The 71376-nt window shown below is 41.2% G+C and overlaps 4 protein-coding genes across 8 annotated transcripts in view; 3 read left to right on the plus strand and 1 right to left on the minus strand.

Moving 5' to 3' along the window:
- Nucleotides 1–4104: 4104 nt before the first annotated feature.
- Nucleotides 4105–8118, plus strand: LOC114433661 (plancitoxin-1-like). The gene is made up of 8 exons (XM_028402305.1): nt 4105–4127; nt 4295–4392; nt 5088–5223; nt 5392–5473; nt 5567–5728; nt 5808–6011; nt 7172–7246; nt 8096–8118. Exons 1-8 carry the CDS (start codon nt 4122–4124, stop codon nt 8116–8118), a joined length of 786 nt encoding a protein of 261 aa, XP_028258106.1. The 5' UTR covers nt 4105–4121.
- dhcr7 (7-dehydrocholesterol reductase) lies at nt 8044–26546 on the minus strand. Of its 3 annotated transcripts, none has more exons than XR_003670353.1 (9): nt 26446–26546; nt 25505–25616; nt 25042–25264; nt 24863–24953; nt 24550–24763; nt 24268–24472; nt 23984–24115; nt 23137–23870; nt 8044–8054 (listed from the first exon to the last, which is right to left on the minus strand). XR_003670353.1 is itself a non-coding variant. In XM_028401837.1 (8 exons), exons 2-8 carry the CDS (start codon nt 25591–25593, stop codon nt 23406–23408), a joined length of 1419 nt encoding a protein of 472 aa, XP_028257638.1. In that variant the 5' UTR covers nt 25594–25616; nt 26446–26546; the 3' UTR covers nt 22545–23405. The 3 variants fall into 3 exon arrangements, 1 of the variants encoding a protein (XP_028257638.1); XR_003670352.1 differs by lacking the exon at nt 8044–8054 and adding an exon at nt 15398–15409 and having other exon boundaries at nt 22588–23870; XM_028401837.1 differs by lacking the exon at nt 8044–8054 and having other exon boundaries at nt 22545–23870.
- Nucleotides 26547–27678: 1132 nt separating this feature from the next.
- Nucleotides 27679–40808, plus strand: znf507 (zinc finger protein 507). The gene is made up of 7 exons (XM_028401972.1): nt 27679–27803; nt 28801–31185; nt 31798–31915; nt 32019–32127; nt 34218–34322; nt 35028–35162; nt 35963–40808. The coding sequence occupies exons 2-7, from the start codon at nt 28804–28806 to the stop codon at nt 36381–36383; spliced, it is 3270 nt and encodes a 1089-aa protein (XP_028257773.1). The 5' UTR covers nt 27679–27803; nt 28801–28803; the 3' UTR covers nt 36384–40808.
- A 4178-nt stretch (nt 40809–44986) lies between these two features.
- Nucleotides 44987–71376, plus strand: part of dpy19l3 (dpy-19 like C-mannosyltransferase 3) — a 34839-nt gene continuing 8449 nt past the window's right edge. The window contains exons 1-15 of one of the 3 annotated variants that reach the window (XM_028402195.1): nt 44987–45668; nt 46254–46381; nt 53185–53275; nt 54787–54908; nt 55339–55484; nt 57064–57187; nt 57377–57511; nt 58050–58181; nt 59157–59258; nt 59499–59572; nt 60259–60417; nt 61807–61914; nt 64650–64761; nt 65514–65570; nt 65899–65981. In XM_028402195.1, the coding sequence (XP_028257996.1) occupies nt 45551–45668; nt 46254–46381; nt 53185–53275; nt 54787–54908; nt 55339–55484; nt 57064–57187; nt 57377–57511; nt 58050–58181; nt 59157–59258; nt 59499–59572; nt 60259–60417; nt 61807–61914; nt 64650–64761; nt 65514–65570; nt 65899–65981 (1691 nt within the window). In that variant the 5' untranslated portion in view covers nt 44987–45550. Of the gene's footprint in view, nt 45669–46253; nt 46382–51380; nt 51716–53184; nt 53276–54786; nt 54909–55338; nt 55485–57063; nt 57188–57376; nt 57512–58049; nt 58182–59156; nt 59259–59498; nt 59573–60258; nt 60418–61806; nt 61915–64649; nt 64762–65513; nt 65571–65898; nt 65982–71376 lie in introns of those variants that run through there. The other 2 variants (XM_028402196.1, XM_028402193.1) reach the window with 2 other exon arrangements.

Below are 71376 nucleotides of genomic sequence, written 5' to 3' on the forward strand. Positions count from 1 at the left end.
TCCCCCTTTACCTGCTCAGAGTGCATCTTTTGGATTCACCATTTTTTAACAAGACAATGTACAAAGATATCCACAAGTGCACAGAAAGAGGCGACTGTCACCCAGAAGGCTGTGGTTTGTTCCCCTTTTCACTTGTGTTAAACCAGGCTTTAAAAATACTTGGCTGGGTTTAGTAAAAGAAGGGTTGATTAAAATAGAGTCACTAAATCAGTAATGTCAGTTGTACAGCTACCATAGCTTGCTTAGAGCTGATAAACTTGACAGTATTTTTGTTAATATTGACAAAACACATTGTCTTATGGTAAATATGTAAAGATAAACTGATCAAGCCACTCACAAACACTGAAATCTTTAACAGTGACGTCATGCTTGTAATATTAGCAGTCAGCAGCTGTCCAAAGCACACATTGTGTGCGGAGTCAAACCCTCAGTAAGCTGTTTTGTTATTGTAGCTCTGCTGTAATAAGTCTTCTCTGTACTGTTGTACTGGCCGTCTCTCCACTGAAATGATTTATCTGGCAGAGATACCCACAGGGATAACTCACCATCAGCTCTTTGAACGGAGGTCATAGGTGACACCAATTCATCATAGTCAGGTAGAAGGGGGTAAATGATGGAGCCACACACACACACACACACACACACACACACACACACACACACACACACAGTGGCAGCTCTTCAGTGCCAGACGTGCTCGCTCAGTATGGAGCATGAATAGGAAGTGCTAACTCAAAACAATGTGCGGTCCATGAGTTCACACTCAGGTAGGTGCTGTCATGGGCTTACATAATAACTGAACCTGGTTTTTATGTTATCAGCAGTAGCATTTTCTTCTTTTTGTTTGCTCATTCAACAGAGAGTTAATTCCTTCCTTCCTTCCTCAGCTTACGTCTGTTAAGTTATGGGCGGAGTAAGTAGTTTATAGTATTTTCCTTTACGCAACTGACATTCAGATCAGAAGATTGCGAGAAGCGGTGGGAAGGTGGAGAGGTGGAGCAGAGGAGGGGAGGAAGAGACTCAGGTGACATCACCTCCTTCCCTTTAACACTATGATTGTGACTACGTGCTGCTACTGAAGGAAGCGGCGCTAGTGTGTTTCATTGATGGGCTGTGGTTAGACAGGATAACATGTAACAGTGTTACTCAGCACCTTGTGTATCAGTTCTCACACATTTGTGATGTCAAATACTGGAAAATATTCAGGCACAGCCACAAAGTCCAGTAAACTGCTGCTCCCACAGAGCCAAGTTTACCAGAAATATAAACTGACTCTGACCACTTTTTTTAAAAAATATTATCTGATAGATGGAGGAACAGCAGAAAAAGAACACCAGTATAGTAGCTGGCATGATTCAATCTCAATTCTGGTGATAGTGATGAGATTTGTAAGCAAATCTCTTTATCCTATTTGAATACAAAGCCATGCCACAATTTGTGAAAAAGTTTCAAATAAAAGTTGAAGACCTTTAAATGTTTTTAAATGCAAGTTATCGATGAAAAATGAATCTATAATGTATTGTGTTATTGAATTAAATTAGCATGCCATGCTAACCAGCTACCGGTGTGTACCAGTGTAATTCCACTTTGTAGCACAGGATGGAGTAATGAGTCAGTGTGCCCTCACTCAAACATAATAGGAGGAAGATGTAGCTTCTTCCATCTGATAATATTTGAACTGTAAGTCAATCATGTGAGGGGAAATAGTAAAACTACTGGACCTAGTCTGAAAAATGAAACAACAGAAATCTGTATAAAGTCCATACTGCATTTAGTCCACCTGCACCATAGGCAGTGTTAATGAGCTTTCCAGGATTGCACAGTCCCATCCATGCCATATTTGTTTGCAGTTTTTATGCCCCATGATCATCATAAAATACAATTTCCCAGCTATAACTTCTTTTTAAATGATTGCAGGTAAGATCTGACTTTCATGAAAGTTTTAGCCAACTAGACTGAACTGGAATTGTCTAAAGTTTAGAAACTGTTCTCGGTATGTTACTGCTGTTTCACTGCCTGCTCTGTGCTCCCATCACTTTTGCTTTCTCTGAGCATCAGATACGGTTAATGCTGCTTTAGCGTGTGCTTTACACACAAAGAAAGCCAGAGAGCAAAGCGAGATAACCTTGAGGTGCCAGAGGAACATCCATCAGACCCATAGATTGGTCAGTCAAACACATCAACTTTTAAGACACCCTGTAGAGACAAAGCGGGCTTGTACACTTGCTGGCCCCTCACCTTTAACCCCACAGCGAGGCAGCTGATAAGATACTGATGTTAGAACTTCAATATAAAGCAAATGGTGGCGAACGGCTTGACTGATTCTTAAAAACAATAATCAGTCAGCATTAAAATGTCCCTGTTGCATTTTCTGTGAGTGATGCATCCCATGAAGTCACCGAACGCTGCACTGACCATTACCACAGACAGCCCTTTATACATCCCTCCTCTCTCATGACCCAGCTGTGTTTACTGTCTGCTACTGTGTTTGATTCCCAGGACCTGAAGCGACAGCAGATCCTGGGAGAAACAACACACAGTTTAAATAGACGACTGAAGGCCAGCATGGGGAAAGCCTATCAATTGATACTGTGGCAATGATAACAAAGTCTTTGTTCTCGCTGGAACTGTACAATGGATTATTTTGTAACATTTGGAAAACAGAATATTCTCCCTCTGGGCAATAGCATAATGGAAGAAACCAATATCTATATTAAAAATATGTGTGTGTCGGATTTAGTTTTAAAAGTTTGTTAAGAAAATGTTTCTCTCATAGTCTGGATGCTTATTGTGTTGCTAGTTGCTGTCACCTTGATTGGTATTGTGTTTCCTATCAGCATCAATTTCCCAAACTGCTTGGGGAAACAACAGAAGATCAGCAGGAAGTAAAATGAAAAAAAAATAAAAACAAAAAGGGCAATATCTGGATTTTTATTTTAATCCTGGTGGACAGGTAGGGAGGTATATACTGAATGCTACTTATTGACCTTTGGCCCATTCAGGACACAACTGGACACACGTCTACAACAAAAATACTACATTGCATTAATTACACAGACCTGCAGTCTGTCTGTCTGAAGTGACATTATGCAAAACTACTATCTGAGTCCTCCCTGCCAGACAAAGAGCTACGAGAGGTGTACTAACCTAGATAAGAAGTGAGAAATATTCTTCTCAAGTAATAACAGTAACTGCTCAGTCAGGACTATTCAAATACATTCTATTATTTGGTTAAACTGATAACTGTTCACCTCAGATACACTTACTGTTCTGACCGTTTGACTGGCTCTGTGAACATACAGAATAAGAGGATTTGCTATGGCTTCAGGGAACGTTGATGTCATTACATCAGTTTGGTATTCATTTTAATAATGATACTAGCATTATTGTAAGTCTTTATGAGATGCTATTTTAGATTATATAGGAGGCCCCAGCTTAAATGAAGAGGTCAAAAAATGTAAAGTGCCATTCGGTCCCAGGTTCAAAAGTATCAATTAAAGAGTCTCTGAATTGATGACAGAAATGTGCGAAGCTAGATTTCCCAATGATTTTATGGACGGATGGAATAAGGACAACATTTTATCACTATGTTGTCAGATCTTGAATGACCTGTTAATGTGAATGAAATATCTGTGAAACTGGCTCAAACTTCTCCTTAGACTCACAAATTAACTATTTAATCATTTCGTGATTAGCTACATGTTAACAGTCATGGTTAACTTTATACAAATGTTTGATAAATGCTAACGTGATGTAAAAAGTTAAAGCTCACTGTAACACTATAATGTGCTATATCATTAAAGATTTCACTACATACACATATGGATGTTTACTACCGCTTAGGTAAGCTGCAGAGACATACCACCATGAGCTGAACTGCTGACGGGGTAAAGATGTAATAAACACTCAGTTTAATGTACAGCATTCACTTGATGGTGTGACTGTTGTAAAATGAAAAGACAGTTACATTAATAACATTATCTAAATGTGATAATCACACTCTCCCAGCCTGGCCAAAAGTGCATGCAAATCACATACAGTCAGACATGCAGTATTTTCTGAGCCCTGTCTATATAAGTGAAAATGAGATCAGTTGAGGATCATTGAACTCTTCAGGCACCATGATGGTAAGTTTTAATCATCCTACTGTTTTACTTCTATTCTGTATAGACAGTAGAGGCTGATTGCTTTATAACTGGAACACTCACACTGTGATACTGTAACAGTCATTAGCAGTGAGGATTATAACAGCTGTATAAAATGATATGCTGTTTACATTATCCTGGTGTTTCAGGACATCCTTTTGAAGACTGCCCTCACTGTTGGTCTGCTCTGCCTGGGATCAGAGGGCAAAATAACCTGTAAAAATGAGAGTGATAAAGAAGTGGACTGGTAAGACAACACTTGAATGGGGTTTCAAAATTTTCTCTACAAATATTATTGTATCTAAAAAATACTTAGCATTAGGTGCTGACTAGTTATGTAAAATCCTATTCAAGCGGTGTCCAACAGAGCAGATGTCCAACTGTTAGAAATGTTTCCCTACTCTTATTCCACTCAGTCCTTTCTTGAATTGAGACCTCAGACCTTGGATCACCTTCAATGTATTATTTACTTCAAACTGATCACTCTGTCTGACACTCTTCTCACCTCTAAAACATTCACCACAAACTCCTCCGTCAGATTCACTCCTGCCTCATTTCTCTTCCACACTGTGATAAAACAGTTTGTCTCCCCCTCATATTGGTGATTTATATGTTTTTTTGATTTGAGTTTTATACCAGACATTTCTATCTTGGGATTTAAAAGTTTCAGTGTAAAACTGAGCAAATTAGGACTAAATTGCGATTTTCAGCATTGAAGTGCCTTACAGTGAACATCCTAAAACTGATCATTAGTTCAAATGCCTCTCTGGGCTCCTGTATGGTACAGTATGGGAAATATGCGGTTCATGGTTTGAATGTTGGGGAGGTGACAGCACAGTTCTATTAACCTTTTCTCATGCTGGAAGTCTTCTCTGTATTTGCACATTCATTCACATGAAAATGTTAAAGCAATGTGATCTTTTTTCCACTTGTCATCAACAGGTACATTTTGTACAAGAAAAATAATGGTGTGGAATATTTTTACATTGGTCCAGGAGACACAGAATTTAAGTTTTTCAACTCTATCAATGAGGATAATGGTGTCCTGGCAAATACACTGCAGCCCTACTTTAAACCGGTGAGAATCATGGCACTGGATGGCCTTTTATATGTTTTAAATGAATGATGCTCTGGTTTTAGCAAGAAAACCTACCTTGAGAATCTGGTGTAACAGTGCAGTGTATGTAAAGTGTGAACTGAACTAACTTGCTTAATGATTTTCTTCACACGTTTGCCTCACATTTAGCCTGACAGGTCTGGATACATCGCATACAGTGATCAACCACCCGATGCTGATGCAAAGTATAAACATTATGGCCACAGCAAAGGTGGGGATAATTTTCCAAGGTCTTCTGGAAAACAGAACTGTTTATACTTTACCTTGTAGTTCAGCTTCAGCAGCTTTTGTTTAACCTCTGTAGGTGTTGTGATCCTGGATAAAGAGACTGGAATCTGGCTCTTACACAGCACACCGAAATTTCCTGAAAAACAAGACAAAGATGCATTCTATCCTGGCAGTGGAAAAAGAAACGCTCAGATATTCATTTGTGTAACATTCAAATATGGCGACTTCAAACACATAGGTACAGTAACATCTATGACAATCTTCTAATAGTGTGCACAGATGGAGGACTCACGTGGTCTTTGTTTTACTGTTTTCAGGTGAACACCTTAAGAATATTCATGCTTTCCCATTTGCATATAAAATTCCAAACGGAGGCTTCCATAAAGCGCTGCAGGACGTTACAAACAAGCAGTACTCAGACCCAAACGAACTGAAAGAACCCCACCATGATTTTAAATCAGAAGCTGGTCAGACCTTTAAAAGTTTTGTCAAGAAAACATCAGAAGATGAAGAGCCTGAAGGTAAGTCTTGTGCTGCCTCACTAAAAAAGTGTATGTGTCATTTAAAAATAAACATTGGACTAGAGTTTATTTTTAAGCCTTCTTAATGCAACATTAACTTGTCATGATCCCTGGTTTTGGTTTCTTGTAATTGCTTGCCAAGTCTCAGTTATTTTCCTACCTCTTTTTATATTTTTTTGTATTTCCTGTTTTATTTTGAAGTTTCTTGTTTCCTTGTGTCTCTTGTTCCATTTACTTCCTTTTTTGTTCCCTCCACGCTTGATTACCTGCCTGCCCCGGTTTTGTGTTCACCTGTGTCCTGTTAACATAGGCTGTGTTTGAAATCACTCCCAAATCACTATATGGCCCTATTTAGTGCCACTGTAGTGCTGTCCGAATTCTTAGTGAGAATTTTTATAGGGCCCTCAATGTATCCCACAATGCATCATGAAAAATATATTGATCCGTTTAATGAATGTAACACAACAGGTTGTGTTTGCTTTATTGATGCTTTGCCATAAAACGTTCATTGGGCTGTAACGGCACAAATTACAATTTCTACCAATGTTTAGCCGGTGGAGAGCAGCATGTTTTATTTGCAACTGCAATGACGTAACTGAGACAGAAAATGAAAAGGTGTCCCAATGATTTTACTATATGGTGCCCTGCACTGAACTCTCAGTAGGGAGTGAGTAAATGATTTTGGACATAGCCAGTGTGTATTTGAGTCTTGTTTTCACCTGTGTTGTTGTTAGTTTGGCTGTTGTGTCCTCTGTGTCACTAGGTTTGACCATGTCTTCATTTTCTTATAGTTGATTGTTAGGTTTTGTTACTTTTGCTGCCTTGGTTAGTTGTTTTTGTATTTTTTCAGTCTTCAGATTTTTTGTCTTTATGTTAGATAATGCTCTCCTTCAGTTTGACCTTTTGGCCTTGGGTTTTGTCTGGGTCCTTTTGAACTCTAATCATAACATAATTGAACACATAACACTGGCAGCATTTATTAATCTTCATCTAAATTGAACTTGAACTGAAAATCAGACCTTTTATAGAAGCCAACACAAGCAACAAGCAACACAATGTAACTTGTATCTGGCACTCAAAATATTACAACAGATTGATTGACAAGTATGGAAGGTGATTCTGGCTAATGTCTCCTTTGTCTTTGTTCTTTCTTCTCGCAGAGGGAGATCTTTATGTCACTATTGCAGAGGGACTTAAGAGTAATTTGAACATCCAGACCTGGCACAGCAAACCTGGTAAACAGTCTGCAACTAATAATGGATACAAACTGCACAATATTCATTCAATTGAAATTTTAAGGCAAACATGGAAGCAAGGAAGTGATCATTCCAAGTGGTGTGTTTCAGAAAACGAATGGACCTGTATTGCTGATTCAAATAGACAGTGTAACCAGTTCACTAGGCCTGGTGGTGCACTGTGTATTAAAAAAAAAGAAATAGCAGAAGTCTTTAGAAAAATTGGTAAACTGCAGTCTGAAGCACCTGCAGGCAGCAAAAGATCAGGATCAAGTCTCTCTCAAGATCCATCCTCCTCTAACAAAAGACCTAAGGGTTAAGTACCGTAGACATCTGTCTGTCTTCACTTCGACTCTCTATTAGTAGCATCGATTTGAGAATTCTGCAAACAAAAGTGAAAACGTATATATAAAGTTGGACCAGAATCAGCCTTTGTATCTGTCTAATGACCTGTAGAAGCAATGAAATGAAAAAAATAAATAAAAATAAAATAACTTTTAATCATTACCTGTATTTAATCATCAATATAATAAAACAAAATGCCTAAATGAAAGATACTTCCTGTATAGGTGTCATTATCACAGGCTCTAAACATGTTTATTTGTGTTGTATAATTTAACATGATATTCTCTGGGGATTGACTCACTTTTTCAGCCATCCTTAAATTTGTTGAAATGGTTCTTAATGTGGACAAGCCTCTAAAATCCTAATTTAACCTTGCTTTCATTTGTGGTATTAACTCTACTCTGCACAAACAATAGTTATTATGTATAAATCTATAAGAGATACAAAGATGTAATATGACAGCCTGTAAGTCCTTAATGTGCAAAAACATCTTCCATATTCCAGGGGGAATTATGAAAAACAGCTGACTTAAAGGGAGGGTGGAAAAGGGGTCTAATGCAGAGCAACTAGACTTTAAAAGAGGAGAGTACACAGAGAGCAGTTTGTTATTGAGACAGATGACACTAAATAGGCCACATTAACCATTAACCAATCACAGAGTTTTAACAAATGAGGTAAGTGGTGAGGTCATTACCTGTAACCTTTGAATTCAATCTCTGTGGTGAAGTGATTTAAAGGTGAGGGGCTGTTCATAGACACAGAGTGTGTGTGTGTGCATATTGTATGATGTCATGTTTAGAAGGAGGCATAACTGAAACAAGAAAATTACTTTTTGCTGTCTGATTTGTATGTAACGCTCAGCAGAACAGAGAAACCCTGCTCCTGCCAGTGCTGCACTATAAAAAACATCTGCACACACAGACCTGAGTGTCACCTTGGACAAGGCATGTTTCCTTACTTAGCCATATGCACACACACACACACACACACACACATAAACAGATGCCAGGACATAAGAGACGCCACTGGTGACCAAGACAGTCATTATTAGAATAATTGCTGTTGATGTAAACCTTCATTTAAACCTGGCTAATGGCTCACTGTCGCCTGCACACACACACACTGATAATCATACATTCCAGGAACACATTGTCTCCGTTCAGCAGGTCTCTGTCCCCCCATGTCTCTCCTCGCTCAGTCACCACATGGTTCTGCTGTATTATTCGGGGTTGACATTTTTGAACAGTTGGCAAGATGCTATGCTTTTCAAATGACCATGATTACATTAACGCATCTTAACCATGACTCCTTTACGATGACCTTTATGTGACCTACAGTGCAAACTATGTGTGCTGTTTGTGAGGTGTTGTCTGAGATTCTCCATAGGTGTGTGGACTCACAAACATGGAGATAAAAGGGAAATATAGATAAGTGCCAGATGAAAGAAGTGTCTCAAACTGCCTACAGTAATAACTCTTTGTTAGTAACATGTGAGGAGTATTGGTGAGGTGAGGGATTTTTTTTTTAGATGGCCGGGAGAGGGAGTTCTGGGTTTCTCTGCTTAGGCTTAGGCTGCTGCCCATGTGACCTGGTCCTATATATTATTCATTCATGTTTATCATATACTTAAAACTTTGCAGTATGAACCAACACATTTCTCTTATTTAGATATTCAGAATAAGCCTCACACACACACACAGTTTTAAAAGCTGCCATGTCTGTCAGAGTTGTTAATGGACCAATTCCATTTTAAACATCCCTGACAACTGAAAAATTGAACTCATCTCACACACACCATTTCTTATGTACCAAACATGCAGCCACTCTGTGTACACTCATTCACATAGATACACATCAATTCCCTGTTCTGTGTCTCTCTCTATTTACCAGGGCTTGTCCTTCTTCATGTCCACTTCCAGATCATAACTCCCCACCCCCTCCCTCCCTCCTTTTCCTCCCCTCCTGCCTGCAGAGCCTCCACAAATGAGATAAGAGCACTAATGTGATTGGGAGAGAGAGAGAGAGAGAGAGAGAGAGACAGAGATATAGAGAGAGAGAGTTTGTAATTTAATAGAAGCTCCATCAGGCTAATGGAACAGTGGATTGACCGCCCAGCCTCCTACACACACACACACACATTTACCCTCCACTGTATTGTACCTTTTGAGCGTGGGAACCTATTAGCATTCAGCACGATATGCCGGCCCGCAGAGTTAAATGAATACGTAGAAAGAAAGAGGGGACATGGGGAGGTTGAAAGAGGAGGATAAATCAGCGAGTGTGATGGATGGAATGGCATGAACAAAAAATTGAAATGATACTTTTAGATGGATGATCAAAGAAACACAAGAAGCCCTCCATATTAAGGAGGAACAAAGTGCAAAAAGCGAGGCAGACAGACGACTGATGTGTTAGTCACCCCGTGCAGACAGTTCACCAATTATGGCCGTGCAGGTTTTCATGTAGTTTGTTGAGGATGGGGCAAAGTGAGTGGAGGCTGAGGGGGTGGAGTCAGGTTGAGGGGTGGGTAGAGATGACAGATGATTTTTCACTCACAATCTGTCTGGCCCAGCGGAAATAAATGAGCGTGTACTCCTTTTCCTAGCTATCTCACACACACAAACACTGCCGATTCTCATTCACATACAGGCCTGTCGGCTGATTTATTTCCACTTACGCTCTCAAGTGCGGAAATTTGGACGAGTGACAAAAAGTACAAGCAGGACGTGTCCTTGAGCGGTGCAGTTGTTGCTCTTCCCTTTCTCTCTTCTCTTGCAGTTTTACTTCTTCTACTTCCTTTTATTGACAGTACATTTGCCTTTTTATTCATCAGACTTCCGTTTTTCTGAAAATACATCTGTTGTTCTTTGTCTACTTTCCGGTCACTTAGAAAAGAGATGTCATCAAATTTCCTCTCATTTGTGACCCAGGTGGAACAAGCCTCAGTGAACCACGTACGAGTGGGCTGAGAAATCAGATTCCAAAAACCGCAGTTCCATCAATGGCCACTTAAGGCTAGCACCAAAATCAAGTCAATCCCCACCGTCCTCTATGTTAAACCTGTATAGCACCAGAAAAGTAAAGATAATCTGAAATACTGGTCAACGGGAACAGATCTGCCAGGAAACATGTTATTTGTGAGATACCTTACCCAAAGGAATAAAATAAAATACATTTTTTGGCTCAGGTCAGTAGGTCATAGGTATATGCTGTCATTATGTGCTGCGCATTATATGCACTTCACAGACAGCTTTGATTTAGCTACACCCTATGTATTAATTCACACTTTCATATTGTCGAGGTACAGAACAATCTTAGAGCAAACATTTATTCATGGTCTAAAAACAAACAAACACCAGCTACAGCTGTGGCAAGAGATAGAGAATTAAATGTGACTTCATGTTCATGTCTATGAAAGAGTTAGTGCAGGTTATACAATATATGAAAAAGGTTGTCAATAACCCTGAAATGGAACATTTCAAAACAACAACTATGATGGCTTGTTTAACATTTTTGTCAACAATTTACAAAATAAGCAGGATTGAGACTGACAAATAGAAAAATTAAGTGTTTTAATGTACAATAAGTCCCATTCAGTCAGCTGGAGTCATACTGATCAGACCAGCTTCCTCCAGCAGCCTTTAATGAGAGTCTCCTTATATTCATTATGTGAGTGTGTGTGATCTTATCGGTAGTTAAACGCAATGTGAAGCAGAGAAGAAGCTTCTTGTAGTTGTATTTCTTTCATGTGGCCAGTAGGAGTCAGTTCATATGATGGTGCCTCTCCATGTAAAGCTGTCCTGCATTGATATCATAAAAAAACAGCTCAGGCAACCATATGCAAAGATGGAGACAGTGCTGCAAAGGTTGGTTAGTCTGATGTGGTTAGTCTTGTTTCTTTTTGAACAAATCTTTTTTTTTTGTTTTTTTTTATGCTTCATTGTTTCCTGGTTTATTTATTCATTTATTTACCCCTGTGTGTTGTACTTTGCAACTTCTTGTGTTTTCCCTCCTCTGTGATTGGCTGCTCCTCCCTAATTGTGTCCGCCTGTGTCTCGTTACTCTCACCTTGTGTATTTAGGCCATGTGTCTTTATCTTAATATAATATAATAATTATATATACAACACACATTTTAATGTGTAATTTTAATTACACTTCATCTTCAATGCAGATATGACATCAATACCAGTGTGCTATTAACAGTACAGTCTGTGCTTGATTAACATTGGCATGAAGTGTACAGACATTTAAAGATTCAACATCAACATCTGGGTATAGACAACATGGACACCCTCGGTCTGGCTAAGTAATACAATAAAAGAATTAAACTCAAGTCACCAAGGACAGAAGAAGGACTGCCTCTGTCTGCAGCTGCCGTCTTTCTCTGTCATCTCATTTTCTCCCAGCCACTGTTATATTTGGTTTGCAGCAGTACCTAAGGGAGAAGATGAGGAAGCCGTTGCACACACAGGAAGCTGAGGTTTGATTACCAGACTGATTACTGTTAACTTTGTTTGTAACGATATTGCTGCACACCGAACTATAAAGCATCTAAAATTGATTTTTGCACGTGTGTGTTTTTGTTCTTGTTGGCAACAAGATCCATAACTGTCATAATGCATTGTACATCCCATACCCACTTAACAGCCAGGATTTATAAAGGGATTCACCCACGCACATGCAGACACTGCTGTGTACACACACACACACACACACCTAGTAATGCTAATATGTCACAGTCATTCTGGGATAAAAATTGTATTGCTCTTAATCCTGACAGATCGGTTTCTTCTCTCCTCTAAACTCCTTTACAAGATTTCATGTTTGTATTACTGACATGAAAAATAACATGCAGCATCTGAGATTGTACTGAGTCAGAAAACCTCCTGACAGTTCTTCAGGGGTCTAATAACAGATATTTTAATCTTAAAATGAGAACTTTAACCATCCAATGTACTCTCTGTTCTCCCCCCTGGAATAAATTGGACTATCCAGACTACACTGACTGACTTTCAGCACTAAAGTTCCCAAAACCTCCATTCAGCTAAACCAGCTGGACTCTAATCCGAGCCATGGCATATTTGTCTTTGGTGTGTTTCGGTCAGGTTTCCAGTTCTCATCACTGGTGGAGCAGTGGATTCACATGCAGTTAATGTTTCACTTTGTATAGATAGTCAGTTGCTGATTTTATACATAGCTCCTACTTGCTTTGACACTGATTTATCCTTAGTCAGCAAAACAGTACCATGATGAAAGTCAGAGCCCTTTCACAGAAACAACTGATCTCCCCAGAGAAAGGTACTAGAACTGAACTACAAATTGCTCACTTCTAGTATTCCCTGAAAGTTATAAACCAACAGTGTTTATTGGTATGGCCCCGGCCTATGCCCTCACCCCCAGGGGTGAAAATAAACTTGTGCCAGCTCTTGTTTTCCACAGAGTCCCAAAGTGCAACTACTGCTGTGGCGTCCTTCCCCTGTGATTGGCCTATGGAACTGGTAAATGGCCAGGTGTCTTTCATCTGCTGGCCAATCAGTCGCTAGGTTGCTGGAGATCTGCTGTATAAGAGTCATTTCCTCTTTAGCCCGGGGAGGGAGATGTGTGTATGTGTATGTGCTGATTTAGCTTGTAACTTTGATTCAACTTTGACTGATTCAGATCTTTTAAAGATATGTTTCTCCTATCTTTACCTTGTCTTGACCTGTCTTTTTTTTCCAAACACAGCTCCACCAACTGCTCACTTCCAGCAACAGCAGGTTCAGCTAAATGACCAGCCTGTTATAGTGTGTGTGATGTAGCATGACAGTGTGAATGGAGAGGGGTGCGGCTGGAGCTGTGAAGGGAACTGGGTGTGGAAATGTGACTATGTGTGCCAAGGGACCAATCCTCCACAGGAACACACACACACACACACAGACACACACATGGGATGGCCTGTGGACAAGCTGGAAACATAAATGGCAGACAGGCCTCAGAATGGACACAGATGGGCTCTGTGCCAGCTGGCTGGCAGGGGAAATTGGTGTGTGTGTGTGCGTGTGTGCGTGTGTGTGCGCACGCACATGCTTTCAAGTGTGCAATGTTGTGCAGTAGATAAAGACGTTTAAGAGTGTCAAGACAATCACCATACACTGTCTGTACTATAATATGTGTTCATTTTCTATCACCTGCAACATTTCCTGAATGACACCGATCTGAATGTGGATATTAACTACGAGGCCTCATCCAGCTATTCATGGCAGCAGCTGTTTTGGCATTAGCCACATAAATCCAGTGACATTCTGTCCGTCTAAAAACAGCTCGCTCACAAAGCTCAGCCAACAGATCACTGCGGCAGGAGCTGATGGGAATCAGCAGTGAGGCTTGTTCAGACAGGACTGCCTGCGTATATGCTCATACAAACACACGTACAATGCACCCCTCCTGCTGTTATTGTTTGTTTTTATTTTGTTTTATTAAATTAAGAGCTTGTTTCTCCAAACTGTATCCATTTATTTACCCAAATCACTACATGTTCTACCATTGATTATAATGTATCCCCACAATTTTGAAGATCTCTAGATCTAAATCACCTGTTGCACAAAACCTGTTGCAAAAAAAACAGAAAAAAAGCTGCCCTGTAAAAGACTCCTGTGGCAGATACAGCTACTGGACACTGACACGTTATGCTGAAGCTACACATGAATTACTTCAGTGCATCCATACAGCTGTGCACAAACTAGGTCAGGGAACACTTTCTGATCCACATGAGAAGTAAAGACTGAATGGAATCAGTGGGACTTTTCCTGGAGATCAAAACTAAATAAACACACACGCACATGTTTGACGGAGGGATACTCTGCCTCTGCAGTGCCACTGGCCAGGGAGGAAGGAGGAAGTGGAGAGAGGAAGCACGGAGTGGCTGGTGACAATGCTTTCTACATCCTACTGCTCTGCTCAGGACAGCCAGCTCAGACTGCTGACAGTCCATTCACCCACCGCCACTGTTTGTCTGAAAGATTTAGAAACATGTGTTATTAAGATATTTAATGTAATGCTTATATTGTAAAAACAGTCCAAACTAATTCATCTGAGTCCAGGACTTATACAGAACATTTTTCTATTAACATGCAGACAGCATGGATTTGCAATGTAATTAGAAAAAGGTTCAAAAACATATTAAATTCACCTCTTAATGCATCCGATATGTCCTGATTATTTGATTACCTACCACGCCTGTGGGACATCAGAGAAAAGGGGAAAAAAGAGCTTCTAACATATCTCACTGCAGAAATGGAAATCAGTCTACGAGGCGTCAGACGTCTTAGACAGCTTAGATAGTGATCAGTGTAAGAAGGATTATTGTCGGTGGGGGATTGATTGGATGGTGCTTAATGTAAAGTTAGAAACTAAAATCTGTGCTGTGCATGTGTCTGTCTGAAAAGTGTTACTCGGCTGGTCTTTAAAGGTAAGGGTAGCCACGCCTCCCAATCACATGGATGCACATTACCTGATGACGAGCTGCAGTCTGTGACTTCGGCCATCATGCACGTACCTCTGGTGCGACGAGCAGGAAGAGAGTGACAACCAGCCAATACTCCGCGCAGGGTCCACCCGTAGGATTGGCTGATGTTTTTAGCGTTTTATAGCTTCCACAGATGATTCATATTCTTCGTTTTAATGTGAAACTGCCGAACTAATCGATTGCTACCAGACTGTAAAGAGAAGTTACACTAATTTAACAAAAAGTGCATCACAATGAAATCTCCTACCCTACCTTTAAGGCCTACAGACGTCTGACAAGTCAGGCCATCTTTGGTTAAAAAGTAGAAGTAGGCTCATCAAACGACACATGCATCTACCAGGACTGTGTACTCTTATATATATAATAGACCCTCACATATATAGCTCTCATATATTGCATCAAAGGTTGAGCCAGTTTCCCACCATGGATCTTACGTACGCCTTTTTTACCACAGACCTCCGCTCTAAACAGTATGCATATTAAAATAACAGCTCCTTTAAAACAGTGTTTACAAAGTGTCTTCACACATTTTACATTAAAGGTGAAAAAAACAAAGACAGAGTGAACAAGAAGTGAACAAACCAGATCACGACAAAATACAAACTAAGAATGATAACATATAAAAAAGGACTGTGGAGAAGGTGACCCACTGAGGAGCTGGCTCATGTGTGGGGTCAACAACTCTATAGTGTAGCTTGGAGTCAAACAGAGATGTGCAGGATCGGGGTGATGCGAAAACACAGAAAATGTCCTGCACTCCTCACAGAAAGAACCACTTTCACTTTGTGAAGGTGCTCTCTCGCTCTCAGGCCTAAATGGATATTTTGCTCTGCTGCGTAACTCTGCAGCAAATTATGTCTAGGGCTATTTTCAATTATATTAGATAGAATTCTGGATCCCAGGAGGAGTAAATCATGCTGTTTTTGGTATATATCCTGAGAAACTGCAAGAAAAATTCTTTTAGCACATTTATGCTCTCAGAGATGATCCATTTTTAGTCTGAATGATTTATGGTCTTGCCTTAAATACTATAGGACAAAGTCAATACATCTTAAAGTGCTGGCCCCACATTTTAACATGCATAATAAAATATAACATCGGACAAATAAGGCAAGGAATCCCTGTATGTGTGTCTTTGTTTGCAGGACATTCATGACAGTGGTGCCTAAATTTAGCTAAACCTTGGTTGCATTAGGGGCCAGTTTGGTGTTATATTCAGGTGAGTAGATCTTACTTGTAATAAAACACACGAATCTGCAACCAGCTTACTCACCGCTGCTGGCATTGTGATCGCTTACTTCACAGAAAGCAAGAGCACAATAAATGGAGCAGCATTGCAAACACAAAATAAAATGTTAGTGATGTACCTTTTTCTTGACAGCCTGCTGCTCCCCGCTGTTAGGGAGGCAGTTTGGACTTCCTGCTGCTACCGACTTCCTGCCAGTGTAAATGCCAACGCTACAATTTCCCCATCATTGCACCATCTAGCTTTGCTTGTTTGTATATTTACCTTATTTATTTTTTAAAGTGCTGAGAATATCATTAATATCTAGATAAATCATCTGTGCACACATTAGGTGTGTGTTTCAAGTCCACTGATAATCACACCGGTGATCAGTGACTCACAAGCTGCTGATGAGCATATGAACATAATGTAAGGTGCTGAAGAGGACACCACTCCTTAGACTACACGTTATGATTGAGGATGCAGGGGAGCAGAGGTGACCGGACTGGGAAGGTGTGGCAGCGGTGTGTGGGGTGACAGTGTGAGATAGAAGATTATACAGTAGTCAGAGGACCTGGTATGAGGATGGAAGGGTGGAGAAGGTCAAATAAAGGGTGGGGTTAAAAGCATGTGTTTAGAATTGTCCCCCTGGACGAAGGTGAAGAAGGGAATGGGAATAAGTGAGCATTAAGGGGAAGAGGTGACATATATACAGATAGTTCAAGCCAAGAGAGAGCAGCAGGGTGTGGATGGGAATGAATTGTGTGTGTGTGTGTGTGGAGAGCCAGGCATGGTTTTAAAGTCCCTACAGACCTGTATTCATGACTGTATAAGTACGATCCACGGCTGGACTGTTCATAAAATGCAACATGTGTTAGCCCTTTATTTCTGGCTCAGGTTCTGGCTGGGTTTCTCTGGCTCTGTATCAACACTGGAACCAACACGCAAAGGTCAGAGCTAATAATGTGGCAAGGAAGAGCTAGGCTCAGCAGTAAGATGGCTAGGAGAATAGATTGAATATGGGGAGCGGCGTGGTTAACGTGTAAAACAAAGCTTAAAAAACAGCCTGGCTGCCAACAAAAGGCGAGACTGAGCAGTTATGAGATGCATATGTGACTAAAACTGCTGACTTCACATCAGTGTTATACCCAACCTCTGGTTCTACTTCAGACAATTGGAAAGACAACGCATTGGATTGCTGTCATCATGTAAAATCTATACAGCGCAGCATTTGAATGTTGTGTGATTGTGGCAAGTGTGATTGAAGGTAATGGAAGAGTGATTGGTCTTGTGATTTATTAAAGAGAAAGCTATTAGGGCTGTGTGAGGCACTGCTGCAGCTTCAATTATCATTAGATCTAGTTCAGACCAGTCAGCTAATTGTTAAGAGAAAAGTACAAGGCTCATTCAGCATCTCTGTGGGTTCATATACAGTAAGAAGGTGATCTGTAGAACTGAGAGCAATACCATTTACCTCATTAATGTACACACAGCACCATTTATTGAAAGAAAAAGATAAGACATTTTTCCAGATGTATTAAAAAAGAAAAAGTGAAATATCATGGTCCTAAGTATTCAGAGCCTTTGCTGTGACTCTCATATATTGAACTCAGGTGCGTCCATTCCTTCTGATCATCCTTCAGATGGTTCTACACCTTCATTTGAGTCCAGCTGTGTTTGATGATACTGATTGGACTTGATTAGGAAAGACACACACCTGTCTGTATAAGACCTCACAGCTCACAGTGCATGTTAGAGCAAAGAGGATCATGAGGTCAGAGGAACTGCCTGAAGAGCTCAGAGACAGGGTTGTGGCAAGGCACAGATTTGGCCATGGTTACAAAAAAAAACAAAATTTCTGCTGCACTTAAGGTTCCTAAGAGCACAGTGGCCTCCATAATCCTTAAATGGAAGACGTTTGGGACGACCAGAACCCTTCCGAGAGCTGACCGTCCGGCCAAACTGAGCTATGAGAGAAGAAGAGCCTTGGTGAGAGAGGTGAAGAAGAACCGTAAGATCACTGTGGCTGAGCTGATGCAGTCGAGAGATGGAAGAAAGTTGTAGAAAGTCAACCAAAAGGGTGCTTCCAATAAATTCAGAAGGCTCTGAATACTTAGGACCATGTGATTTCAGTTGTTCTTTTTTAATAAATCTGCAAAAATGTCAACAATTCTGTGTTTTTCTGGCAATATGGGGTGCTGTGTGGACATTAATGAGGAAAAATGAACTTAAATGATTTTAGCAAATGGCTGCAATATAACAAAGAGTGAAAAATTTAAGGGGGTCTGAATACTTTCTGTACCCACTTTATACGCATACATACGGACCCCAAACAAACTGCGTACAAACGCCACCATTTCTGGAAAATCGGTAGATTGTTTCTTGACATTGTTTAAAAGACTGGAAGACAAAAATTGGTGCAAACATTTTACAAATCTGTCCAAGCGTAGAACTGTGACTAGTGAGAGGGTTCGAAGTGAGCCTCTAGTGGCCCACATGTAAATCATCAAATGTGGCTCAAATTCCCCAAATTTAATGTAGACCTCTTTGGGCAAAGATATGTCTTTCTGTATGTGGCCCTGAAGTGGCCCACAGAATATACTTGGTTAGTTTTTGGTAGAGGTGTTCCTATGGTCTGGTCCACTTGTAGCTCAGCTGTGGCAACCACCTGTGGATTACTTGACTGCCATCATTCCACACCATAAGTGGGCCAGATAAACATGTTTAAGTGAGCCAGATTTGGGCCACACCAACTTTTGCTATCTAGGTTTGGACAATTCAGTTCAATTCAATTTTATGTATAGAGCACCTTTTACAATCAAAATTGGTACAGAAACCCCGAGCCTGAACCCCTTTTATCAGGAAGAAACCCTTAGCTCATAAGGGTGAACTGTCCTTAGATCTGATTGAAGATCAACAACATAGATAGCCCCAGTTCAATATTGTGCCTATGTGGTTCCTACCAGAAATGAAAATCTGTCTCTGCTATATGGAAACTGATGGAGTAGGACCTTGGAGTCACTTATCTGTCCTTGTCACCACATGTCATACCCACTAATGTTCCAAATTCCAGAGTTAGGCGAGGCGTGGTAAGGCAAGGGAAATCTGGTCAGAGGGGGTCCTTAGTGTTAAAGCCATGCCCAGTTTGGTACTGTCAACCATCCAGTGCCAGCTAATATCACTTTACCCACTCCATAACAACTGACTGTCACTTCTCACACACCCAGAGCTGCGTGCCTGTTGCTCGTCTCCCAGGCGACCAAACACATTGAAGAAAATCCCCTTTCTTATGGAAACTATGTGTAGGTGCCATAATGTGTCGAATTGTAGGATGTGCGAGATCATTGGAAGCAAACTGCTTATTCTGCTCTTTGGTTTTATTTTCGAATGTTTCAGATCTCTCAGCATCGTTTATAATCTGGTAAACAGTGGTAGTGTAACTACAGCTGCACCAGCTCCCCTGCAGCTTTGTCAAGCTCGATTTAGCTCACTGTTAGCTGTGTAGAATTCAAGCTGTTCTCAACTAGAGTCTGACTGAAGCAGAGGAAAGTCAGGCCCTCGACTTCCACACTCCAAACATGTAAAATATGGGCAATTTACTAGCTGTGCTCCTGCTGTTGACACCGCTGATGTGTGAAGAGTGTGCCTCCATGCCTCGCAAGCCTTGTTAATATGAGATGAAGCATCTACAGCCAATCATATTTTTCTTCCACATCAGCTATGGATTTGTGCTGCAGACTCAGAATCCTTTTTAATCCCTCTAATTTTTTCTCTGCTCCTAATCCTTTTTTAATTCAACTTTCTGAGTGACTTACAAGGAGTCAGGTCCAAAATGTAGACATAGGATTCCGCCAGCTAACTACCTTTTCTCAACTTAAGACCTGTTTCAATAGGTCTGGAGGAGAACAATGGAGAGAGACCTTAGGTGGGACGTGTCGTCTGGTTTCAGGGTGAAGCAGCATTTTGTCTGGAAGCCATAAAGTTCAAGTTGCTGCTGAACTGAGAAGGAACAGACACCTGATCAAAGCAGATTTTTCTGCAGTCTCAGCATCTATGGGGGTCTTTATCTGTGTCCTGTGTGAGGCCCTATAATGTATATATGTTAACCTTTAACATCAGTTTTGTTTAGTCTGATGGTCAGTCTGGCTGTCTTATCAGTTATCGTTAGCTAAGACGGACTCAGCCTGAGGTCAGAGGTCAGAAGTCAGGGGGGAAAAAAGAGGAAAAAGAAAGAGGAAATAAGAAAAGTCACTGTTGAGTTCACAGACTCAACATCTATGTAATAAAAAAATAGTGAACCTACACTACTGAACAGGCTGAAACAAGCAGACTTTGCTGCTTGTTTTCAAGGGTTTCTTGCCATGTGAAATACAGCTACTCTTCCATCTGTTTTAATACATAGTACAAACGGTGTATTGTCAGGTGGGAGCCGGCCACCAAGAGGATGTGTGGTCACTCTTTGATGTCACACACAACTTTTTCTAATGTCTTTCTAATGACAGTCATCACAAAATGAGCTTTAAAAATGACAAACATGTTGTGTAAATCACAAACTTTCAGTCCCAGGGTGTTGTTGCACCAGAAGTGCCACAATGGAAAAATCTCATTCTGAAGATGGGAGCTTAGGAAATGGTTCACCAAAGACAGTCGGATGTTTTCTCTGTCTCTGACTAAAACAGCGAGAGTCACCGCAAGTGAGGCTTAAACCAAAATGGCTGACTTGGGCGACCTCTTTTGTTCCTAGGCCGCCGAAGAAGAAGACATTAAAAATAGACACCCGCAATAAATGCAGCCATTCAGCCCAAAGTACAAGAGGTCGACATTATGATGTCTGGAATTGCTCCTCTGCCACAAACCCCAAACAGACAGTCTATCTAACCTCACCCGCCACAATGTGATTATTAAGCCTACTGTGGCCTGGAAGGCTCTTTAGTGGTCTGCTGCACTTTATGGTACATGTGAATTATCAGTGCCCGCAGTTTGCTGACAAATCATGTACTTTCCTCCCTCTGCGGTGCCCCTTTCCTCCTGGCTTACGACTCTCACCCACGAGTCTCTTACCCCCCAAACTTCCAATAAAAACTAATTTGGCCTCTCGGGAAATCAAGCCAACTTTAACTGAGGAATGGCACCAGCTCCAAGTATCCCATTGTGCTGTCTGTATAGCTCATTCTCTCTCTCATTCTTTCTGCCATTCACTCCTACTCCCATTTTTTTCTTCTCCTTGACCCCCACCGGTCCTTCACTTACAGATGAATGTGCAGCTGCTTCCACAATATGGTTACTGTATACAGTGGACATTTATATGGATGGGCACTTGATTCCTACAGGCAAATTCAATAGTCTAGCTTTTAGTGTCATCACAAAAAGATCACCCCTTTCTTCAGATTCCATCTATTTCACAGACAGCTATTAGTCAGCTTGGTTACAAGTGAACTTGGCCTTCGCGCAGTATAGCCTCCTCAATCTCACGTAACACTTCCTCGCAGTCAGGGGCAATTTGAGAAGCAGCTAACCTGAAAAAAAGAATCAAAGGTAATTTAGTTCTATGTACCAGTAATGCAATGTAATGAATCGGGTGCATATTGCATTAGCGTTGAACAAAAGAAAGAGAAATCAATGTCTCCCATTATCATAACTGATTTACATCCATAACCTGTATCATTACAGTGATAGAAGACCTGCACATGGGGAGGTTCATGGAGCGGGCACATATCGCGCTTACGTGGCACAAAGGACCACTACATCTGATGGATTACTAAACACTTGAGAACATGCTATCATATCATAAATGTCATGCCTTAGATGTTGTACATTTGATAAATGGAGTTCTTTCTGTGGCAGTTTTAGACGCATTTTCTTGTTGATATATTCTGACTTAATGGTTATAACACAGTGAGTGACTTGCATAATGAAGATGACGATAAAGATGATGACATTATATGAGCAATTATATGAACTTTAAGCTTTACCATTCTTCCCTATTCCTCTGACTGACCCCAGGCACTGTCATATGCTGCCCTCTAGTGCTGAACAAACCCAATTACATCACAAGAGATCTTTACCATAACTGTATGAACACTTGATGGAGTTTTATTCATTGGTTCAATCAATATTGCTCAGATCTGTTTAAAAAATGCAAAAATATATAGAAATTGTTCTAAATTGAAATGAAACAGTGAAAAAGTACTACTAGAATACTAGAAAATAGTCCACACAAAAGCGATTTTATACTTTATTCATGTCAGAAAGGAAATGATGGTACAAGGAAGTAAAAAGAAAACCCACAACATGATGGTTTGTACTGATGTAAATGTCGACCATGCAAATTCAGCAATCACACGTTTGAGTGCTTCACAGATTCAACTGATAATCTAAGTAAAAATCTTACTATCAAAACAAGGGTTTCTACTGTGAGTCCAACAACAAAGTTCCCCCTGGTGGTTAGACATAAGAATAAATCAAGCACAGCATTCATGCAACCTTTACACAAAGATGGCATTACTTCTCTACATGTGCGTATTCTCAGTAGAGCCAACAACCATATTTGGTCCTTTAACCAGGGAGCAGCAACAAAACATTGCAGGCAGTATTAATAGTAAATATCGCTCATAACACTATAACTTATTTACCCTATCATATGACCTGAGTGACATCATCAAAGTGATTGTGTTTTAGTAGCGAGAAACACAGGTATTGTCATACCATAGACACTGAAAGCAGGAATAATGTATCAACGCAAAACTAAAATTAGTCTTTTTCAATTTCACAAATAATTTCTTTTTGCCAAATTACACAGATAAGACCCATTGACTTTCTGTTGAAAAAATGTGCACTGCTGACTGACTGTTTTGTATTTAAGGAAAACAATGGTTTAATAGTATATTGTCACAGAATAAAAAAGTAGTTATTTGAAACTGCTTTTACTGAGGCAGAGAACTGTTGCCAATATATGTATATGTACATACAAAATATATAAAAATATAAAATGCAGTGTAGTGTGATCTCTTGATGTATAAAATTTAACCTATTACCCTTTGGTAATATTTAGATGTCCCACCATTCTTACCTCTTCCTCCTTTTCTAAAACACTCCAGGAACAAGCCGGTAAGGCACGGCGTCAGTATAGCTCTTCCAGTCTTTGCCATACTTGCTGCTGCAGCGGTGTTCATCGCGCACACATCGGTGGACCAGCAGGATGGTCATGTAAACAATGTAGAAGTATGGAAGTATGTGCCCAAAGCCACACGCGGCACAGTAGGCCAGAGAACCCATGAGGTCACCTGTGTAGTTGAAGTGTCGGGCCACGCCCCAGAAGCCTGAGGTCAGGAGTTTGCTCCGGTGCATGCCGCCATCAGCGGAGCGGTATGAGCACTCGATATAGGAGGGTTTGCGGCCCCAGATTGAGCAGGAGCCGTCGGTGCGACGGAACTTGTCCTTCTGGTGGTTGGTGGAGCGGAAGATGTAATACCCAACGAGGCCGAGCAGCAGGACTGCTATAGCGTGGGCGTCTGATAGCTGGACTGGGTGGTATACCAGGTACAGACCCTGGAAAGCCACAAACACAATTACTGTTGCTTAAAAGGTGCCAGGTCAATGTTACAGTATCATTATTTTTTACCCCTTGCAGTAATGGATTATTATTTCTCTGTGTATCTTACTTGGAGTGTGTAAAGGTATGGCAGCCAGACACAGTCTCCCCAGCCCAGATACCATCCAAAGTGGTCATGGCAGATATCAATGGTCTTTAAGTACCAGGCCTCATTCCAGAAAAAGTCCAACACATACAAAGCCTACAATTAAATACAAATGATCCAGTCATTTAATTTTTATTTTATTATGACTCACCGTGATGTTCGCTGAGGAGCAAAAAAAAACATCAGACACACAAACTGCTGAGTATGATTCTTTTTAAACAGTCTGTGACATCAGGTTTCCTCCTTACCTGCAGCACATTGACAATAATCATGGAGTTGGTGACGTGGCCGTAAAGTTCTTGCTGCTTAGCCATGTAGGACAGGTTGATGAGAGTCCAGGCTACAATTCCAGGTCGGCCATTGAAGAAAAGCTTGAAGTCAAACCACTTGCCAATGCGTGGATTAAACTCAATGCCCATCATAAAGTTATAGAAGATGTTTCCTGTGAACTTGCTATGAGGAAAAAAACAAGTTAATACAATGAGAATAAATCTACACTCTATAAGCATGTGCTGTGTATGAATACTGACCAGTCCTCTGCATTGGTGGGAAATAAGTACGCCTTTATAAAGGCAAAGGTGGACACAGTGTAGCCCAGTATGTTGGTGCACCACATCAGGGGGATCCAGTTGTCAAAGATGATGGTTGGAGAAAACCAGTGGAAATAATGGGCATTGGCAACCCACAGAGCATGAGTGATCAGCCAGCACTGCAGCCCATTGACCTCATATTTGTTGATCAGGCCTTATGAACAATATAAAATAATAGAAAGACGGATTTAACATATACAATTTGATACAAAATCCTCTCACAGATACGCATGGCTATGTGCATGTTAATTACCAGCAGGAGTTCGGGCTCCATCCTGCACTCCACCAACATAGCCAGGAATTAACTTATGAGCAAAATCAGGAATACACATATACAGGAACACCTAGGGAGACAGACAAAATATGTTTTAACTTAAAGACAAAATATTATTCCTGTCAGCTGCACTGTCAAGAATCTCCACCACTACCTACCTGGAAGCTGACCCAGATGGCATATATCTTAGCAGCTGACCAGGAGAAAGAGGGTGCCCGGGCCCAGATGGAAGGCAGCGTGGTCTGTCCCCGGTAGAGGGCAAACAGAGGCTCACTGATGGAACACTGGTATTGATCACAGGCCATGACAAAGTAGAACACAATAAAAGGAGCAAAGCAAAGGAGGCCAACAACACTGATCAGGGAAAACCAGTCCACCTCCCTACAAAGGGTAAAAAAAACACAAAATATAAGTAATTGCATGAACTCACACAATTATGTTTCTCTAACTATTGATGGTAATGTTTTTAAATAATAGTATGATAGATAAATAAAACAGCACAAAGCTGCGGAACAGCGTTTCAAATGTAATGTATTTATTTACATTTTGTGTTTATTACTTTACTGTGTGATGACCTTGACAGAACCACTCATTGAAGCACATAACATAGGTTAAACTCACCATGCCCTCCCCCACTGTGCGGCCTGCTCACTCTGCTCAGGTGTTTTCCCATTGGCATCGTGCGTGGTACGTCTCCTGGTAGTCTCCATGGTTGCTGCACCATCCAACTCCGCTGAAGGATGAGGTGATCAGGGGTTAATATGTAATGCAGCTTGTGCTGTTCACAAAATGTGCTTTTAAATGTGCTATTTCCCACGACTACAGCGTGAACTCTGACAAGACGAATACACACAGCCGAGCATTTCCAGTACACACAGATAATAGGGTAATTGGAGATTATTGAAGTGCACGTCCTTTGAGGTGAGTGATAACAAACAGGAGGTTAGTTAATAAAAGGACAAAAAGTTAGCTTTTTCAACCGGATTTGGAAACACTGAAGGCCCCATTAGCATTAATCTTAATTTACCTTTAAACCCAGCTCTATATTAAAGTCCTTGTATTATCAGGATTATATGACCAAAAGGGGCGGAAGCTCAGAGTGAGACAGAGAAAACACAAGATTGTCCCCACAACATGAGGTTTACAAGCACACACGCACTTCTGGAGCAAAGGTGATGATCAGATCGATGACTGATTTACATCCGAGGTAAACGAGCAGTAGTCTGTTACATAGTTATTTGGACCAAACTGCCCACATTGTTTCTTTCAACTTTCTAAAGACAAATGAAATATGCGCTGAGGGGAGGGGAGTAACCCATCGTTGCATAACAAAACCGAAACGTTTCATTTTTGTGGAAAATGTGCTGCATAATATGATGTTTTAGCCCATTAGTTCCCTCTTACACAAGCCTTTCTTCTGATGCTAACAAGAGCTACCGTAAACCACCATAAAAACAACCTATACACGGAGCCCTGCCATTTTAAGCATAATGTCATTATGCAAATAAGCTTAAATTAAATATGCGTTATATAAATTCGCTACTGTACCGTAGCTCACTCACCCAAAGACAGTTGTAACGGGAAACAGCACAGGTAACCTGTCCACTCTTCCCTCTTCCAGGTGCTGGTTATCCTGCAACCGCTGGAGGAAACTCATCGTAGCGCCACAGGCCCCGCCTATAAGGCCACTACGTATTAAAATGGAGCCAATGGTATTCACGCACAGGCGGGCCTGGGAAGCGGTTCTGGCTTCTGATTGGATAACACTAACTGGAGCCATAAGCACCCGATGAGGACGCCAGTGTCTGCATAATTCAGCCAGAGCTACTATCTACCTACCCTTTGACATTATAATAGGTTGTTATGTCACGATAATAAGAGCATAAGAGCTGCATTGAAAACTTAATTTGATTTTTGGAAACATTTTCAGAAATGATCAGATATATCTGTGGATGCTCTCATTCATCCAGGTCATAGTCTTTTTGTTCTCATAGTTTAAATCGAGGCAACTGGACTTAAGGATTGTTTTCTAAAGACGTTGTTGATCAGATACTGTTTCCCTTATACCACTCATATACATTCTGACATCTGAAATTGTTTACATAAGTCTCAATGATCAATTATTTGTTTTAGTCGAGCAGTATTTCTATTTCTATGCCCTATTTAACTTTTTAATATCGCTTACTGTTTTATATTTTTACTCTTTAACTGACCCCAGTCATTATTGTTACTGGGTCAGACTGTGGCCTCACATTCAAGTAAAAACGGTCTATTCATATCTCTGTGTGTGCTCAATCCAAAGAGAAAACTAAACCACATATATGCTAAAAGATGTAGGCTACTGCAACTTGCTTTAGAAAACAAAAACATAAACCAAGCACCAATCAGTGGATTAGGCAGATGTTCACATACAAATGCCTTTAGAAAAGAATGGGCCACCACAGGTGAAGCAGCAAATAATATGGAGGCCCTTCATAAGTTATGTGAAGGATTTGGGTTTGACTAGAACAGGTGGGTGCAGGTGGGCGGTGCTGTTCCTTGATGTCCTGTTTATTTTTCTTTGATTTTGCTTTTGCTTCAAGAAGACTAATTACTGTTGAACAAGAGGAGCATTTCTGTTCTTAGTTTTTTAATAAATTCCTTATTTTTCTTATTCCTTATTTAAAACCAAAATAATGTTATAGTGGCTTTGGGTTTTTTTAATGTTTGTTTTTACGAGCAGGACTTAAAGGCAGCAGCAGCTTGTCAATCACCGGTTCACGGTGGTCACCTGACTCAAACTCTGAGTCACGTGACCGGTATTCCATCCTCGCCATTTTGCAATGTGGGGGAGAGAGAGAGGCCACTTTTTATGGCTAACGAATAAAACAAAGCAGTTTTATGTGTTAAGGACAAAGAGCGCCGAGAGTTTTTAGTGTCAGTGAGTATATTTTCATTTACATACAGCCACGCGCATTCCCGTCACTCATTAACCGTAAAGATAATTAAAATGTCCTTGCACATTGATGTGTGTAACTGCTAGCACTGTGTGGGACTCGTGTTTCTGCCTGGGTGTGTGTGTGTATTTGAATAGCAGGCAGCAAGCTGTGAAGCTAACTGTGGAGCTAACAGTGAGCTGCTGCGTTTTACTGAAATGTGTTTCCTTTTTGAAACAGGAAAGTCTCTTTAGTTAAAATGCAGCTTTCGGTCATTAGCTTACATTAGCCAGTGTGTTTGCTAAAGTGGATTTTCGGTAAATTGTGACTGAGTTTTGTGTCTGTGTACAACTTCATTCTACAGGGGAGGGAAAGTAGATGAAATATTTTTAGATCCTGACATAACAGGTGCTCATCTGAGACGGACTAAAGCACATGATAGAGTGTACAGAGAGACTGTACTGTTACAGTCAGATTCAACTGGCAGACTTACACTCCTATTTGTAGAATCCCATCTTTGACTAAACTAACATATGATCATCAGTTTTGTTTGTTCCGTTCTACAAAAACTATATATTGCTTTTACTTTTTTTGGTACTATAATGCCAATAAGTCTGCCTGTGGTATTCCCTCCTTATATTTGTATCCTACATGTTTTAGTCATACAAAAGCAGAAGTAGGAGAAAGAGGAAGGCGAATTGTGGTCAGATAGAGAGGAAAAGGAAAGTGTTGGAAATCCAGAGATCAAAGGAATTAACCACATATTTGAGGACCAGTTCCTTCAGAGTATTTACATTAGTAAACAAATGCACATGGTGCATGTGTATTCAAGCCTGTTGATCAGGTTTGTTGTTACTACACAAACTGGTTCAGCTTGTCTGCAGAGTTTTGTACACAGCAATTTCCTATGGCATGGTCCAAGAGTTTACGTTGAGGCATTAGTTAGGGTCTGCTTGAAGTTAGAGAATAATACTCATGTCATTGTCCCCTGCTGTCTACCAGGTCATGGAGAAGATCAGCAATGTAGCTGTACTCATCACACACTCCTCCACTGCCTCCTCTTCCTCCTCCAATCTGTCAGCACTGGGTTCACTTTCTCAAAGCCAAACACAGCAAACTGTCAAGGAAGATGCCTCCCATTGTTTTCAGCAAAAACAAGCTGATGACTCTCTTATCCAAGTTATCGAAAAGCTCAGCAAGATAGTTGAGAAGCGGCCCCCGCGGCGCTGTACCTTCGGGGGACACAAAAGAGGGCTCCCGCTGGCCACTTCTGCAGCAGGAGAAGAAATTGAGGAAGGCTCGAGAGGGAGGAGCGGAGCCTCTTCCTTTAAGAAAATTAAGAATAACTTTAAGGTGGAGGGGGGGTTGGATGACATTGTGACTGATGGCACGTTTTCTTCACCTGTGTCAGGTGATAGTAACAACAACAACATTGCCTCCACTGTAGCTGAGGTGACTGGCAACACCAGCAGCACTGATCACAAGCGGACAGTGACATGCTATCAGTGCAGCTTGTGCCCCTATCTCTCCCAGACACTGCCCCTGCTGAAAGAACACCTGAAGCAACACAATGAGCAGCATAGTGACCTCATCCTCATGTGCTCTGAGTGTCATTTTACCTCCAGAGATCAGGGAGAGCTGGAGGCACATGTCAGGCTGCACTTTGAAAATGGAGGAAACCTGAAGAGTAAGTCCACTTATTTGGACACACACAGAAGGGGGAAGGGAGAGTTTTTAAAAAAGCAGGATGGGGACTGGACAGGGAATCATTGCAGTATAGGAACGGAAGTGGTCAATAGTACAGAAAACCTTCCTCAGGAGGTACCACAGAAGAAGAAATGGTATAGCTATGAGGAGTATGGTTTGTACCGCTGTCTGATCTGCAGCTATGTGTGCAGCCAGCAACGGATGCTCAAGACCCATGCTTGGAAGCATGCTGGCCTAGTTGACTGCTCTTACCCCATTTTTGAGGATGAAGACATGGGTTCTGCAAAGAGAGAGGTACAACCGGCTAATAACGCAGCAACCAGAGAGGAAATAGTTGTTCTTTCCCCAGTTCTTCAAGATAAAAGCATGCAAAAACTCCCCACTGCCTACAAGCTCCAGCTCTGCATGCCTGTAGCTGTGGAAAATAAACAGGAAGTTTTGAATCTTCCAATTTCAAAAAGTTCAAATACGGCAGAAGAGGAGGAGGAAAATGTATATCCTGTCAAAGATGTGGCCTCGGAGGAACCAATGGTGGAAGTGCAGGTAACAACAGAGACGGAGAGTGAGGGGGATATAGATCACCATGATAACACCTCTACCACAGACAGCTTACTGTCATCAGCTCAGAAGATTATCAACAGCAGTCCCAACAGTGCTGGCCATATCAATGTGATTGTAGAACGGCTTCCTTCAGCTGAGGATTCAGTGATGACAACCAATCCACTTCTTCTCAGTGACGATGTGGACAGGGATAAAAGGGTACTGGGTGCTAAGAAAGAGGAACCAGACCATGTGGGCAGTGTGAAAGATGTGGTGGTCCTTGATTGCAGTGTGGGTGACACTAGTGACAGCCAGCCTTTGGGAGCTGATACTAAATCATCTGTTGATAAAAGCAGCGACTCGCCAAGGGATGAAAATATTCCCCCCGCTGGTCGCAAGAGGACACATTCTGAGTCTCTCCGCCTGCACTCACTGGCTGCTGAAGCTCTAGTGGCTATGCCTATGAGGACGCCTGAGCTGCCCACATCCAGTACCAAGGTGAGTCTGAAGACACAGACGCAAAACCCACAGCAGAAACATTCTGAGGTGACCACAGCAGGACAGAAGTCTTCCGATGTCGGGACAGCAGCAGCTTTATTGAAAGTGGAACTTCACAGTGATGGTCGAGAGGAGGATTTAGTGCCCCTTGCTCTTGGGGAGGAAGATGAGGTGGAACCTGCCACCAAAGCTGGCATCAGCCTTTCACTGCTCACTGTTATTGAAAGACTCAGAGAGCGCTCAGACCAGAATGCTTCAGATGAAGACATCCTGAAAGAACTTCAGGATAACGCACAGTTCCAAAATGGAGCCATAGCCGGAGTCGTCACAGGGAATGGAGCAGGAAACTACATGTGTAGTCTCCCAGGCATGGATGGTTTAGTTGGCTCTCCTGATGGTGGACTGGTGGATTACATCCCTGGCAATGAGAGGCCGTACCGGTGTCGACTCTGTCGCTATAGCAGCGGCAATAAGGGATACATCAAACAGCACCTACGAGTCCATAAGCAGAGGCAGCCGTATCAGTGTCCCATCTGTGAGCACATCGCCTCTGATAGTAAGGACTTGGAAAACCACATGATCCACCACTGCAAGACCAGGATGTACCAGTGCAAGCAGTGTGATGATGCGTTCCACTACAAGGTGAGCAGATGTCATTGCTCCCGTTAATCCTGCTATTTTATTTGTAATAACTTAAGTGTTTTTTTCATAATCTTCAGTTTTATCAAGACTTTTCAGCCATGTTGAAATAATCAAATAATTTAAGTACATAGTTATATATTTATAGAAAATGTTCATGCTTTTTGCCGTGTTTGTGCATTGTTTTGCTCAGTAAACTGTAACATTGAGCTTTGACCCATTTTCCTGTTGTTACTGGTGAGAATTGATTGAGATCAAAGTTGGAAGATCATGGCTCAGCACTGCAGTGAAAGTTTGTCTCAGTTTGATGATACAGGCAAAGGAAAAAACTATTGATTCCACAGCTGTCAGGGGACTCTGCTGCCTATCTGCAGAGGAGATTAAGTTCATCATATTATCCAACAGATTTGGAAGTTAGGCTGGGAGAGTTTCTAATTGTGAAGGGTGAAGGCTGGCCCACTGCTGTGATATCTGGGCCAGAGGATGCGTTAGTGCGTTAGAGGGCAAATTAAACCTGCACAGCGCATCACAGAAGATCACTGCCAGCTGTTTTGAATGCACATTATGATTTCTTTGTACTGAACTCCTGTGGTACTTGTATGATTTCCCTATCAGAGTCAGTTGAGAAGTCATGAAAGGGAGCACCATAACGTCAGCAGTGATATGGCAGCACTCACGCCAGTCACTGAAACTATGGCCACAATGGAAGAAACGGAGCAGATAATAGATGAAGGTAAGCTGTGCTTTTGTCTTCATTATGAGTTAAGTTATGAGGTATCAAACTGACTAAGATCTGTAACATCTCCAAACCTGGTCTGTTTTTTACTTTGTAACAGAATGTGGTGTGCAGAAGATGTACAAGTGTGACGTATGCAACTACACAAGCTCTACATATGTAGGGGTGAGGAACCATCGGCGGATTCATAACTCTGACAAGCCTTATCGGTGAGTTGTTAAACGAAATGTAGGCAATCGTCACCTGGTTTGAGTTTGTTTTTAACTTTTTTAGTTACGTGAAGGGACCAAGAGTTACAAGTGGCTACAGAGAGTTAAGATTGAATAATAATGTGCTTAGTTGCAGGAAACTTTATAATCATCATTGCTTCCTTTTTAATGTTACCTAAATTGTAAAACATTAAGATGCAAAGAGATCATGGCTTTCTGTAATAAAATGCATGATAAGGTGTTCAGGTGAGTATGACAACCATAAAGTGTATCAGTGCAGCAGTAAGGAGGAAAGGAGTTAATCCTACATATAAATGTCCTCTCCATTATAGCTATTTTACTCTCTTTGTTAAAAAAAAATCCGACCTTGTGTTTCCCGTGTGTGTTTCCTACAGCCAAAAAAGTCCATTCAAAATTCGCATTTTAATTTCACAACTCGTTTCTTCCTTTCCTTAATTTGTCTTTTGTAAATCCCCTGAAGTTAACGAATTACATAATGATGAGCTTAAAGTATTTATTTATTTTATTTAAAAAACTGATAAACCCTTACATAGATAAACCCTAAAATAATGCAGAAGTTGCACCAATGCTTCCTAGTACTTTCTGATAAATATGTCATCATAACATTTAATATTTGAAAAAAATTCCAATAATCAGATTATTGAATTTTTTTGTCATTCTCATTCTTAAAATGCTGCTTTTCCTTGTCCTGCAGTCATTCTGTATTACCTTGCAGGGATGACGGCATATTGAAAAAGCGACTGTGCCAATTGTGTTATACACTTTAGTGTTCTTTAAGTAAGCTTCCCAGAGCTCTTTTTTAAGTTCTATTGCTATAACTGCAAAAGGAACATGTCATTTCAGAAGTGTGCATTAGATGGCAGTAAACACCTGGTAATGCTCAGACCAGCAGTGATCTCAGTGTGTAGGTGCAGACAGAACATGTCACTCCGTGTCCTCACTATGACTCTTTCACACACCACTTGAGAACCACTTGATTCATGTTAATGTATCAGTGCTGACATTTGTCACTGCACACACACAGTATGCAGAGATGTGAATTATGATCTGATATTAATATACAAACAAATACATTTAAGAAAACCAGAGATTATTCAAACTTGGGAGTAATGGGGATGGATAGATGGTAGGGCTGGATGTAGATGCCAGAAGAACTGTATGAATGTGGGTTTGAATGAAAAGCTATAGGTAGCACTTATGGTACCAGAAAAGTGACTTTTTGGCTTTACAGTGCAGAAGGATAATGACAGGGCTACAGCTACTCCTCTCTTCTACACCACATCTGGATGTCAGCATCCTCCATTAACAACCTTTAACTGTTGTAGTCATCCTAATTTCATGTTCATATGATAAAATGAATTGAGCCAGCTGGAAAAAATAATAGTAATCACTTTATCATATTAATGCCATGGGAAGTTATTGTGAGAAATGTAGTGTTTCTCAGACTAAGATTGTGTAAATTCTGTTTTTATGTGATAAGGCCATGTCCAGCAGTCAGTTAGAGGTTAAGCATAAAGGCCATAAACAGTATAATGACGAAGCATGCTATTCAGTAAATGGATGAATTTTTAAGAGAGGTGTGATGTTTTAAATTAAACATGGCAGTTTGTGTCATCACCTGAAATGAAGGCAGATTTGGTTAAGCTGAGATAAAGTCTGAAATGACTAAATCTGCACAAACTTCAGTGAGAAAATTGTACTGTGCAGTTGATCTATGTAGTTACCATTTTGTCACTTTATCTTTTTCCTATTACTTTCTTGATGCAGTGCAGATCATGGACATGAGTTGAGAGTAGTGTCTGCAGATTTGTTGTTGTGTACTATAGTCTTGCCTTTAAGCAACTTCAAACTTCAACTTCCAGTTTCATTTCCAGCCACAGCATCCAAAGAGCAACAAAGCAGAAAACATTGTGATCTATTCTTTTTTTCAAAGTGGCAATTTCCTCACCGTTTTGTTTTGGATCCTTTATCTCCCTTCAGGCTAGAAGAGTACAGATGTACCACACTGACCTTAAAATGCAGCTTGTTAAACTAGCTGTCTCGCATTTTTCTTCTTTGCTTTTTGCCAGGTGTTGTAGCTGTGACTTTGCCACCACCAACATGAACAGTTTAAAGAGCCACATGAGGAGGCACCCTCAGGAGCACCAGGCTGTGCAGCTACTGGAGCAGTACAGGTGAGAAAACATCAACCGCACATTTCACTGTGGAATGGCAATGATCACAATGAACAGTAGACATGTCATGGTAGTACCCCCCCCCCCCCCGGAGACTCAATAATGGGCTTGTGATTGCAAGGTTAGTGGGTTGAGAAATCTACCATGATGAATACCCAGATGTACACAAAATGTTAAATATCTTCGACCCTTCCGGTGCGACACTGATTGCTGATATCCACTTATGTGCAGTAGCAAGTCAGTGCATGGAAATGTTGGAATAAATGTGCCTTCCACACTGTTTTGATGGTTTGTTAGGAACTGTAGCTCACAGGAGAGTATTTGTTGTTATAATAATTCAATTTGTGTTGATTTGGTATTATATGCATAACTTTCTTTTTAATATCCATTAGTCTTAAGAATAAATATTCCACATTAATTTAAGCAAAAGCCGTCTAAGATTTAAAACGGGTTCCATAATTCTTTTCATATTAACAAATGATTGGATGTGTGCAGTAAATCCCATTTCCTTTTTCCACTCTTTGTCTCCGTGTCCCATGTGGAGTGTTGAGTAAGGATGATTCCTCTTGATAGAAAGTAGAAGAAGGATTAGTAGAACCTCACTACTCATAATAAATCAACTAGGACTTGATCCGCTTTCACTCTGCTGCTCAGCTCCGCTCTTTTTTTCCCCTTCTTACTTCTCCTGCTTCTCCACTTACCCAGGTGCTCTCTGTGTGGATATGTGTGCAGTCATCCCCCATCGCTCAAATCCCACATGTGGAAGCACGCCGGAGACCAGAACTACAACTATGAGCAAGTTAACAAAGCCATTAATGAGGCCATCTCCCAGAGCAGCCGGTAAGAACACTAGAGTACCCTTACAGGCTGTTTTAGAAAATGTTTTCTCATGGGTAGCAAGCTTCAAAATTGAAAAAGAAGACAAAGAGAGAAAAATGTAGAGCAGCAGTTTATTGAAAACCACATTTAAACTCGAAGAGGCTGATCAAAAGTTTAAGATCATATCCTTAAAAAGTCCACACCTGGACTTTCTGTCTGACTGTAAACGTGGTAGGCCAATCCTCAACCCAAATTAAGGCCCTCACTGATGCTGCAGCCCATAAGACGGCATCTGCCAGAGAAGGGCTTAAAGAACAAAAAACCTCTTCAAAGGCCACGGCTCCTCCCATGCCACAAACTTGCCTGTTTGGATTTTGCAATGGAGCGCCAAACATGGGACACTGAAAAGTAGAAGAGGGGAAAAAAATGAACCTGGCTTCTGTCACTGGCATGACATGAGATCCCACTGGAGATGTTTTCTACGAGGCACAGAGGAGGAGGCTCCATCATGATCAGGGGAGTTTTTTCCTTCAATGGAACAATGGAGCTTCAGGTTGTGCAGGGCCGTCAAACAGCAGCTGGGTAGGTAGAGATGTTGCAGTGGGCATCCCTCTTAACTGTGGAAAAAAAGGGGTGGACTTAGGAGTAAAAAGGGAAGTCTAGATGAAGTAACTACCCATATCCTTAAGTTATCCATAATTTGATTATAGCCACTCTGACAGAATATTTTCAACAATGTATACATTATGTGAGCAGAAATGAATTAAGATTGATATATTTAGTCTAACTCTGTTGTTGTCCTCTTTACTGCATTCCTTCAGAGCTCCTCAGAAGCTATCGGCAGTGTTGGAGTCAGTTGCAGAACGCCCAGGAGTGGCCCTGCGCTCTAAGCACAAAGCAAAAGGCTCAGTGGAAACACCAGCAAAAGAGGCAGCATCTGTTGATGGTCTCTCCACACCCACTACAGACTCCTCACAGTGGTCCACAGAATCATTAAGCCCACAGGGGAAGGACCCGGCACAGCTCCAGTCTCAGTCCCAGAGCCAAGCACGCACCGGCCCCGGCATGGAATACTGTGTGCTCTTGTTCTGCTGCTGTATCTGTGGCTTCGAGTCCACCAGTAAAGAGCGACTGATGGAGCACATGAAGGAACACGAGGGAGACATAATCAGCATCATCCTCAACAAGGAGCAGCAGCAGCAGCAGCCCGAAGCGCAGACAAGCCTCCAAATAGCAGAGTGAGATACGCCCACAAACATTAACACCCTCACCCTGTGTTTTCACAGTGCTGCTCACAAAAATATTTCGTTATGCTTTTTTTTTTACCTCAAGGAGGTACAACCATTTCACATCACATCAGTAGTTTGTCAGTTCTCTGGTTAAGACAGTTGGTGGCACCAGAGAGTTCCAGATGTGGGGCTGCAGTAAATGCTGTCCAAAACTTGAACAGGTTCTGAGACAATGAAATGGTTTTCTAAATGAAAATCATGGAACAATGTTGTAAGTGTTAATGTTTGTTTGACAACAAATTGACACAAAATGTGTCTATATAGGGATTATTATTATTATTTTAAGGACAAGCCTGAGCTTTGACCCAAGTTTGATTTTTATTTTATTTTTTTCACTATATAGGGACAAGTCCATACCTCACAAAACCATGCAAGCCCTCACCATAAGATTCACCTGTTTTCCGGTCTCATTCACACAATATTGACTATAAGGCAGCTTTTTTTATTGCTACTGTAATATTTAATGTATTTAATCAAACACAGATGAGGCTCTAGCCTAGTAAATGAGGTACATGTGCAGACTCACTAATGCCTAAAGGCATGTATCACAGCTTGAATATCATTCAATATTTATCAGTTTATTTTTGTGCATGTTAGTTTCTGTTATGCCAGGTAAAAAGGAATATAATCCTCATTATTATTTTTTTCTTTGTATGAGTGATTTGTAATTTTAACTGTTGAATCATTTATAAAGTAGCTTCTTTAGAAGAGAAAGTAATCCTGAAAGGAGGACTGCAAGTTGACCAGAACAAAGTAGAAACCTGATCTTTGATGATTGTAGTCTACTGGTGACTGAGGTGTTGGCTTTAAAGCATGTTGACTGAAGGAATGGCATAAAGGGAAGTTAGAATTGGGATAGCAATTATTGTAATTGAATGGTGCCTGGGTTGTTTGAAAGCAGGAACATGTTCTATTGAATGAAACACAATTGTGATTGTGGTGCTAGGCTCACTTGAAAAGTTATTTTTTAGAGTCGCAGTTGCTTCACAAAGAATACACCCCTTCTTTTTTTGCACACCTTTGCCAATCAATGTGCATTCACTTTATGCTGTCCCCAAAAACATGCGTTCTATTTATTTATTTTTTTTACACATTTATTAAAAGTCAGAATGAATGTACAGAAGTACTGAACTCTTAATTTAGTACTTTGTAGAAACCATCTTGGCAGGCATTGGGACTTTCAGCCTTTCAGCCTAAATCTCTGCAAGCTTTGCACATTCAACGTTCTTCATGGCAGTTCCTGTCAAGCTTCAGCAGATGTTATATTGGGTTTAAATCTCTGCTTTGGCTGACCCACTCTATGCAAATTAGAGACTTGTCCTGAAGCCCCTTTTGAAGTGTTCTCTTGACTGTATGCAAGGGTTCGCTGTGGAGCTGTTACCATAGTCTCAGGTTGCATGCAGTGTGGGCTCTTCTTCTTCTTCTCCCTCTTCCTTCAGCATTTTCTAGTCTCATATCTCTGCCACTGATGAGTATGATGCAGCATTATGTGCTATGTGCCTAGTGTTCACCAGACATAGTCCTTGGAGTTTTTCTAATAATATATCTTGCCTCATCCACTCAGACTGTTCCTCCTTTAAATCCAGCTTGCTTAACTCGTAGGGCTGTAATGTGCCTTTTACTCTTCGTCAGTCTAGCTAGTGTGGAGTGCTACTGAGACGGATCTCTTTTCAGCAGCTCCCTTCATGTCTGTACCAGATTTTTTTTTTGTCCGTTCCGTTAAGAGTCCCCGGTCAGTTCATTGATCAGTGACCTTCGTTGATAACCCCTCTCCAAGACAAACAGTCATGGTGATTTCATTCTTCCATTTCACAATTATTAAGGCCAATTTTTGGGAATTACTTGTGTCTAAGATGTTTTTACTTATCGTGTGCAAAAAGTGAAGGGGTTTGAATTGTTTCTGCAGCAGCTGTGTAGTGCTTTTAGCCAGTATCTTTTTATGATAACCTTTCCACCTTCCTGTCGGTGTTTTGGAACATGTGTATTTTCCAGTATCAAGCATGACCTGAAAGGACTGCTGTCTCACCTAACAGACATACCAGAAATAGGTATAAGACATTAAAATAAATTATTTTTTGACGTTTCTCAATCAGGAGTATCATGTTAACCACTACTTTTGATTTTCTATGTGCTCTGCACTCTGACTGGCTTCACTGTTTGTAACAACTGCAGGCAAAGATGTAACATGAACGATTCAAACCCGGCTGCAGACAGGGGGACACATTGTCAGGTCATGAACAACAACCCGAGGGGACCATCAACCACAGGCTCCAGGTTAAGTGCTAAAAATGAGCCATCATGAATCTGACCCAGGAATGAACACTGCAGATGATGCACCACGTCAGACACAGTCAGACTGTGCCAGAGAGGGAATCTTTGGATGTTAGCATGCCAAAGAAGCTGTTGCTCCTTCAGAAGGCGGGCAGTAGCACTGGTTGAATAGTTTAGCCTGAGTGTAAAATGGAGCACATTAGCGGCCGTAGCTTGTACACAAAATGTCTCACATTATTGTGCCATTCATTTGGGACTCCCAAGTAAAAGAAATGGTTATGCTTTGTGTTTATCAGAGAGCCTTTAGAGGATAGTATTCCTCTCTCACCAAGATGGCATCCCAACATTAAAGTTTACAGAGATTTAAACATAAAGTTAAGCTGGGGATTATGCTTTTAAACTGTGCAGTAAGTGACAAGGTCACAACCCATCTAATGTATCATGCAGTCCTGACATGCAGGACACAGTGTCATGTTCATTCATCAGTATGCCCCCTCTTTGGCACATCGGTGCAAACCGAGGTAGAGGAAATTAAGATAAAATGAAATATCCATAATTCATGCCCCGCTCCTGCCTTACATAACAGCGTGAAATTGTGCCTGCACGTTTGTGTGTGTGTGTGTGTGTGGTGTAGTGGATAAAACTAAATTAAATCTCTATCTCAAAGACCTGTTACCCGGTCTGAAATTCTCATTATCATAGCCGACAATTATTGTCTGACTTTTAATTTACAATTCTACGTGGCCCGATTGAAGACGACAGTGATGTGTGTATTAAAAATAAATAAATAAATAAATAAAACTGGGTATTCTCTAATGCCTGATGAATTTAAATGACCAGTGAGATTCAAATCCAGGACTTACCTCACACACACACACAGGCAGTGAAATCTTGTCATAGGCTTAGATTAATTTGAACCTAAAGGTCGTTTTTAATTCCGAAAGATGAGAAGTAGCTGACCAGTATAAACATTAATGACAATCTGCATATTAAATTATCTTCAGATATTTTAGCTAAACTATTATTTCCACAAAATAAGTATGCTGTGGATGCATTTCAGTGGAACCTCGTAATATTTCAGTCATTTTTCGAGTGTTTCCTGAAGTGTTAAATAGATGGAAACAAATCGAACTTTTTGGTCAAATTGTGTCAGAGTCACTGGAGTTGACATACAGCTGGTTAATGCTACTTGGGTCAGTCTCTTGGAAGTGTGTGCATGTAGGTCAAGTGGGATTTTGCAGGCAGTGAAAGATCCCATTTGCTGTCACAAATTGCAAAAGTGTGTCAGCACAGGCAGCAGACACTGCAAGTATGAAACCAAGTTCGTGTTTACCGCCGTCAGAGCATACAGATCCCCTCCGTTCACTACACTTACATTTCCTGCAGTAAGCTTTAACACAACACAAAAACAGAACCGTTAATCTGTGCCATATTTTTTTTTTAATTATTTCAATGACCTCTTTCTGTAAAAGAAGGAATCATCTTTTTTATTTTCTGTGCCTTTTGATTTGTTCATTAGTTCTTAAATAGGTTTTTGACCTCATTGCCAAATTTTAAGTTTGAATATTTTTGCAATAGATCCATATTTTGATTGGAGCGATAAAAGGGTGTATGAACTATTAAACCTCAGCATGATTTTCATTTTGTCGGCAGTTTGTTGGGACAGAAGTGTGAGACAGTCCTTTCATGTCTTACTAAAGAGCTCACATACTTGGTACTGTAATATCAGTGTGTACATACTGCAGAACCTCAAACTGACTTTTTTCCGTTTTTTTTAAAGATGAAAATATATTTTTATTGATCTTGTTAAAGCATTGATACTAAAAAAAAAATCAAGTTTTTTTGATTACACTTTGGGTTTGTTATTTACTATTTAAGGGAACTGGTGGTTTTAAACTAAATGCAGCCAAATGAGCTGTGTGTTAAACCAAAGGAGGTGCAGGAGTTGTCTATTCTGATTAGTGTATTTTTGCTCATAGTCAATTTTGTAATGGAGGTTCAACATGGACATTTCTCAGACAGTAATGTGACACTTTGTTGTTTATTTTTAGGACATCATAGGCAGTATTATGTCACTTTGCCATTGTATTTTTGGTAATAAAAAATAAATTAATAAGACATGACTTTTTTTGTCTGTGTTGTATTTACAGTATATTTGACTCAATCTAATGATTTATTATCATTATTTAAACATTGTCAGAATTATGAGTATAAGTTTAAGTGAAGACTTTGAAAGAAGTTAAATTGTCAATCTTGGTAACATATTGAGCTACGCCACTTGAAGTGAGTATGAATCCAGACGAGTTCAAGGTCAAGAGTTAAAAATGTAAAAAAATAAATAAGTGGGTCTGTCAGCGATCGGGTCGCCAAGGCATGTCCCACTGGGAGGAGACCTCAGGGGAGACCCGGGACGTGGTGGAGAGACTATGTCTCTCGGCTGGCCTGGGAACGCCTCGGGATTCCCCTGGAAGCGCTGGAAGAAGTGTCCTGCGAGAGGGAAGTTTGGGCGTCCCTGCTTGAAGGCACTGCATCAGTCGAAACAGCAGTTGAGGAGTGAGATGTTGTAATGCTAATGAACAGTGTTTTTAAAATGAATGCATCTACATACAATTAAATTGACACAAGAGAACGTCAATTTCAAAGCTGTAACATGTGGATACATTTCAAAACGGTGTGCTCAACCCACACTGTTTACACACTGATGCAAACACACATAGTGGGGACAAAGGTAAAAGGTAGAAGATACAGAGACACCAACCTTTTACTTTGTGCTTTATCTCATTGCAGATCACAGCTTTCAACTCACTTTGAATTGAGTATATTGATGTATAATGTGCTCAAGAGCTTCACCATGCCCATGGAATCATGGCAGATACAGAGATAATACATAGATAAGCACAGCATGTGAGAGGAGCTAAACATGTTTTTGCCACTTTTTTGTTTTACCAGAGAAAACTTGCTTGCAAGGTTAAATGCTACAATATGGCTTTTGAGTGGTATTTATTTCCAGATATGAATATGTTGAAAAGCCTGCTCTGCCCCGACTGATCATCTTTAATGACACCACCCAGCATTTCTACATTCACTCTGCACGCGAAGCAGGTAGGTGTATAGTGCAAAACATGTATACAAGCACTGAAACATTTATTTTGACTTCAGGGGCGCTCTAATAAAAAAATCAAATAACAAACACGGTAAAGTTCAGCAGTTCAGTCATAAGCCGCTACTTCACATACTCCTCTCCTTTTGAAAGCACGTTTCTGTTTCTGTAATCCTTTTCGCTTTTACATGAAGCACTGACCACACAAGAAGGAAAGAACCATCCCAGTCTATTCATTTCTTTACAGGATCAAGTTTTCCACCTAAACCTTTTAAGAGCCCACCATGAAAGTGAAGATCAAGGCAAAAAAAATGGAAGGATAAAAAGAAACAAGGGTAAAGAAAGAGCGAGAAGTTGGTTATACTCTAGAATCAATTGAAGCGACTCACACACCAGTCTGCTTTTCAACTAGTTTGATGGTTAATTCTCATATTCCCTTGCTCTGTGAACCTTGTTTTGTGTTACAGCGAGTAAAAAGAGGATTTCTTTTTTCAATCCCGTGCCGGCTAAGAAGAGTCCGATTGGGCACACTGGGAGAAGGGTGAGGGTTATCTTTAATGGACCATCTTCCTGCAGTCTCACTCCTATGCCTGGGATGATAGGACTTTTTGAAATGAAAGGAAAGGAGGAGGAGGTAAAAAAAAAGGACACATTTGGTCTGGGTGTGTACGTGCCCACACTAAAATGATCCAACTAAAGGGCCAGAATCAGAGAGTATGGTCATTAAACAATCTGTTTTCTTCTCCAATAATCCTTCTTTTCCACAAGAGTCCAGCCAATTTATTTTCTTAAATCTCTTTGATGATCTTCAGCTCTTTCATCTTTAACCCATACACACATATATACACACACACAATCTCCTTTCCATCTGAATTCCCGCTGCATTGTCCCACTTCACCCGTTTGCTCACTGAACACAGAACAGCTGGGGAATGTTTGATGGATTGATTTGATTTCTTTGAAAAGCGGGTTGTGTTCTTCTACATGTGTAGATGTAAGAGAGGGGGAAAAAACATGCTGCAGGGGAGTTGGACTCTGGTTTCTGGTACAGCTGTATTGTGAGGAGAGGAAAAAAGGTTGGCAACAGGCAAGCTATTCATGAAATAATTTACAAATAAAATAAGTGTGTGTGTGCAAAACGGCAGAGGGACAAAGGGGAAAAACTGCAAAAATGTTTCATTAAGTCTTCAAATGAGTCAACGAAAACCAAAATCAGGAAAAGAAATAGGGAACAACACAAGGTCAACTGAGCAAAAAGAACTACAACTCAACAAACATGACAACAAACAGCAACCTTTAAGAAGTATTTAGAATACATGTCATATCAATCAAAACAAACTTAAATTAAACAAGAAAAAAATATAAAACCATTTAGAAATGAAGAGATCACCTCTGCTCATCACAGACATCGTCTTCTCCTCTAAATAGGAAGCTATTAACACTGTTTACACATCCAACATTAGAAACTGTCAGGAGTATACAAACACCAAAGTATATACAGTGGGTAAAATAAGTATGGAACACATGTGCTTCTAAATGAATGAAATGGTGACATGATGTTTTTTCAGCTTCTGGCTCAAACCCCTCTGTAACCAACACCATCAGTATGTTTTTGCAACAGTTAACTTGTGAAAGTTCTGAGAGCTCTTTGCTTTTACCCATCGTGGGATGTTTCTTGTGTGACACATTTTTACAGGCAGTATATCAGTTAGTACTGTACCAGCTGATATTCATTTGCACTGACAAGGGGCAGTGTTGTGTTCTTATTACTGATAGATTTCAGCTGGTGTCTTGGCTTTTCATGACTTTTCACACCTCCCTTTCTTCTTGTGTTCAATTCAATTCAATTTTAATATAAGAATTGTCTCAAGGCGCTTTACAGTAACCCAGAGCCTGAACCCGCTTAAGAGCAACAGTGGCTAGAAAAACTCCCTTTTAACAGGAAGAAACCTTGAGCAGGACCCAGCTCATAAGGAAGAACCTTCCTGCTGACAGTCGGCCGGGTAGAGGAGGAGGAGGATGAAGGACAGAGAGAGAGAGAGAGAGAGAGAGAGAGGGAGAGAGGAACAGACATGCACAGACAAATGACAGAGAAATGACAGGTTGTTGATGTTGACAAGCAAGATGAAATTGTGTTTATATTGTAGGAGATGTATATGTCATGAGTTAATAAATAATCATTAAAGAACAGAGACTGGTGCAGGCAATAAGCAGAGGCTGCAGAGAGAGAGAGAGAGAGAGAGAGAGAGAACTATGAGGAAGACAGCAAACAGTTAATGACATAAACGTATGGGTTGATTTCTTTGTATGTATGGGTTACTTGAGTTGTTACTGACATCTGGTGAAAATGATATATTTTCTGAAAAAATGGCGACATGTTCAATACATACTTTACATGCTGTATCTTCCAATAGTCCTATTTTGGTCTCCTCTTTAAAATGTGTATATTTATATAGCACTCTGTCCTACAAAGGTAAAGCTCTCGTGAGCAACACAGGGTTAAATGCCTTGCCCAGGAACACATTGGCATCCAGTCAGGGTGGGATTGAACCACAAACTTTGTGATTAGTGGACAAGCTTAAACCCTATAATACATACATATAGGGCTTTATTAATCTGCAGGGCACTGCAGGCAAAATAAGAAGACAGCATGTGAGCTGCATTGGTCATAACAAGCAAACAAACACACAAACCATACCCTGACCACAAACACTGGTGGCCCTGTCTTTTACGTGGTTGTTTACTATATTGTTTATTTGTATTAATATATTTATGTGAGACTTGTATCTTGGCCTCCCCGCCCCGGCTACATGCCTGGTAGCTCCGCCCCTGGACTCCAGCAGCGCATGTCTCCTTAAAACTAAAAAAAAAAGTGCTATTCTCACGCTTTTATTTTGAAGGCAGGCCCTCTTGTGTTCCGGTGTTGTCCCGCGGTTAAACCCAGTGCGGCATGGAGCTGACCGCTGAAATTTAACGGGAGGGGAAGAATGAGGAGAGAGAAATGAAGGAGCGAGGAGGAGAGAGAGGCGCAGACAAGTAGAGAGGGAGAGAGAGGTGCATAGGAGAGCTGTCGGACCATCCTACGAGCCGCTGCTGTAGAGGAGGAGGAGGAGGAGGTGGTGGTGGTGGAGGAGGAGGAGGAGGAGGAGGGTGAGGCTAATAAATGTACCGTCGGATCAAATCGTCTTTGTTGCTGTCAAGACAGAAAGAAAGTGTGGCGTCCATAGCGGGAGCGCGCCTGCAGCCTTTCTGTAAAATGCACATATTCATTACAGATAATGCCGTAGTTGTGTGTCCGTGCTGCACATTGGTGGTTACCTTATCCTACTTATCGTATTGTGTGCCTCACTGATCGCATCACTACTAATATCCCATATGAGACGTGTCATGGGGTATTTGCTGTCATGTTTGGCGCTTTACGGCAGCACTCGTGTTCTGTGCACCGTGATCTGTTGTCGTTTTGGTGGATCTGATGTTTTTTCTGGCAGTAACGTGACGCTGTAAGCAGGCCTGTCCACCCCCATCTGTCTCCATGAATGAAAGGCTACAGGCGGCGAAGCAAAACAAACAGTGCTGCGCGCAGGTCGCTGTTTGCTTTGGCACAAATCGGAGCAACTTAGCGCACACGCTGTTTACCACCGCGTTCTAGGCTGTGCGTGCGCTCTCACTTGCTGATCTACGTGGATAATCTGACACACACACACATACACAGACAGACACACTTCCCTGTCTGGGTTGCAGTGTTTCAACATGACATCCCTGCGTCAGAGGAAGGGCAGTAAGGGGAAGGAGCCCTCTCAGGGTGCAGAGTTTCAGTCCCATCAGTTCAACTGTTGCACCGATCACCACCCAGAGAAGATCCTGCACGGTGAGTGAGCCTCCCTGACAGAGTATACCTGAACATTAAGAGTGAAACCCACAATCCAACATTCACACACAGTTCGGAGGCAAAGCTTTTTTGGGAATGGGGTTTGCTCTTCTTTTTATTTATTATTATTGACATGAGACACTTTGAATGTGTGAAATCACCCTAACATTTGAGCAGTATTGAGCTTTTCATCCTGTCTCTCAGTGTGGCTGTTTGGAGAAAGTGGCGACACTTTAAATATTTCTGATTCGGTTTAAGTAAGGTTCCACAAACAGTTCCAGCAGATCCTTTAACTGAAACAGGACTACAGGATCACTGGGTGCTGAAAACTAGCACCCAGTGCACCCAGCTCTGTGTCTACCACACACAGAGACAAGCAGACACTCACAGCTATGGCCAATTTAGATCCCCCCCTCCAATTCACCTTACATGCATGTATTTGGTATGTGGAGAAAAGCTCCACTGGGTTCTGCCCAGAGAGAACCCACACTGACATGAGGAGAACATGCTGTGAAGCAGCAGTTCTAACTGCACCCCATGTGCGTTTTTAAAATGTGAAACAGTCAAGTGTCCATGTTCTTGCAGGTGATTGGTCATGGGGAGCTATAATCTGGACGTCGATTGGGTGGTCTGTTGCTGTTGGTCTAGGCCTGCTGTGCTGCATCTATGTGGCGACACTGCACGAGAACGACCTTTGGTTCTCCAACATAAAGGTGAAGATGCTTTACTGTTACTATCTTTAAGTTAAAGTTTTCCTCCTGAATCCTTGGGACCCTCTGCGTTCTCTGTTTCATGTCATCGCATTGTTCTTTTAGCCTACATCTTCCAGCTGTAGCTTTTTACTTCAAGTGCTTTAGGCTTCAAAAATCTTTCTGAATAATATCTAAACAAAACGTGTGTCAGAAACTTTAAAAACATTTTCTGTAATAATCCAAAAGTCAATGAAAGCATCCCATTGTTTTTCTTTTTTCAAGAGAACCTGTGAGATGCAAACTTTGGGTTACAAACACTATTACTGGCTACTTTTAACCAATCAGACTGCTTCTGTGTCATTACCAAACCTAATGCAGTTTAGAGACAAATGCTATTTTGGTTTTGAATGCTCTCTTTTTATTAATATGAAGTCAGTAAATATGGCTGGTTTTTATGATCTGAGTATGTGTCATGATACAAAAATATTCACGTTCACTGATGAGGTCCTGTTCAATAATTCAATACGAATTATGCACTTACTGCCCCAGACACCATGTTGCCATGACTTTCTTCCATATCTGGAAATAAACACATGGGCTCCTTTATCTTTTATCAGTCTTGTTAAGAAGCTGCCTGGTTTGATGTATCTGTCAGTTTTATATGTAGGTTATCTAAGAATCCATGTGCAGGATTCATCAACGACATCACAGATGTGGATATTTACAGATGGAAAATGTCTCTTAAAAAACCCACACACATATTTTCTACTTATCTCAAGAGGAAATGTAGCTTTTACCAGAAGTGCCAATCAGACCTCTCTTCCAGTTCTCTCCCTAAAACGGCCAGCAAACACGCCATAATCACTTCATCCTGCAACGGTCTGATTGTTTTTCCATGCACTCAGTAGGATTAATTTTCAGGCCTGTTAAATGCGCCTCATGAAGTTCTGAATCGTCAGAGTTCTTACACAATCCTTTTTTTAAAGAGTCTGTTTAGTGTTGTACAGCGAAAGAGCGCTGAGAGCTGCCAAACGTGATGTCATTTTTAAATGCCCATTCCAGAGCCCTTACTGAACTGGACTGAGATGGCAGATTTTTTAAAGCTGATTCACATGGCAGACCCAGATCTGTGTCTGCTGTGTCTTTGTGTTGCTTTTGGCTCATTACATACTGCTCAGTAGATGTTAGCAGAGGCGAGGAATGGAAGGAGTTCGGGTTGCATCACACAAATGATCATACAATACTTTACATTTTATAGAATGCAATAAATCGTACGGACGTTGTGGAATGTAGGAGCAAGTGTAAAAATCTTCTGACTTTAGCTGTCACTATGAGCTGAAGCCTTCTGCATATACAATTTTGTGTTGTCAGATTGGAGGTATCAGCAGTCAAGAATTATTAATCTAGAAAGGCAACAAATATCTGTTAAACTGTTAAAATATGCACACAGTCAGTATTTCAGTACTATTGATGGTACTGCCTAAAGAAGGCAATGGGGCCCCGTACACACTGACAAGGCCCAACCTGGAAGTGGATCCTTTGGTATCTGCAACAGCTTTCACTGACTGAATCCTACCAAAAACTAAAAACCACCATCACCCTCTCACCACCTCAGTATCAGTGTGCTGTGCCGCCCCCCCCCCCCCCCCCCCCCCCCGCCTCTGCACTTTTATAATGTGGGCTCAGGCTTTCCATTCATTACTCACACATACCCCATTTTTCATTAGGGACTTTTTAGCACTACTTAAAATGAGGCTGATATCCTCAAAGCAAAAAGCAACTGTGCATGCACCATGCCATCGGAGAACTATTCCTAATGAAGTTGAATAATAATTCAGGAATAATTTAAAGCCAGTTAGGCTAACTGCATAAGATAATAAGAGAAGTCAAGGCTAAATAAGTTTTGTTGAGTACAGAATTGTCTGAAAGTTTCAGTGTTTTAGCAGAGACACATGTGTACATACATATTGGTTTTGAAGCATTCTTCTAACAACAGGACAGACTTTCCTTTTTTCTGTAGATCAGAAAAAAAGAAAGATGAATCAAACCACACTATCAATTTACCGCATCTGTTGGTAAGTCACACTGCCAGCCAGGTGCTTTATCTGTTCCTCATGAAAATGTGAAATTCATCATGACCGCATAGAAGCAATCTGTGCAGTGTAATTTGTGAGCTTTTGTCACAGGAAAAGCAGGATATTCAGTAAACTAAGGAGAATCTGTATGGACACAGTTTGTGGTCCTGTGTGTGTGTGTGTGTGTGTGTGTGAAGGGAAGTAGACAGATGCTTTCATTCATTATAAATGCAGGTCAGTTTACAGACCTGGCAAACATCTCTCAGTATGTTCCCACAGAAGTGGGCTCCTGGCTGACATCATCGCACATTGCGTGCATGTGTGCGTGTTTCCCTCCTGTTACTTCTACCAAAGCCTGGACCGGAGACTGTGTTCACACAGAGCGCTGGGTCCAAACAGTGAGCACATTCGGACTGTTTTAGTGAACATCTCCATCACCCTTCCAGCTGATTTGGTGTGCGTGGCTGCCAACATCTGGTCCAGGAGTGGGACAAACACAACCCACTCACAGCACACTGCGTCAGAACTTCTTGTCGCATGGATGAATGATTTGGGAAACCGCCAACAGTTTCTGAAACGGACAAATCTTTGTTTGTTTATGCATGTTGGAGAGAGCGAAAGCTCCCAAGCAGAGTTTTTTGTTTGTTACATGCTATTTGTAGTAAAGCCTAAAAAACTGAAGGCATTTTCTTCCAGAAGGCGCTCACTGAAAATGTGTTTTTTCCCCTTTTATCTCATACTTAACTGTTATATTTATCAGTCTCTGGACTCGGCTCCCTCATTTCCTCCGATATCCCTCAGATATCCATAATTTTTTATACATAATGTTTCTCACAGCTTCATTCACATATACCCATGACAGTGATGAAAAGAGCGCCACATTATTTGATACACCAGACTGGTGTGATCTGAAGTTGTTTGGAGCCCATTTCGTCTCCCATCCCCATTGCCATCTGTGCTTCTGCAGTATCCTGTCTTCATATTTATATTCCCTTAATGGTCCAAAAAAATGCAGCATGGTTTTGAGATGAATTAAATTGGTAAATTACAAATTAGCTAAAAATTGCATTATATTCTGCAAAAATTCTGTGAGTTTTGGGCTGATCTGCTGACCCTCTACACATGTAGAATCTAGTGGAAATTGATTTAGAGGTAAAACATGTAAAATTAAATATAAAGACTAATATACCCAGACATAAGTGTTTGAAATTAGCTGTCAGATTGATGGAAACACATGCTTCTTTGATCATTTCTATATTGTGGGGTCTGATAAATTTATAGAATCTGTGATTGCAGGTAGGATAAGAGGCCACAGATGAGAGCTGCATTTTTTTGCATTATTTTGACGTACTGGTAGCATCATCAGACTTGTCTGCTCGTGTAAATTTCACTTCTGTGGTTCAAAAACTCAGCTCAGACAGGGATGTAGGGCTATGTTTAGTGGGGTTAGTGTGGACTTACCCAGCGCTGGCTTACATTATGATCCAGCGGAAGATACAGGCACTTTTCTAAACCACAGAAAAATGTTGTAAAGTACAGCTGCAACACACTGTTCAAGCCTTACCTTCAACCGCTGCTGTTGCTCCCACAGCCAGTGGGGATGATGTATTTAATTGCCCGTCCTCAGGGATCTGTAGTCTCTCTCTCTCTCATGCACATGCTCTCTGAAGCAGCTTCAGGTCAAGTCGATGGTAAGGACCGTGAAACATGCAGGAAAGTAATTTATGGGTTTTCCGGTCCTGCTTGTGTGGTGTTGGTCCTTTGTGGTTGTCACTGCCTGACCTGCCCTAAACGTGACTGATGGTATCTGAGCAGTGGAGAACATACAGTTTAACCAGCACAGGACCGGCTTTAATATTCTCACATTCACACAAAGTGCTGGAGACCGGGTGTGTGATGTAAGTGTGAGGTGAAGAGGAAGGGGGTTATCTTACCAAGTTCTTGTTTGGCCATTTTTTGTTCTCACACACAGTGCTTATTATCACCATTTATGCAGGCGGCGTGACAGCTGGCTTTATCTGCCACCTTGAATTCATCAGGTGTGAAGTCATGTCCACGTCGGCCTCCGGTGCCTGTGGCAGAGTTTATTACAGACATGTGCTCACAGCTTGACATTGGTTCCAGATCCACTAACTCTCTGACAAATGTTCCCCGCATTTTCCGGACGATGTTCCAACATGTTCCCCACCACCCCCACCTCATCGTATTCTTTTCCTGTATGCATGTGTGTTTTTTTAGACAAGAGGTCACCAGTAGTCTCTTTCTCTTCCCTCCCTCTGGCTGCTGCAGTTATCCACAGGGCGTCCTGTTGTTCGCAGACTTACTGTGGCTCTCTTCATACTTAGTAGCTGATTTGTAGACTTTTTTTTGTTTTGAAGTCTGCAGCAGAAGAGACTCAATATTTAGGCTTTGGAATACATAAAAGAGAGTCACGATGGAGCAAGGCCAATGCTGGATGGACCCTCGCTTGGATTGGACAGAGATGAGAGTTATTCAAAGTCCCACGGAGAGGAAATGGTAACAGAGAGAAACAGAGCGAAGAGGATATGTGCCTTCAGAGAAGTGAACTAGCTTTCAGGGTAATGAGCAATGTGCGAACTTGTTAACTAGGCCTATTCTCTTTGACCTTAATTTAAACAGAGGATTAGCCATCTCATCAGAGTTCTTGGTGGAAAGCCAAGGTTTGTTTTGCCTCAAGCAAATGCAAAAAAGAAGGATTGGGAAGGAAACTAGTTGCTCATTCCCTCAGAGGATGCTTTTGCATGTCCTTTGGCAAGGACCTTGAAGCGATTAGAAAGCTAATTTATTTGGAGTGACTTCAAGAAAAGAGAAACACACCACATTTACATTTATTTCCGTAATGGATTTGGATCGGTTCTATAGCTTAACCCAGGAGCATGCTGCTTATCTACCTGGATCCAGCTCATCAAAGGATCCAAGAATTTATTGATAATCTCTGTTTTTCTTGGCAATGGAGCTTCGTAAGAGAGTTAAGCTGAGCCAGGTAGAGCACGCTCTGGGGTTCGCACAGGATGACGGGAGAAGCAACAGCAACATGATGCTGGGGACAGCAAGGTCCACGCAGGAAGACATCAGAGGCGTTGTTTCTCTGCTTGGACGATCCGGCACTTGCTCCGGTTCAGGCATTCTACCCTGGCGGCCTTGGCAACAGGGTGTTTCCGTAGCAACTGGGCTATTACTGGCTGGGCTGCTGGGACTGACTCACGCCTGGTGTGTTAACTCCATACATGAGAATCTGCTGTGGTTTTCTCAGCTCACGGTAGGAGTTATTACTTGAATTACTGAAATGATTTCTGGTGGCACCAAGCACATTATAGACGAGCTCTGTCTCTTAGTAACAGCTGGAGGGATGAGTTTCAAGTAACACGGTACACATGAAAACTGTCACACCTCTCAACAGTCTGATCCCAGTTCACAGTAGGAATGACTGGGCCTGTACTTTCCTGTGAGGTCAGGTCAGCTGGAACCCATATATAGTTTATAGATATCTCATGGTGTCTATATATATATAAAGATATCGCAGCGCCACAACTGTGGTAGATCCACTCGCCAAACTTTACGCGTGTGCAGCTGAGATGAAGAGGAAGGCAGAAATGGAGGAGTTAGTTCTCACTGAGTGCTCATAGGTAGGAACAGAGTGCAGAGCTGATTCCATTGACGGTCTGTGGTTATTTCCATGTACTCTTTTGTGACAAATGTGTAAAATTCATAGTGCTTTGGTCACATGTGTCTGAGTAAAATACAACCATAAAAACAAATGTATACAGGTTTAAATGAAGTGTTCAACACACTTTTGCATCTGTATTGATACAAATATTGGTAATGCTCTACCTCTTGTTGTGTGTGTTTTTTTGTTATACTCCTGCTGGGTTTCACACAGTTAATCAGTAGTTATCAACCCAGCAAATGACTGATGTGTCAGTCTGAATTATGATTGGGAACCCTTCGCTTGTATAATTACTCAGTTGTACTTGCCTGATCCTCCCTGATGGCTACAGAGCCATACTGCTGGTTAGAATAACCACAGAGTGATGATCTGCTGGAGCTCACGGCAGGCTAATTAAATCAGTCAGTTCCTCATAAGCCTTTTTATCAGCTGTTTTAGTGGACTAAAAGGGTTTTTTCCCTATATTTTCATGGCATTTTTTATTAGGGAAAGTTATTAATCATGCTGGAAGAATATCAGATAAATTGGATTACAGTAGCGCTCGGAAATATGCATTGGTTTTTAACGAGCACTTGATTTCCCTTGGAAATCCCCTGGACTCCATTCATCTCTGCGAGTAACAAAGATACTGGAAACAATTTGACAGTCTTTGAATTCAATCACATGACTGCCTTTTGAAAGATGTCAATCACTTTTTTTATGTCGTGGACAGTTGCAGAAGCTGTTGACAGATGATTAATGACTGACTTTCTACAGCTGGTTGTTCACTGTTGTTCTTACCCACCCACCAGCCCCCGTTCGAACAGTAATCATGCGTGGCAAGCAGACGTGTCTCTTGGGAAGACATTCTCCTCATCTCCATACACACACACACACACACACACACACACTGTGATACCTGTCTGATTGTTGCTGCTGAGGATTAGGAGAGTATTAGCCGCTTTGCCTCTATCCTCCATATTTCTGTCATGTCTTGCCAGAATTTCTGTTTTCCATTATTACAGCGAACAGAATAACAGACTTAGTTTCATACACACATTTTCCTTTTTTTTTGTTTCCAGGAAGTGGAGAGGGAGATCTCCTTTCGGACTGAGTGTGGACTGTACTACTCCTACTACAAGCAAATGCTGCAGGCCCCATCCATACAGGAAGGTAGCCTATATTTCCCCTCAATGTGTTATCACAATGTCACTTTTTTATCTGTAAAACTCATAAAAGGCTCGTTTGCAGGATTAATTTTTTAAAAAGAATCACATGGAATAGATAAAAATAAGCAACAGCAGGTGGCTGTCTCGACCAACAAAAGAGGAACTGCTTTTCTCTTTCTCTCTCTCTTTTTTTGACTAAAGCAAACAAATCACTGCAGCTTCTCATGACGCACAGTCTGGAAAATTAGTCTAATTATTTTGTTCCCATTATGATGTAAAATTCCTAGTTGGAAATGGGCCTAATTTTCCACTAAGGCAAATAATTGAGCTGTAGTCTAATCGGTTGAGCTGACCTCCCTTTTCTGTCTCGCAGCTCTGCTTACACCCTTTTCTTGTCACAGAACGGCCTGATATACAAAGGGTACTGTAGGGTTAAGTGTTAAGGAGGGATGGCAAGAGGAGTACAATAACAGCATAACATGGAAGAAATGACACAATAGAAGGTTGGAAAGTGGAAAAAGAAAAAAGTGTGGTGGGAGAAACGAACAAAGCAGAAATGGCAGTTTTCAAATGATGAACATGAATGAGTGTGTGTCTGTGTGGGTGGTGCTTTGTGCCTTGTTTATGGAAAAGAGTGCTGTGTTTTTTTTTTGTTTTTTTGGTCTTACATGGATCTAGAACAGAGCAGTGATCAAGCTGACACATCCCAGCCTGCAGCACAAAATTCAGCCCTTGCCCTTAGTTTGGTGTCACGCTTTATTTCAGTCAAACCCAATGCATATTATACTTCTGATGCTGCACTGCTACTGGAATTATGCCACTGGCACGTAAGTCCCAGGCATTTTTGCATAACATAATAGTGCTAAATTCTTGTTTAAAACTGCTTGGGTGTTATTATAGTCCTTTCCCCCCATATTGCCTGTTATATGAGATACGAAGCTAGTTATACACACCATGGATGTGTGGGTGTTTTAGTGCCATCCATAGGTTGGGTAAACAGGATTGTGTCGTTTGCCTTCACACACACACACACACACACATTTTTTCAGTTTTGTCAATTCCCCTCCACATTTGCTTGTTTTCATTATTTTCACAGACAGATACCACTGTAACCAAGCTTTTCACAGTTTAAAGGACTGTGCATGGCACATCATTTCTGTGCTATTTGGTGTGGTCACTTACTGGTGTTATTTTTTGTTAAAAAAATCAGCACAGTATTACTCATTTTTCAGTTCATTATTCAGAAAATGAAGTAAATTTATGAGGTAAAAATGCACTGCTGATATTCATTCATTCTGCTTTCAGCAATTAAACTGAAGCAGAACAATCTTACTACCAAACCCAAGGCTTTAATGGCACCATACTCTGTAAATGAGCCAAGTGAACTCTGAGAAACATTCAACCCCCCTTTTCCCCTGGCTGCCACAGACCAAATAATAATCCCTATCAGTCTGTGTCACTGTATACTGAAGAAATATTGGCCTTTTTAAAGTGTGTGTGTGTGTGTGTTCCCAGGGCTCTCAGAATTGATCCATGACAACTTGACAGAATCCAAGAGGACCATTAATCTCCTGCAGAGGATGAATATCTACCAGGAGGTCTTTCTCAGTGTTCTCTACAGATTGTTGCCCATACAGGTAACACGTCACAAAACCAGTCTCTGTGTCAGCTTCCTTGTTTTGTGTGTATTTTATTATGATTTGTTTCCCTGCTCATTACTACCACTGCTGCTGTTGTGAATGAAAGTAGTGTTAGGAGAAGTGCCAGATATTTGAGGTACTCTGGCATTTTACTTTTTTTGACATGATTTGGCGCACTTACACTTGTCACAAAGGTTTCCTCTATTGGCATATCAATTAACTGAGAAACAGCTACTAAGCTTTGTCAGCTATGCGACTGTGTGACAGAAATGTCGGGAAGTAAAATATCAGACCAAGCCCTGAAAATGCCACAGTGCTGTTGAGTGCCGGAATCAGTTGCTGTCACTGTAGTCAGCTGTGTGTGTTCATTCACAGTGCCTAATGAACTAATGCTTTCCTTCTGTGTGTGTGTGTGTGTGTGATGTAGTCATATCTGGAGCCAGTGTATTTCTACATCTACACAGTGTTCTCGCTCCAAGCTGTGTATGTGATCGCTCTGTACCTCACAGCGTGGCTCCTGTCTGGTTCCTGGCTGGCTGGTATGCTCACAGGGGTCTGGTACATCCTTAACAGGTGAGTAATGACTGTGTGTTCGTGTGACAGTGAAAAGGAGCAGAGAGTTTTGTTTCTTCTCTGCATGCAGTTAACTCTAAAAAATGTCTTTGAAAGTGTCTGAAAGTGTCTGAAAATACTTCTTTGGTCACTTATCAGTCTGTGGATCAACTTCAATGCAGTCTGAATGGAATTTCACCTTGTCTTAATGTTGAACACCCTGTTTGATAATGTGGACAGATTGCTGGCTTGTAACTCGGCCAGCAAATTATTTTATCAGCTAACATAAAATGCCAGGTCCATGCAGTGTTAGAATATATATTACTATGGACAGAAAGTCCATCATGTCTTCCATGCGTTTCTGAAGAGCTGTTTTGATTATACTGAGTTGGATTAACTGGGAGTTAGGTAGACTGTGGCGCTGCCAAGATGGCAACAGCTGGAGCTTCAAACCCACTTTATTCCCCATCTTTGTACACGGACTATAGTTTCGTACTGTTTAAGTCAATGTAACTTTGTTGTCATTATCGCCCACTGACAGTATAATGAGAACCCTTTATGCTGGTTTCCCTGTCATGGTTTATTTCCATTTCCAAAAACACCTCATATCTGAAATTGTGAAAAAAGAAACAACAATCCATGTGCCTCCTGTGATATCTCCCTCTGATACCTTCAGATGGATTATTTTATAAAGGAAGGCTGAACAAAGTCAAACAAACACTGTGTCATTTCTTCTTCATAAATCAACACCACCTCTATGAACAGTGATGCTTAAAACAAATAACAGAATTCAGTTGATCATTTTACACTATAAGCAAACAGCACCATGGTCACATGACCTCAGTGTCATCTAGCAAATGTTATAGCTTCCTTTAGCATGAAATAGCAAAATCATAACTAAGGTGTTTACTGACATATTTTTATGTGGTGGAATGACAGACCTGCTAAAATGCCAACGCAAATCTCGGTACAGTATTAGGACCCATTTCTCAGTATAGTTCCTCCAGTTTTAAAGTGATCTGATAATTGTTCAATACATTTATCTTTCTACACTACATATACACATGCAGCCTAGTGTAAGGTGTGAGTCATTTACATTAACATATGCTTCAATGTCAAGTTGTTGATTTTTGAATGGTTTAATGGGAAAATAACTTTATTCCTAAACTTTGAATCATCATAGCATCCCGGCTCTAGGATGAAGGACTTTACTTACAAAATCAATATTATGAATCATTGAGAGCCTAAACTTAGCATCTTACTTTAGATGCTTGGAGTCTGTTGACTTTATTGGATCTTTAATGACTCTTGTGTAGTTTCAACAGGCTTATAAATCAAAATGATGCTTTCATGAGACTCATCAATTGTTTACTACAAGCGAGCGTTGAAAACTATATGGCCGACGAGCTTTCATTTTGGTTTTTAGCACAGTGAGAGATGATTCACTTGGTGCTACTAAATGTGTCAAGATCTAGCCTCCATGTGGCATATTGTATCGGTCTGTCGCTCCTTTGGTGTGATGATTAGTCACTGAGATCAGGCTGAAAACTTGCAAGTCACACTTTATCTGAACTGACAAATCATCTCTCCCTCCTTTCAGGGTAGATACCACTCGCGTGGAGTTCACCATCTCCCTGAGAGAGAACTGGTCCATGCCCTTCTTAGCGCTACAGGTCACTGCTATCACCTGTTACCTCAGGCCTCAGCTCACCGCCTTACAGCAGGTACACAAGCATATTAGATCAAAGCTATTGAGTGTCCTCACCCCGTAGATCGGCCTTGACTTGGTTCACCCAAATCGAACTGCTCAATAATTAATCATCTCTAAAAGTACCGGCAGCTCAGAAGTGATGGAATTATACTGTATCCATTTGTATCCAGCTCATGTGTCTAACTGCGTTTTCCCTCTTCAGAAGGTGATGGTGTGGCTGATGTACGTGACGACGTTCTGCTTCTGTCTGACGTGGCAGTTCAACCAGTTCATTCTGCTTCTTCAGTCTCTTATTATCTATACTATGGACTGTGCTGACTTCTTAACAACCACACAGGTATGGCAACAAAGAGCCGGTTCCTAGAGGGCACATTTGAGAACTATCAAATATGGATTTTTGAGTGCTCTGTGTAATAAAGCAATAAAACTTTTTTTTTTGCTGCACAAATGTGAAAAGCTTCAGGCAAATTAGCAGAACTATAATCAGCTGTCTTTATGCATTCAGGGTAGATACACTACCCTGAGACTGACAAGTAGAAGGAGTATCATGTTAGGCACCATAACAGATGATGCTGGACATTTTGCACAAGTGGCACTTAAGCTGCAAGCCTCTGGGTAAGAATGTAGTGAGGTGTGCTGTGAATTACTGAGTGTGGTATGTCATACTGAAAAAACACACTTTTGGCTGTAACTGTTTATTTTGGAGAACTCATTGTGCAGATGTATGAAAACCATCCCTGTTAGCTCTAACTTCTGCACAGACGTAAGCCACTGTAAGCAGATGCAGCCACTTGATTTGACTTTTTACTCATGTCATTGTGTTAAGATATTGTTTCGCATCATCTAACCTAACGACACTGTGTGTGTCTGTCCAGGTGACCACTCTGTACCTTGTTCAAGTGAGCGGCCTGTTGAGTGTGTGGCTCCTCCAGTTCTGCAACTCCATGATACTGGGATCACTGGTCCTGAGCTTCATTGTAGCCGCACTCTTCATCAGACACTGCCAGGTAAGCTCAGAGAGAGATCTTTCTAACAAAACACAAAAAACAGAGGAGGCATTTACCTGCAGTTGTGTTGACAGTCTCTGCTGTCTTGCTGTCTGAATGATGATTCCAATTTGTATGCTGGAGACACATTTTCCAACCAGGTCTAAATGTAATTTAGTTAAATCAGATCTTATCACAGTAACAATTACAGAAACATTTAATGTGACAGGATGAAAGAAGAATGAAAAAAAAAGGATGAAGGGAGGTTGAGAATCAGAAATTGGGAGATAAATATTTCATTTCAGCCTTTAAATCATTTGTGTCGGATAACAGCATGCCCTAAATGTCAGTTCATTTTCATTTCACCTTCATATATTTTAGAGGTGTGGACTACTTCATCCACAGATTTTACAAGATACATTTATAAGATGTGAGAAATAATTGAGTGCATCTTGTTCAACAAAAATATGAAGCTAAACATGATGTTAAATCTTTAATTACGCCTCAATCTCATTTTGATCTTTCACCTGTATTAATGCTGCTGCTGCTGTTTCTTTTACCTCCAGGAGAAACTGGGTATTTTGATTTGGGGATGCATGTCAAACCTCATAGCTGTAAAAATTACAAACCCGATAATGATAATAATGCTGGATTTTGTAGCTGTGGTGTTACCTGTAGTGTTTAGTCTAATTAGACATCCTAAAACCTACTTTAGTTGGACTGATAATTAGATTTTGTCACCAACAGTCACGAAAAAATGTGCTTGATTTCTCTAATAGATTGTCACACCTTTAGTTTGTGCAAGACTTTCAGTAAGTGTAAACTGAAAATATATCACTTTCCCTTTAGAACTTTTCATTCATTTTAATAGAGACACACATTCTGACTAGTGAATGTCTTGAACTTGATTGCAATTAAGAAAGAGACACGTGAAAGTAAGTAAAGATGTGTGTGTCTGCTTTCTGACTGAGCTCTGCTTGCTGTGTGTTCGTGCAGTCCGGTCTGAAGACGGGAAACCTGCTGGTTCGTCTGAGCAAAGTGCTCCTCCACAGCGCCATGGTTCTCCTCCTCACCTTCACCATCAACTACCTGGCCAAGGTGCTTCCCTTCCACTTTTCTTGACCGATCTTTCCTTTCACCCACTCTCCTTCTCGTTTCCCTCTTATCATCTCTTCTCATACTTTCCTCCACGTCTCCCTCTCCTGCAGCTTTCCTTTCCTTTAGAACTCATAGGTATGATACGACCTCACCATATGATCTCAGCTTGTTTATTTTCCTTTTTATTTTATGGTGCATAGTCTCAACAAAACGACCTTATCTGTCTGTTTGTGTTTCCAGAAAGCACTCCAGCTCAGATCAGACGAACACATCTTTAAATTCATCAAGTCAAAGTTTGCCCTGGGGTCTACAAGGTATGAACACACGTGCAAACACATACATCAAATACCGCTCTTATAAAACCATATTTTGAAACAAGGACATTCTCTCACACGGTGCATACACAAATTCGGCTCAGTGTGCCCCCCGTACAATAACTGTGGACTTGATCCGGAGTGACTGTATTATTCACTAAGCGCCTGTGTTGTAGCACCTGGAGTGTTAGTGTGTGTGAATAATAGATGGCTGAGCAACGCCAGCAGACCTCCCCATCGATCAGATACTTTGTGTTTATGTGTGTAGAACAGCTCAGCCACTGGATAGCTGCTCCGGGGTGGCAGATAACGCAGCTCATGACCCAATGCCACACAACTGGCCCTTCAATTATTCAGGAGGCTGTGGAAAATGCAATGCTCACTCCGTGCTCTATCTCTGCCTCCCCCTCTGTTCCTGTTTCGCACATTTGCTTAGAGTCCTTTCTTTTCTCCAACCTTTTCTTCCGTTCCCTCGAGTGGTGAATTGAATTTGTGTTATCTCAGTTTAGAATGGCTGTCAGAAATAAAACCAAATACGTTAAGAAGACAAGGATCCGTCCACACGTACCTCAAAAAAAGTCAGACAGCTGCTGATCGATGCCGACAGGTGGTCATGTCTCAATTGTAACAGAAACAATAAAAGGATTGCGTGATTTAACACCTAAATGTCTCCTCACCTCCTGCAGGGATTTTGACGCCAGTTTGTATCTGTGTGAGGAGGCCTTTGGGCCGCTGCCCCTGGACACACTGGAGCGCCTGGCTGGCACCCTGCTGCTGTACCCGTACATCCTCACTCTGCTGCTGCTCTGTGGCTTCCTGGCAATGGCAGCACTGCAGAACCTGAGGTAAGAAAGTGGAGGTACAGATGGGCACACAGCAGTCTCTAAGCAAAGTAGTACAGTTTAAAGTTTAAAGTACAGTACAGCAGAGATTTGTCAGGCTGATGAATGTTTTTGGATTTTATTGACATTTAAATGAATACATTTAAACAGTTTTGTGTGGAAACCACAGTGTATAGCTGGACAGTCTTTGCGCGTAAATATAAAAATGTGTGAACTGATGCTTAAATTGTAGCAACTTGAGCTGTTCATTACAAAATTTAAACTGTAAAATTAATTAATTATTTTGTGTAACGAATAAAAATCACCAGACAGCTCAGGATTCTTTATTACAACAGTTCCATTGTACAAAATGTGTGTCTGTGAGTTAGATCTAAACATCACTTACACATTTATACATTTATTATACTTTCAAAGGCCATATGGTACATATATCTGTGGCTTTTGAATAGGTTTGTCGTTGAGTGATTGTCTTATAACACCAGTTGCGACTATTGTTAAATCTACACCCTTCTCTTAGCTTTAGAAAAGGAAGAAAAAAACTAATATTTTGTACAGTAAAGAGCAGTCAGTGCTGTTTCTTGTCTTCATCCCTGCTGAGTGTAATTTACACACCACTGAGATGAAATGGTTTGAAATATTGAATAATCAGCAATATATAATGAATGCACAGACACTGCTCTCAAGGCTCAATTATCAAGGCATTGATCCACAAATCTATTGGTGCTGTACGAGTTAGTGTGAAGTTCTTCGGTGGAGTTAGAGTGTAACACATACAGGACATCAGGATGGCTATCAGGTAGCAGAAACCCGGGCACTGTGTCCGTCGTCTGCTTCATAATGTTGCTTCATGCCCTGGAAAACAGAACATTCTACGGGTTGCCTCTGGAAGCTTCATTTGCCTGTGTTGCAAGGTGAGGGGCTGCATTGAACTAATCACATTAGCATATCAACTCGGCCTCTCCTGTTGGAGGGCTGGAATACTAACCTCATAGAACAAAGGGCTATTTGCCAATTCAGGAATTAATTCAATCCAGTTTACCCCACCTCACGTAGGAAGGAAAAGTCAGATTGGATTTGTATTCAAATGGAAGCCAGTGCCCGTCTGATTCAGAGCAGGAGGCCAAATTGTGGGGAGTGACATCATTGCCCTTAGGCCGTTCTCTATTTGTCTGTGCACTGACTCCCGCAGACAGAAATGGTTGTGGGTGTGCATCATTGCATGTCCTCCTGTGTGTGCAAACTGCTAATGAAATCTAAATAACAGCTACTGAATAATATGAATTCCACCCACCTCCTCTTCTACCTCTCTTCTGGAGCGTCTGGCTGTAATGTTTAATGTATCACTGTTGTCGTTTGTCTCACCGTCTTTCTTTGTGTTTTTTTGTTCCTCAGCAGGCCTAAAGGAGCCGGAGACGGGAGAGCGCTGGCTTTTCGTCCAGATGTGGCTTATAATCTGTTACACACGCTCTTCTATGGCCTCTTGGCTTTCAGCACTATGAGGTGAGCACTTGTAATTGTAGCATCATCGAGATGCAGATCCTGGGATTTTGCACACATCCCCCCAGATAGTCGCATTCTCAGACGGGGGACCCTTCAGATGTACTTTTCCTCTCACCGACTTGATTATGAGTACTCATGAACAGATGCTAAAATGCAAGTGCCTCTTCGATGTGGTTCAGCAAGAGGCTAAATGGTCTACTTTAGCCTTGATCGACCCTCAGCACCGAGCACCATCCAACTGTGCCTCATGTGCCAGTTAGTGGCAGCACTCACAGCAGAAACAGGGAGATTAGGTTTGGTTGAATGACTGATAATTAATACTGTGAAATGCTCTGTATGGCTGAAAACCTGAAATTTCAAACTCATGTGCACTGATGCTTGAAGTTGTAGGCATAAACAGAAGCAAACAAGTTCACAGTGAGGACAAAACCTGCTTGTTGTATTATTCACGGTTAAATATACCAAAGAAATATACGTTTTTCAGAGAGTTTTCTTCCTTATTTTCAACATTAAGAAGACACCATTGCCTTTTTTCGACTAGAAAAATCCCTTTATCCTCCTCTCTCAATCCACATAAGATGTCCACATTAGAGACAGGGTTCTTCTCTTGAATTATAGTTGTCTTTATTAAGCTAAGTAAAGAGACTATATTGACACAGAAGCATCCCTGAAATGTGGATAAATCAGAGTGCTTGCTTGAAGATAACATTAGCTGGTAGGGTGCTACAATGATTCTTTAATGTAGGCATTTTATCAGACTTTGAACACTTGGTTGTGTCTTATGCTTCGCACCATCTGTTGGGTGTGGTATTAGTATAATGTGCATCATGCACAAGAGCTGAAAAAACATACAGTAAAGATGCTTAACATGCCAGCTCACATAACAGGCCATTCTCTAGATTGTTTTGCCTGCAGTTGTATGAATTCATACAGTTTTATTTTCTTCATGTCCCATGTTGTGTTTCTCTTTTCCCAAACAAACACGGTGGACTACTTCCCAGATTCCCACTGTGTTGGAGCAGCACCTCCACGGAGGGTGTCTCCGGCTACAGGTGCAGGTGGAATAAGAGGGCCCGACACCAGAATTGGCACCTTAGGTTTAACCATTGAACAGAAACATCTCTCCTGCGGTGAACTCATCATACGCAGCCACTTCTTCTTCATTTCTGCAATGTTTTAGCTCACTGAGCGGGCAGCTTTTACCGCTGCTGCGACATGCTGGCTCTTGACAAATATGCTCTTAGTGTTAATACCAGAACTGTGACCACCAAACGGCCGTCTGGCTCTACAGCCTCTGCAAGAGCCTCGCTTTCATTTTCAGCTGGGTTTGTGCATTTCTGTTTTATTTTAGTTTGAACAGAAAAATATTTTTTTTTTGTGCATCCACAATTTTCTACATTGGAATATGAAGAACATTCAAAATGTTGAAAGCATCATGTATATTATCATGTAAAATACCTAAAACTGTTTGAATTCTTATGGTTAATGTGCTTAAAATTGTGACCTATTTTCTTGATCTGGATGCCATTAAAATGGCAGAGAAGCTTGTTGCCTTGTAACATTATAGGAGGGACTTGGTTTTCTACAAACATCCCAGTTTCCTGAAACTTTATCCCTATTTGTTTCTCTGTAGTGACAGTGTGACTAAAACACACTGTGGAATGCGGTTTTCTTTCCATGCCTATAATTTCAAACACAAAAACATCCCTACAGGACCTGGATTCAAGTTTCCTTTAAAGTAAAATTCATGGCGTGAGCATGTATGCTGCACACACAGGCTGACATGTTTGACACCTGAGAAAAGTATCACTACTTTTATCTTGAGGAGTGTCAAAACAATCACAGAGATGAGATGTGGAATTATCACTCTTTCCCCTTGTATTAAAAGAAACCTGTAATCACTCAAAGCCAAAGGGAAAACAACATTCTGGCATCAGGTTCATTCCAAAGTAGCTAAGCTACATTAATAGCTTCATTTAAATAAGACCATAGTGCGGTATGGACTGCTGTTCTGTGGATGTGTGCTGTGCAGAATTTGGCATGACATATGTGGTGTGGTACTTCCACAGTGCTTTCATGTTGCAGGAATTTAAAGTACTGATTGAATTCCCACAAACGTAGGAAAAAAAGGGTTTGAAAGCTTTTAACACAGTACAAGGTAGGCAGGGCAGAATGTGACACATTCAATTTCAGCACTTTCTCTAAAATGCTGATTAAGAGCGAAAGGCCAAAAGTGCAGAAAGCCATTTGTTTCTGTCAGACAGCTCCTTTGCATTAAAAAAAAAAGTATTGAGATTTATTTCTGAGGCTGCACTTCTTCTTTGTGCCTCCTCCCTCCTTCCCGTGGCTCCAGCTCTGTACCTGTCAACAGTTTTTCAGCTCATTTCATTCTCTCTGTCTCCTTTCATCTGTTCACTGCTCTGTGTTTAATCTTTTTTCTCATTTCTTTTGTTTCACATGATTTGGATAAAGACTTAAAAAAATGTGTTTATGGACTAAATTATGCTTAAACCACAGTGGAACCAAGACCTGCTAAACTAAAGATGATGTGGTTGTCTTGTTTGAATTGAATTAGCTTCCTTAGGTCCAAGCTGCATTTTTAATATACAAACTTTTACACATTATTTGTCTGTTACAGGGATGAGAGAAGGCTTTTTATTCTCTCAATAGGTAGGGAATAGGATTTGGGCAGCAACAATAACTGTTATTGTGTTTCTGTGCTTTGGTTTACCCAGAATGAAGTACATATGGACCGGCCACATGTGTGCCATTGCGGCCTATGGTGTGTGCGGGACCGAGCTGTGGACTCTGCTTCTCAACACTCTTCGCTGCAACAGTAAAGTTCTGGTACGGGTTCACAAACACACGTCCAGGTCCTTATAGCTGAGGTTTAAAAACATACTCCGTGTGCAGCAGACATGCACTTTATTTTGTTTGCAGATAATTAAGCTTCTTTTTACTAATTGTTTGGTGTGTTGTTGTCCATAAACATGACTTCCACTGAATGCTAATGTTGCCCAGGGTTTGCTATCCTATTTAGCCTAATAAAAGCACATACTGCATATATTTTTTCTATGGTCATGACAGAATTGTAATGCATTTATTCATATATGCTAAGCACTACATTTTAAGGACTGCTTTAAACCACTGCCCACAGGCAAATGTCCAGTTTAACTACATTAACTGGATGAGCTCACTTTTTGTATCATAAACATCAGAGATTATTACATGATACTTTTTTTTCAGTGTGCAGAAAACACTGGGGTCAGGTGTGACTAAAGTTGTAGTGAACATTAGCAACATTTCATTTATTTGATGAGGTGTCTTTGTGCCTAATCTCTCCTCTGTTGGGTGACAACATTGCCGGTGAGGCCACTAGATGTCAGTGTGGTAACAACATGACAAGAACACAGATCAGATAAATGCTACTTTGGAGCAAAGCTGCTCTATCTGTCTGTTATCTCTGTCTTATCTCATTCTGCACTTGTCCTCCTGTTTTTGCCGTATCTCTGTGTTTGACTCTTTCTTTTTCTGCCTCCGCCACAGTTGCATTCTTTTTATTTCATTATAGCTGCTGTCCATCTTCTCTGTCTTTGCAGTTAAGGATCGTCAGGTATGGCGTTCCACTGGTGATGTTTGGTTGGCTTTATTACAAGGTATGACATTTTCTTGGGGGTTTGTGTTTGTTGGTGTATTGGTGTTGTCATTACTGAGCCTAGTCAGTTTGAAACAAACTGTAAAAAGGAAAATTGTCTGAATGGAAGAAAATGATAACTGGCAATTGGATCATAACAGGATAGCAAAACGATTGGTTCCCTTTGATTTATTTTGTTGTTAGGAGAGTGAAATGGCTGTCATATACACTGTTATATTCAGTGCAGTAATGAGATGTTATTTAAGCTGTGTCAGTAGGATGGATAGCATGCTTTATAGATGATAACACAGGGTTTTCCATCACTTGTTTTTTTGTTTTTCTCCCTCTAGTTCTGGCCTAAGCTGATGGAGGAGTTATCAGAACTGAGGGAGTTTTATGACCCAGACACTGTGGAGCTCATGACCTGGATTAGGTACACACACACACACACACTTACAAATTCAGAGCACACATTATACTGATGTGAATTTGATTAGCATGTTTCTCCAGATCCAGTTTCATATTTGCCTGATGTCCTTGATTAGTCTCTGTGTGTGCATGCGTGCATACATGTGTATCGGCACTTGTTTGCGGGGGAGTCTGTCTGATGAGTGATGAGAGCCGATGGGCCTCCATGAATAAGACATGGGGGTGCTGGAAAGGGCCCAGCTGCTGGCAGAGCTCTAACCCACCTCGGGGGCCCTCCGTGGCCGGGCTTTCGATCAAGAGCGTCAGCCTGATGGGATCAGAGATAGAGCCGAGATTTGGAAAAGGCTCCGTACAGTTGCTGCTGTGTGTTTGCACATCTGTTTGTGTCTGAACATTTTCTGGTCATGAAGTTGGATTTTAAAGTGTTGCGTTGGCAGTGAGTGGTGCATATAATATCTACACAACCACGGTATCTGGCCAACGATACATCATATTCAGTCCTTTCTCTTTAGCACTTGTTCGATTTTCCACTTATGTTCTGTTTAGTCCAACGTACTTGAACCGGAGTTGGCGGCTGAACACCAGTGAGAAACTGACAGAAAAGGGAAGATGTGCTTTATTATTGGGCCTTTCATCATTATTACATTTTTTCTATTATATAACGAAGTAGTCCACATTTAAGAAGAGCAGCTTAGGTACCATTTGTCAAAGAGGACATTTATGTCCAGTGGCAAAGATCATTACTGAACTGTGATTTGATTTCTACTCCTTTCTATTGAGATAGTGGGAGCTCATTATTATTTCAATATTATTTTATTATATAATTTTAAACACCATAGGAACTAGCCGGTTTCTCAGTTGCTGTACTAAAGTGAAGATCTGTATGAGAAATGTGTCGCAGCTACCAGATGTTTTGAATTTAGTAAAAATTAGCCTAAACACTATGAAAACACAACACAAAATTAGAAAATGAGTTCAGAAGTATGTGCTTCACATAGATGAGTCATAATTAAGGCTTCTTATTCCCAGTTTATCGTCATCAGCTGGGTGGACCAGATGTAATTTTCAAGAAATGACCAATTTTGCTCTAATCCTGTTAGTGAGATAGGAGAATGGTACAGAGAGACGGCGTGAGACAGATGGTGAGACAGCAGAGCAGAGGTTCGGATTTTGAATGCATTTGTGTATGTGACATGGGTTCCCTTCCCTCCGGAGCTAATCCCATTAGGCTCTGCGGATTAGGGGGCTGCCTGGAGATACCTTGGTTGGGACTGTGAGGAAGGGCGGAGCGCTAAGCTTCTTGCTGCTGCGCTAATTACATTCCAGATGAAAGTGTTAAGATGGGGAAGAGGGGAAGGAGGGAGTTCATGTTACACTGTATTCTCTAGGTGACAGTAGCCGGAGCTGTTTGGTTTTCATAAGAAAAGATCACGGGAGATTCTCAGACTGGAGCTTAATGAGGGTTAGAACATGGATATAGCATATGCATATAGAAGAGAGGATATCGCATGTAAAATGTGAGCCGTATGGAAGAAGAAGAAAATATAGATACATCTGTTTTTGCTGTACTGCTGTTGTCCTTAATAAGGCTCAGAGAGTCATCATTAGGATAAGATTAGAGGTAGAATAACAATGTTTGTGTGATAAAGATGGCTTTGGTGATGAGATTAGGATTATTAGATTTGAGGGAAGAAGGCCCTAACAAGAGCTAACGATACATGCCAAAGGCCCTTATTAAGTGAGGAAATGTGTGACTTAAGACAGGCTGATGAGAGGATTATCATAATTCCCCTGACGTTCCTTAATGGCTTCACTGGTGTAAAGACACACGCGTAATTCACAGGTTTCCAGTTGATAACAGTGGTGGCTCCACAGCTCAGCAGGTGGCTGATTCTCTCTTCTAAATGGACAGTCAATAAATCAATAGCTACGCCCGGTTGTTCAACTGCCTCCAATTCTGACTTAGTTTTTTTGAGTGTGTGCAGTTTTTAAAGTCAACAGTATCACTCCTGTCTAAGCCTCTAGCTGATTTTTTTTCCTGTGTATATTTTCACATTTGGATGCCAGTGCTGCAAAATCAAATGTCAATCCAAACAAAAATAAGTGATTAGCAGTAGCTTTGCCCATCCTGCTCTCTGACACGAGCTCGTTGCTTGGCATGGAGTATCGAAGGCGGCGCTGATGTTAACATGTGCACCGCGAGCTCCAGCTCAAGTCTGTGTTCAATACAAACTGCCGATTTCACTGAAGGCTGGATCAAGGCTCGCAGAGAGACACGAGGTTGCATTCTGAATGTCAGAATTAGAGGGTGTCATTGATGTCAGTGGCATGACTACGGGCCAAAAAAAACATTATCAATTTCCACCTATTTTAGTTTCTCTCCTGAAACGGCGCTCGTCATACATATTCATTCTAATGTCAGAGGCCATCTCATAGCAATCATCATTGGAATACTAGATGCTTTATTTTGAAACATTCCTTGTTTTTCCTCCTACCCCCCCCTCACCCTCTAATCCCCGATCCCTTCCAACTTTCTAGGTCAAGATAAACAGACTGTTTTCGAGAATTATGAAGGCTGCAGTGGAAATTATTAACGAGAGCTTTGACAGCAGTTTTGCTGCAAATTCAGGAGGCGCATGTAGCTACTCAGTATGGACACCCATTCAGAGAAGGGCCGGGCTCCAGTAAGCGTCAGCATATTTGAGCAAAGCACTGACGTGTTTTTAGCTGTTGGTCAGTGCTTTTTTTGTTCTTTTTTTTCTAATAAAATAACCAGCAACCGTTGTTGAGAGGAGACTCAGAACTAAAAGTGAAAATGTTCAGAAGTCATTCTAAGCAGAGGGTAGCTTCCTTTATACTTTCTGTATATCAAATCATGTTCAGACTGACACAGTCTAAGGGGGGCAGCTCACCAAGGTCTAAAACACTTTGCTGAAACTGGATCAGTTGTATCCAAAGCACGATCAAACAGACCAAAAGTGACCACAGCATCAGAAGATCAATATCTACCGTTTGTCCTTTAAAGAGATAGAAAAGCAACACGAACTCCAATCAGCACAGGTCCCATCGAAAGAAAGCTGTCTCATAGGCCCCGTTCACACTGGGGAAAAAAATGTGGCTTAAGCAGGATTTGGCCGCATCCAGATCAATCCAGATGTGTTTTTTTCCGAGTGTGAACACCTCCAATCCGGCTGAATCCAGTTTGATTTCAAGCCGGCTAGATCCACCCTCGAGAGGTGGATCTAGCAGGATTGGCTCAAACGTGGCTCAGGTGTGAATGCAAATGTGGCTAGCGAATCCGGCTAGCCACATTATTAGCCATATTACGAGGCGCCACCTAGTGGTTTGGAGAACAGCAAACACTCTGGATGAAGCCGGATTGAGTGCGGACACAACTGTGTGCTAGCCAGATTTGAAAATAGGTCTGAACGCATCCAGTTTAAAGGCTGTCTGGGCTCAATCCTACTCTAGCTGGAATGACTTTCTCCAGTGTGAACGGGGCCATAGTGATCCCAAGGATTAGGAGTGTCTCACTCATGCTGGATGGGATTAGAACTAGGGGCCGTTTTTGCAGATTTTCTACTTGGATATCTTCATCCATTGGTTGCTGCAGTGTTGTGGTTGCTTGCCTATCCTGCACACAGCGAGTCCTTGCTTTATGAGACATTCCTTAAGATCTAAACTCAGATATCTAAAATAATTCAGGGTATCTAAATAATTCTAGTCCCGTGCTAATAGGGATGCACGCTCTCTTGTTTTGTGGATATGTGTCATTGTGTCTGCCTGTCCAATTAAAATGAATGACTTCATCCATTCTTAGAAAACACGTGCCACCGCTCATTTGTATATCAATCCTTCAGTAAAAATCCATTTTTCAGCTCCCTCTTTGAAACTGTATCCTCGTCATTTTTTTTTTTTTTACATCCTCTTTGCTTCCTCTTTGCCTGACTCCCTCTCTTGCCTCGCTCCCTTAATTGTCTTCCTGTCATCCTGCTTCTTGTCTGGCTTTAAATTGTCTAAATTAGAAGCATTTGGCCTCATCCTTAAGTGGGGGAAGTGCTGTGTCTGGAAGCAGTGCGTGTGTGCGCCTTTCTCTGCATTTAGAGAGAGTTAGAGGGACGAGCAATGTCCTTGATTGATCTACAGTACATACTTCTCAATCAGACGACACACTTCGGTAGTAATCTCTGCCTCTCTGATCCAAATAAACGTGGTCAAAAGCTCAATAGCTCAAAAGCCATTCAAGTATTTGCTGCAATGCAAATGGGGCACAGTCATGTCAGCCTTGGAGCCATCCAAAATGAGTACAAGTAGGTTGCTCAGGTAGGGCGTAAATGTTGACTCTCTGCTTTGTGTCAAGTCAAAGCAAGAAGCAGTGTAAGAAAGAAATGTCACATATCCACACTCAGTGGGCCTAAATGGAGGAAGAAACCCTACAGCCTCAGCACAGGGTATAGAAATACACACTGGGCCATGTGCACAAAAAATCAGAGAGTGGAAAAAAAAGGCAGCAGCTATGCTGTCCTCTACACTGTGAAACAGTTCCACCCCATGTGAGGGTTTGTGTGCTTGTGAGGACCAGCAGAGAGCTTGAGCCACCACCGATGCCATTCCTCTGTTCAGGAAGAGCACTGCACAGCTTCCTTATACTTGTTGTGGCTGAAGCACAGTGGTATGAACTGGTTCATCAGTTCACGACTGAAACATTGTACAGTCTAGAGCTTAGATTCTCTGCCTGACCCAAACCTTCCTGCCTCTTTACTTAATGGTTTTGATTGACACAGGATTGTTGACATCTGTGCAGATGTATTAAAAAAGAAAAAGTGAAATATGCCATGGTATCAGAGCCTTTGCTGTGACTCTCATATATTGAACTCAGGTGCGTCCATTTCTTCTGATCATCCTTCAGATGGTTCTACACCTTCATCTGAGTCCAGCTGTGTTTGATGATACTGATTGGACTTGATTAGGAAAGACACACACCTGTCTATAGAAGACCTCACAGCTCACAGTGCATGTTAGAGCAAAGAGGATCATGAGGTCAAAGGAGTAAGGAGAAGGATCTTGAAGTGTATTCTTGACCCCACTGGGAGCCAGTGAAGAGAAGCTAGAACAGGAGAGATATGATCCCTTCTGCTGATTCCTGTCAGGACTCTAGCTGCTGTGTTCTGGATCAGCTGCAGGCTGTTGATGGAGTAATGTGGACATCCTGACAATAGTGAGTTGCAGTAATAAGTAACAAAAGCATGGACGAGTTTTTCAGCATCGCTCTGAGAGAAGATGCTCCTGATCTTACCAGGAGGATATACACAGTTATTTCATATATGTTACGGCTGTTTTTCAGCTCGTTTAGAAATTCTCCGCTCTATATGTTGTTTTTTTTCCGAGCGTAACCATCA

This window comes from Parambassis ranga, chromosome 3, assembly GCF_900634625.1.
Source record: "Parambassis ranga chromosome 3, fParRan2.1, whole genome shotgun sequence".
Classification (NCBI taxonomy): domain Eukaryota; kingdom Metazoa; phylum Chordata; class Actinopteri; family Ambassidae; genus Parambassis; species Parambassis ranga.

Coding starts and splice junctions, on each gene's coding strand:
- LOC114433661 (XM_028402305.1), top strand. Junction 5,224..5,391: donor TGCAGCCCTACTTTAAACCG/GTGAGAATCATG, acceptor CCTCACATTTAG/CCTGACAGGTCTGGATACAT. Junction 5,474..5,566: donor ACATTATGGCCACAGCAAAG/GTGGGGATAATT, acceptor TAACCTCTGTAG/GTGTTGTGATCCTGGATAAA.
- dhcr7 (XM_028401837.1), bottom strand. CDS start 25,593: ATGGAGACTACCAGGAGACGTACCACGCACGATGCCAATGGGAAAACA. Junction 25,265..25,504: donor GCACAGTGGGGGAGGGCATG/GTGAGTTTAACC, acceptor TACCCTTTGTAG/GGAGGTGGACTGGTTTTCCC. Junction 24,116..24,267: donor TTATTGTCAATGTGCTGCAG/GTAAGGAGGAAA, acceptor ATTTAATTGTAG/GCTTTGTATGTGTTGGACTT.
- znf507 (XM_028401972.1), top strand. CDS start 28,804: ATGGAGAAGATCAGCAATGTAGCTGTACTCATCACACACTCCTCCACT. Junction 31,916..32,018: donor GGAGCAGATAATAGATGAAG/GTAAGCTGTGCT, acceptor ACTTTGTAACAG/AATGTGGTGTGCAGAAGATG. Junction 34,323..35,027: donor CAGCTACTGGAGCAGTACAG/GTGAGAAAACAT, acceptor CCACTTACCCAG/GTGCTCTCTGTGTGGATATG.